The following is a 72,089-nucleotide window of genomic DNA, read 5'->3' on the forward strand; positions in this document are numbered from 1 at the left end:
GGTCACCAATAGAACCTCCTAAAGTAGGTCCCTCAGGTGCTGTAGGATCTCCCACAAGATCTCTTTGTAGAACAAAAGTGCCCACTTCACTATGAACTTTATTAACATTGGGACCAGGAGTGGAACATGGATCTGCAATGACAATCTTCTTAACAGGAGTGACACACAAAGCTAACCTTTCTTTAGATGTTACTCCTAAGAATGCACAGACACCAAGATCACTTTTAACATGAATAGGTGTAAATGATTGGTCGCCGCATGTGTAAGGAACCTCCAATTTCAACCCATACATTTGTTTATCAACTTTAAGTTCCTTGTGCAATATCTTAAGAAGTTGCAAGTATGTTACATTATCCTCCATTGGTATCACCATGCATTGAGAGTCCTTGAAAATCCACTTCCCCTTCTAATTCCCAAACACCATTGTAAGATACAAAAACGTAGACAATAGAACCTGTGTTGGAAAAAAAAACAAAGAAATTGTTAAAAAAACTGTAAACTTCTCACAAAGTCATGAAAAATAATATTATCGAGCTTTATCAAGCTCCGATCGAACTCTATCGATCTCCAATCAAACTCTCATCGAGATATTATCGAGTTCTTATCAAGCTAACAATTCTTAAACCAAACATAACCCTAACCAAAACCTTCATCGAGCACTCACCCCATCTTCCAATTATTAAGCCCCTATCGAGAAAACTACTAAACCAAATATTCTAGGGTCCAATCGAACCCCTGTCGAGTTGCCATCGAGCACAATCGAGCAACAAAGCCTAAAACTATCGAGCTATAATCGAACTATATCGAGAAGCATCAAGCTAATGAAAGAACCGTCTTCTACATACCATCGAGCCCTCATCAAGCTGTTATCGAGCTAAAAAGTTGCAGAAAACCCAGAAAAACGCAGTTCGTGAAATCTCTCTAACAAACTCAAAAAACACACTAATATAGGCTCCTATCTATTCAAAATAGCAAAAAATAAGTAAACAAACAATACCCAACACAAAAAATGAACAATCTTCTTACCCATGGGTTTTCTCCTCCAAAAACCCTCAAAATGGATGTTGCCTTTGATATTTGGGACTTCACGGAGACATTGGAGATGACTAAGAACGATTTCAGCAAGAAAATCATACAAATCCGTGGATTTTGCTGAGGATTTTGTGAGAGAGAAAGAGAGAGAGAAGAGAGAGGAAGAGAAGGTAAAAGAGATTTTTGATATAATGAGATGGGTATTTTGGGTATGAGAGGAATGTTTAACATCAAATTAAAAGGATGAATACTACTAGGGTTTTTTGATAATAATATACACTATTAAGTATAAATAGTGAAATTTCCCTATAGGGATATGATGTTACCATGCATAACATGAATTGTTACTTACTTGTATTCTTGAAATTAAAATGACAAAGGAATATGCTAGTTTAGCTAAAAAATCCATCTCATCAAAGCTTTAGAAAAAGATTAACATATTATATTCCTAGTTGACAAAGCCCAATTACTATAACATTTATTTGCAACATTGTTGCGAGTTTTGTATTTTAGGAGGCCTTTTTGTATATAAAAATAAAGGATATTTGCGGCGAAAGTACATAAATTATTGTGTTTGTAGCTACCTAAGTTATTTTTTTGGCGGCAAAAGTACCTTCCATCCATGTTTTTGTGCAGTTTCGTGCATCTGTTTGTTTCGTCGTTAAGTCTGCTACCATGGCATAAAATTTACTTATAACTTGGATATTTTCGCCGAAAATATATCTTAAATTGGGTACTTTCGCCACAAATATCTCTTTAATTGGTTATTTTCGCCGCAAATATTTATTTAATTGGGTACTTTCGGCGACGTATCACAATCGAACTTAATCGTGAGAATTGACGGTTGTACTAAACTGCACCAAAACATAGACGAAAGGTACTTTCGCCGCTAAAAAATAACTTGGATATTTAAGTACTACAAACATAATAAATTAGATACTTTCACTGCAAATATCCTTAAAAAATAATGGTATTTTAAGAAAAGTGGGACTTTTTTTTATTGGGGGCCTTGGTGGGGTTTGACAGTTGTTGGGTTCGTGGGCTGTGTTGATGATGAAGGAACACTGTAATGTTATTTTTCTTGAGGGGGAAATGAAGGTGAAGGACAGAGGTGTTATGGTCCAATTTTAAATTTGGAGCATATTTTTCATTATTAAGCATATTTTTGTAATATGGGGTCTCTTTAGGCATAATACATTAAACTTCTGTGCCTGGTCTTACCCCTACCTTATTCATGCCCTCACTCTAGCCTAAATCTAGCTTAAATCCTTATTCAATGGAAGGTAATAAAATTATCATCTCTAAGTCTATTTAGTTAGACACTAATCAAAGAGAGTTTTTTTTTAGTATATATATATAAATGAGAAGTTCAAGGAGATTATGTGGCACTCTAAAATCTCTTCAAAACACTCTTTCTATTTTCTGCTTTAATCTATTTTTTTTAATTCATTTTCTATTTTCTAAAATATCTTAACCTATATATATATAAATGAGAGCTTTAAGGAGATATTGTAGCATTCTAAAATCTCTTCAAAACACTCTTTTTATTTTATGGTTTAATCAAATTTTTGTTTATTCATTTTCTATTTTCTAAAATATCTTAACAATTAAAAATATCAATATATATATATGTACATATTAATTTGATTAAAAATTTAATTAGCTTAAATATCTTAACTACTTAATCATTGAAAAATACTAAAAAAAAATAATTAAAAATTACATAATAGTTTTCGGTTCTTTATATATCTATTTTTCTTATTATATTATAATTAAGTTTGTTATTCAAAAGTCAATAGTTTTACAAAATATTATAACTATTATCATCAATTATCCATATTTATAATTGTATTTTTCTCTTATTTGATATTTTACTAAGCTTGTGAAAATACTATATTACTAATGATATTCTTTGGATTTGTGATTTGTTTTCACTATAGTAAATAAATGTTTTCTAGATTGTAATTTTAATGGACATTCTCACAGCAACATAAGATGCGGAGGTTGATGTGAAGCACGAAAAATTCTTTTTAGAAATAAGGAATTTATTATGAATTAAAAAGAATAATACTAAAAATAAATTAATTTAAAATATTTAAAATCGAATATATCATTTTCAAGTTATATATATTCATGTGCTTAAACAAATGACACATCTAATTTATGATGGATGATGACAACAACAATAATAATAAATATAATAAAAATTTATTTAAATTATTTATGTTTTTTAAATTTAAATGTAATAGTTTTACAAAATTATATCCTAACAACATATATAATTTTAATTTGATTTATTTCAACAATATATATTCTGAATTTAAATTTGATTAGATATTTCATTACCACAACTATTTAATTAAATTATAAATATAAATAAACCATATTTATTTCTCATTTTTTATTTTACTTTTCTAATTTATGGCTATTAATTTATTAAGGAAATTTTTTCATCTATTTTCTCATTTTTATTTTAATAAAAATTATAATAGATAAAAATATCTATATAATAATAATAAAATTTATCTATTTATATTTTAACTTTTTGACAAAGCACGGGATCCAAATCACTACTACAAAATACCCTTTACGGGACACTTTTTAGGACACGCACATAAATGCAAGTCCTTAAAAATATTTATGAAATTTTTAGGACACTCATGGAGAGTCCTGAAAAAACGCAATTTAGGACTCGCCATGTGTAACGTCCTGCGTTTTCGGGTACTTTTAAATGACTCGGGTCGGGATTTTTCCCCCAGGTTAAGAATATTATTTTAAATAATATTATATTTTGTTTGGAAGTATTCCATGAGTTATTGCTAGCCAAAATATGAATTTTATGATTTTAAAAGTCAAGATAAGACTTTCGGTCCTAGACCGACACAAAAACCCTGATCGGGTAAAAATATCAGAAAATAAAATGAAAAATTATGGCAATTATATCTTGGGCATAAAATACATTCACAAAAGTTAAAGTTTGGTCAAAAATAATAAACCTAAAAGAAAATGGAAATTTTCGGGCATTTTGTGTTAAATGCCTAATTTTACCAAAATAGGGAATTTTATTCCATGAATAGACCATGGATTAAATTTTATTGTATGATTAATTAAATTAAATGTAAGAGACATTTAATTTAATTATTCAGTGTTAAGTTTTGTTTTTAAAACTTAAAAAGAGTAAAAAAGGTATAGAAAGTCAATTTGGACTTTTCTTCTTAGGAAATAATTATTAACCTTTATAAAAAAAATATTAAATTGTACTGTGATGTTGTTGATATTGAGTACATAAAATTGAGCTTTTGAAACACTAAAAAATGTTTAGAAATGAGTAAGTTATGCTATTTCAAAGTTTAGGTAAAAAACTGTTTTTTTCGTATTCTTATTTTCGGAACCAAGTTTGGACAGCCACTGTATAGGGCAAATGAACCCAGTTTTTTCTAAAATTTTGTGGACATATTGTTAGCATAACCTAGGATTCCACTGTAAAATATGGTAAGAAAATATTGAACGGTTTGAAAGTTATTAACTGTCAAAGTTTGGAAAAAATAAGGACTTGAAAATAAGGTCATTTTGACCTCATTGTTGGAAAATGATTTCACCAATCAAAAATGCTCATTTTGACCTAAGATTTTACAAAGACCTAAATGACATAACAAAAATGGAATTGGAAAATTTTGGTAACAATTGGGTAAGTAAATTTCAAGTTATGAACTAACGAAGTATGTAGTAAAAATGTGAAAAATAGGCTTTTCACACTTAGTGTAAAAATGAGATTTTGGAACATAAGGTAAAAAATGTAAAATTTTGCTTATTTCAAGATATAAATTGGTAAGTCTTGAAAATATATTTTCACTAAAATTACCCTTTTGAGTTTAAATGAATTATTTTTATTAAAGAGTTTTTATTCTTTTAAAAATAAGAGATTTAATTTATTAATAGTTAATAAATTAAAAGAGGGTTTAAAACCCTATATTTTGATAAAATAATTAAATGAATTATTTTTCTAGTAAGTAAAATTGATTAATTGATTTTGGAAAATTAATTAGTCAAGATGGGAAATTTTTAACGGTTTTCCTAATTAAGACAAATTAGGCAATTTTCTTAAAACGGTTTTTAGATATTAAAACCTTAAGAAAAATAAAAGGAAAATTTAAGAGTTTATATTCTTTAAAAATAATTAAGGAATTTATTAGTATTTTCTTGATATAATATCGGCTAAACTCTTACATATTTTAACAGACTAGTCGAAAGTGCGGGTTAATAGCGATACCTTCAAAGAATAAGATTTTTAGCGGATTGTGGGAAAATAACATTGTGATACCCGAGCCTAGGTATCGAGACCGTAGGATAGGTCTCCCCGAGACTTAGGGTTCAGTCTCGAATATTTTGTATGAATTTCCTTAATAGGTTTAAAACCAAATAAGGATTATAAATCCTTACAAATGACTTTTATTAAAATGACCAAACTGGCCAAAATAATAATAATGAATTATGAGTGCCATAATTAATCCGAGTATATTGTATGGATAACTACAGTATTGGCTAAGCGTAACTGGACTGAACGTTGGAGGGTGAAAACCTGCTGAGCGCTAAGGACTCCAAGTAAGTCAACTTATATTGTATGGCTGCAACATGAAACAATTATTGTATTGTATGTTAGTATAGGGATACATGCACATATATACCTTGTCGTAGAAAGTTGCTTAGAGACTCTAGTCTAGTGGGTGCTGAGTTAGAAAATATGAACAGTAGATGTCTGTCATATCTTAGACGGCTGGTCTCCGTCACACTGCTTGATTTTATTTATGTCCGGTTCATTACCGCGACGAGTGGCCATGAGATGAGGATAAGCTAGTTAAACCTAGGGGCACCAAAATAAATGGGACCTAGGGGCCCTCATGCTTACTTAATCATTGGACGGTTAGAATCCGAGCTAGTGCTCTGATAAGTTATTCCCGGATAGCAGCCGTGAATATTGGCCATTCAGTGAGAGTGCCTAGAGATACTAGGGGTTGACAAGATTGAGTGAGGCTGAACACCCTAGGGGTAACTACTCACTAGCACCACTGATTAACATAGAAGTCTCCGTAAAACCATATAAATTGGATTACACTCTTGGATAAGTAGCGATGCCCTAGGTAACACGATAGTTACCCTTGATGAGAATATTTATTGGCTAGTTCTTAGTGTGGAGACTCGGTTCTCTTTTACAGATTAGCAATTATGTTGAAGGGCGCGTTACGCATGAATTGTGGGAAATTGTCGAGCGTTGGTCTCGAATTATGTTGTGATATAATTTATCTGCTTGCTCTGGGATTTTCTGAGTGCAGGGATATAATTGTTGATAAGATATAGTTGTGATATAATCTATCTGCTTGCTCTGGGATTTTCTGAGTGCAGGGATATAATTGTTGATAAGATATAGTTGTGATATAATATATCTGCTTGTTCTGGGATTTTCTGAGTGCAGGATTTTATCTAGTTATGAATTAATTTATCATTGGTTATCAGGCATGACCATAAGTTTTCCAGGACGCTTTAGCGTTCTTGAAATTGATTGTGTAGGATGTTCGGAACCCTAATTCTCTACATGCTTTGTTTGAAAGTTGATCTTCTAAGCGTTTTCGCTTACCTAGTTGTTTCATGTTGTAGGTAAGAGCAAGGGCAGGGCAGAGCAGTGAGCGCTGGAGTCTTCCTTGCAAATGTACATGTGGACCGACCTTTTGGGAAGCCGTTTTATTTTTGGAAATGTTGTGTAATTTTCCTAAACTAGGCTCACTCTACTCTTTATAAAGCATGTTGTAACTAAATGTTAAGTATGACCATACGACTTTTTAAAAAGTTTTTTTTTACGGGTTTTTGAGACATTATGTTAAATGAAAACATTTATATTTCCGCATTATCGAGTCTTGAAAATCTGGGTCGTTACACAATGAGTGTCCTAAAAGAAAATGCGAGTCCTAAAAAAATCTGGGCTATAAAATAAGTGTTTCACTTAATATTTTTAAGGACTTACTTTGGGAGTCCTTAATACTCTTTTAGGACTCGCAATGAGTGTCCTAAAAGAATCTACGGGTCCTAAAAAATATGGGCTAAAAAAAAAGTGTCTTACTTAATAATTTTAAGGACTTTCTTTGGGAGTCCTTAATATTTTATGTAAAACTCTCAAAAGACAGCCATATATTTCGAAATTATAGGGTTAGATACTTAAAAAACTATACACATTTAGGTTTTATTACTCAAAACCCACAGCAACCACACGGCAGCAGGACTGAAGGAGATGAACGGATGAACGACATGACCAAGACTGAACGGCTGAAGGAGATGAACGACAGGAGGTGGTGAACGGCGCTCGACGGCAGTGACGTTCCAGCATTCTCGGCGGCGTCGACGGTGGTTCCAGCATTCCAGCACTCACGGCGGCGCACTACCACGGCTCCAGCACTCACGGCGGCGCAGGTCTCGGCTCCAGCAGGCTCTCCAGTGGTGCAAGGTCTCGGCTCCGGCGGTGCTGGTTGCTCACGGTTCCAGCCGTGGGTTCAGGTATATATATTGCTCTTTTTTATTTGTTTGCTTATATAAATATATATATTATAATTTCATATATATATATATGATATCGGATTTATTTATAGGATTGGTATTTATTTATTTATTTATATTATTGTTGACGCCGTTTTTCGTCAACAGTGAAAAAAGAGCACGTAAACAATAATCAGTAATGGCCAATAAACATATGATAATACACACACGATTTTTTACGTGGTTCAGCAGTTAAATCTGCCGAGTCCACGAGTCTTTGTTATTAAATTCAAGATGATCTCTGAAAATTCTTCAAGGATGAATTCTTCAGAGTTTTCTCTCAAGATCACCAAAATTCCCCCTTTACAATAGTGCATGACCTCTCTATTTATAGAGAAGATTTCATAATACTATCCCACATATTTCGGGTAGTTACTCTATATTTGCAAATAAATTAAATGGCATTAAATGCCTGCAATCCGATATAAAAGGAGACGTCCCCTGAAGACCAGGGGGCGTATAACTAATCAAATAATATCCCTTGATTGTAGGGGATTTACAGTAATAAATGTAGACCGCGTCTCTTATAGATGACTCATTAGGATATTCAAAGTTATTATCCTATATCACCAAGGCCATATTCTCCCAGGTTTCTTACTGACTTTCGAGCTATAACATATCCCGAGGCCACATGACTTCGAGCTCGTACGCGCGTCAGGCTCGGAGCCCCTGATCCGAGGTCATCCTCGAGAACAGATGCACCTCGGGGTCTACCTTTCGAGCTTGTGAGGATTTCGAGGCTACCATCTTCGAAGTTGTCTCTGTTTCGCAGGCTCGATGTTTAGATTCCGCACATATTCCAGACTTTACGAGTTCATTCATTATGACTCCAGCTTTCGAGGTCACAATTCTCATGGCTCGAAATCTGGGTATAACATCTTGCCCCCTCAAAAGTATTCGTTCGAATCCTATGAGAAGGAAACTTTTGAACTACTTTCTCCGAGAACCGTACCGTCACATACTTGAGAATGGACACGTGTTAGCTAGGCATTTCCCATTCAGGGTACTCAAGTACCTTGGAAATCTGCCCACGATCATTCATCTGCCACCTTTATGGTACCATCATATCAGTAATCCCTATCTGTTGGATCTTGCAAGGGTTTTATTCAATGTCCCAGATTAATCCCCTTTTTCTGTCTATATATAAGACCCTATTCATCATCTTCCTTTTATTTTTTTGCTCATCAGAAGAAGGAACAAAAACAAAATCAGAAACTCTCTCTGAAAACTCCTTGCTTGTGCATGTTCTCTCAGCCGAAGAAGCAAAGGACCACCGGTTTGTTCGAGATCGTAAGCTCATACCTGCAGCCTCTCCTTCAATCAACGATTTCTCTGCAATCGCCATTATTGTGTAAGTGTCCGATTTTTATTTTCCCTTATGCCAGTTTCTGTCCATATTGTTCTTGTTATTTCTGTGAATGTACTAATTTATTTTCTTAGTACGATACGTTAGGGAATTTTTGACCGATAGGCTTTCACGTTTAAGTATCCATACTAGGTTTAAACCACTGGTTCCATACCCAATTTTGGTGTTTGAGCAAGATCTCTTTTTTCTGGGTTTTAAAATTTTAAAAGACGTATCTTGCACACCAAGATATTTGGGTGCAAAACCTTGGTTTTGAAGAATGCATGATACCCAATGTTACCTTTTCTGAATAATCGCCACCTTTTTTCCCTGATAATTCGGGATTTTCAAAAGGTTATGCCCATTCTCCTCCTTTTTCCGTAGAATACACGTTCTGGCTCTTTAATAGGGTCTTAATATTGAGCTCGTTTTGTTCTTAAACTCCGAGCTTGTTCTGTCGAGCTCGTAATTCTTGGACTCTTGCATGCATGGCCCTCACCATTTTTTCTTTCTCTCTAGATGTCACAGAATCTGGAAAGATGGTGGGGGTCGTTGCAGGCAATCCCTTACTCGCCCAAAACCCCGAGCCCGGAGTCGCTGTTTGCTCGGAATCAACGTCGAATTCGTGAGTACAACCTCGCGCGCGAACATGAGGATATTCGAGCTCATTATCGCCGCCAAATAGACGAGGTCATAGAGAAGAAGAGGAGGATCCTTCGAGAGGCTATTTATCCAGAATCCAACTCAGGGCCCAGGCCGATCCCACTTGACCCTAAATTGACAGTGACCGTTGCGTACAGCCCAGGAGAGCTCCAATTTTCACTCATGGGGGAGCTTTCTACCTCGCAACCGAGGAGAGAAATCTTCGAGGCCAAGCATTATTGGAGCTCGGTTACCTCGATAAATCAGGTAACTGATATTCTGGCTTTCCATGGCCTTAGGTTGTCAAGCTCCTTGAGATGTCGAGCTCCGACCGCTAACGAACGTAGCTGCTATGCCCCAGGGACTGGAAACCCTGACAACAGGCTGAGGTACGCGGCATGGAGTCAGGAACACATGAAGGCAGGAGCGCTATTGCCTTTGAAGTCTTTTTTCAAGGACTTCACGGATTTTGTTGGGTTGGCTCCATTCCAACTCGACACCAATTCTTACAGGGTTCTGTCTGCCCTGAGGTCATTATACCACGAGCTGAAGTGGGAAGGACCTTCGCCGCAAGAGATTTTATATCTCTTCTCTCTGAAAAGTAATCCCTCCCGAGCTCGGGGAGGAGATGGATTTTACTACCTTTCGAGCTATCCCAAAGAGAAAAAGGTATTTGAGGATCTCCCTAATCATCCACCTGATTTCAAAAAAGCCTTCTTCTGGACAGATGGCCTGTCCCCGTCTCGATGCTACTCATTCAGGCAGATTCGTAAGTATTCCAACCTTTTTTATCTCTGTGCTCGGGTTCTTATTTGTAGGTTCGTACTTAGTTGCAATGTGCCTTATTTTCCAGCCAATTTTCTCCGCCCTATACCCAACGACGCCATGAAGGAGCATAGAGAGACACTGCTCCAACTCCCTTACGGTCGGAGGTCTCTCTCGTACCTCTTACACGAGAGCAAGCTCCGAGCTTGCGGGCTTTTGGGAGATGGCCAGTCCACCTCGGACTGGTCCAACAAGAAGTACGATCATTGGGAGCAGGTGCCTTTGCTCACAGGCATCCTCCCCCCGAGGAGAGAGGTAAGGCCTCCACCTCCAGCTCGCCGAAGGAGTCCACCATCAGGGAATGAGGCTAATGATGAAGCCTCGAGCTCAGACTCGGATGAAGAAGGTAAAGTCATCCTTACCTCGAGAATGTGGTCCCCCACCTTATTAAAACATAAACTCAATAGGTTAGTTTTATGCCCGAATGATAGATACCACTTCTACATATGGACTCGGGTAGACGACCGAGTTCATAGGTTTGATAGTTGGCTCGGGAAGTATGACACCATGTACAGCCTAAATGAGGTGTGGAACGGGATAGCCGTCCAATATGGGACCAATGATTATAGGGACCTTTCGAGGTTGACACCCACCTATAGGGAAGGTACTCCCCCCGCCTCTTCTGAAGATGGGGGAATTTCGTGGTCCCCGAGCTCTAGTTCGGGGGAGAGTTCCAGTTAGGTCTTTCTTTACTTGGTTTTTTTTTTTTTCAAGTTTATTAGCATGATGTCTAACTTCGATTGGAATTGTGCAGGTGCCATGGATCCCGACCTTGACGTAGTGCTCTTTAGTGATGAGGGAGCTGGAGCTCAGAAGAGTGAGCGCCCGAGAGCCTCGCGGAGGTCCGACCGACCATCCAAGTTCCCCAGACGCTCCGAGAAGACCCCAACGGCTCAGGCTACTGCGAGCACAACCGAGGAGCCGATCGTCTAGGTTGATGCATCTGGTTCAACCGCGCCCATCTTGCTTCCTCCAACCGATACTCAAATAATAGTCGGTCGGCCTCCGAAGAAGCCTTCCGTCTCCAAGGTCCTACTGCCGACGCCCCGACCTCATGTTGAGGAGTTCATGCTTGACGGTGCTGCTGGGACCCAAGGGGCTGTACTTAGCTCGGACGTCCTCTCTCGAGTGGGTCAGAGTTTTTCAGGCTTCGGCGCCGACCATTGGGACCTTGTGCACAAGGCCTCAGACTGTAATACTCTTTATGATAAGAGTATTGAACTTACTACCGCGGTAACCTTTGCAACTCTCCTTTAATTGTTTGTGTCCCAGCTCGTGATCTAATTCATTCTTTGTATTTCAGGCCCTTGTCGTTTCAGCACAACTTAATTATAAGCTGACCAACGAGGTGCACACAAGTATGTCTCTGGCCCAAGAGTCGAGGGATCTCCAGCTTAAGATGGTTGATGAACTCAAGGACTCGAAGACCGAACTCGAGAATGTGAAGACCCGTATCGCGGAGCTGGAGAAGACGAAAGCCGAGCTTGAACAGGCGAAGACTCGTCTTGCTGAGCTGGAGAAGGCTAATGCTAAGCTTGAAGAGGAGAAGGCTGCTACTTTCAACATCATGGAAAGCGAGAAGGCCCGCCTCCTGAATGAGTTCAAAGAGCAGAAGGAGAAGGCGGTTGACCAGGCTATGTACAAAATGTGGGTTGACAATGCCGACCTCGATACCAGCTTCCTGGGTCCTCTCGAGGCCAAGTATGTAGAGCGGTGGAGTGCCCGTCTTGAGGCGAGTGAAGCCGCCCGAGAGGCTGCTCAGAAGGATAGTCATGTTATTCGTCCTGGGGGGTCTAGTGTCGTTGACGCTGGAAAAGCCAAGGGAACTGCTCCTTCCTGATCCTCACCTCGGGGCTGCGTCCCTTTATTCTTTGTAACTATTTTAATTTATGCCCTTAGGGCTGATACATATTCTTTTTATATTAACTTATATATGCTTTACATTTCCTGGCTCGAAATATTTTGCATATTTTATATTAATGAGTTGTTTATGTTTATTTCTTCATACAAACATAGTTTGGATTTAGGCTCGAAACTCGATGCATTCACGCATAGTTTGTTCGAATTATCCGCTTCCGATCTCGTTATTCATCAAAGTCGGATATTACTTTAACCACAAACTCGAAAGTACTTGTATGGTGTGTAATATAAATGGTCTAGTTATATCCTATTGCTTAGTTACTTTTTCTCGTCCTCGATTATTTCTCCGAAGTTATGAGTTCGAAACTATTTTCCCATAAGATATTCCAGCCTCGATCTCGACTTATCTCGAAGTAGGTTTAAATTTCAACTCGTCGATTAGTTTTAGCTGGTTTGTTCCAAACCTATTAAGGTCGTGTTTGGTTTGTAATCCATACACTTGTATTTTTAATCTGGTTCGCACATTTGGTTATATCCAAACGTTTTTATCTGTTGACAATTTGGTTACGTCCAAACTATCTAAGCTTGCGCATCTGGTTATATCCAAACGCTTGTATGTTTTTGACAATTTGGTCACATCCAAACTATCTAAGCTCGCGCATCTGGTTGTATCCAGACACTTGTATGTATTTTGTGTATGTTATTTTATTTTTTAAGCTGATGGTATATGTACCAATGATGCCCCCTTAATATCCTATGAGTGTGACCATAGGTTATTAAATTAAGAGAGATTGCAAAAATAAAAAGAGATAACATATTGAACGAAATAGATCTTTATTTGACAAAATTCAAAAGCCGACAAATTAATACAGATAGAAAATCATGGTTACAGGCAACACTTTTCCTATACTATTGGTAGTAGGGTCTTAGGTGTTCGCCATTCCATGCTCACGGTACCAGGCTCCCATCCAATCTTGCTAGCTTGTAAACTCTGGGCCGGATGACTAACTCTATCTGGTATGGTCCTTCCCAATTAGGCCCGAGCACACCAGCTGCCGGATCTCGTGTTGCTAAAAATACGCGTCTCAACACCAGGTCTCCCATTCCGAACTTTCGATCTCGAACCCTCTTGTTGAAATACCTGGTAGCTCGTTGCTGGTAGGCAGCATTTCTCAGCTGAGCTTCTTCTCTCTTTTCTTCAATCAAGTCTAAGGTTTCCTCGAGCTGAGTGTGGTTTGAATTTTGGTCGTAAATCTGAGTTCGGATTGTTGGGATTTCGACCTCAATAGGCAACATTGCCTCGCAGTCGTACGCTAAAGAGAACGGGGTATGCCCCGTTGATGTTCGAGTTGTGGTTCTATATCCCCATAGGACTTGGGGCAATTCTTCGGGCCACCGTCCCTTCGCCTCCTCCAACTTTTTCTTTAGAGAACTCTTGAGAGTTTTATTCACAGCCTCGACCTGGCCATTCGCCTGAGGATGAGATACTGACGAGAAACTCTTTATTATGCCGTTCTTTTCACAAAAGTTGGTGAACAAGTCGCAATCGAACTGGGTTCCGTTATCGGACACAATCTTCCTCGGCACCCCATATCGGCATACAATGTTCTTTACCACAAAGTCAATGACTTTTTTGGAAGTTATTGTTGCCAACAGTTTAGCTTCTGTCCACTTTGTGAAGTAATCCACCGCGACTACAGCATATTTTACACCACCTTTGCCAGTTGGGAGAGAGCCAATGAGGTCGATTCCCCATACCGCGAATGGCCATGGGGATGTCAACATGGTCAGCTCAGATGGTGGAGCTCGAGGAATCGTGGCGAATCTCTGGCATTTGTCGTATTTCTTTACATATTCGAAAGAATCTAACTTAATGGTGGGCCAAAAATATCCTTGGCGTATGATTTTCTTGGACAGGCTATGCCCCCTAGTATGGTCTCCACAGAACCCTTCATGAATTTCTTCGATGATCCTCTTGGCTTCGGGTGGGGTTACGCACCGTAGTAATGGCATGGAATACCCCCTTCTATATAGCTTTCCGTCCATCATGGTGTATCGGGGAAGCTCATACATTAACTTTCGAGCCTGGTTCCGGTCTTTTGGAAGGACGTCGGTCTCGAGATATTCCACTATCGGGGTCATCCATGTTGGCTCAGACTCAATCATACATACGTCTTCCTCCTCCGGCTCGTTAATGCTAGGTGCCGAGAGGTGTTCTATGGGGACAACGTTCAGTTCATCATTCTCAGCGGAGGTAGTGAGCCAAGCTAAAGCATCTGCATTTGAGTTCTGTTCTCGGGGAACCTGTTCGATTGTATAAAATTCGAAACACTCCAATGTGGATTTTGCCTTCTCCAAATAAGCTGCCATTCTCATGCCACGAGCCTGGTATTCTCCTAGGATTTGGTTAACAATGAGCTGGGAATCGATGTGGCAATGTATTGCTTTAGCTTTGAGCTCTTTGGCTATACGAAGCCCCACCAGCAAAGCTTCGTATTCGGCTTCATTATTTGACGCCTTGAAATTGAATCTCAAGGCAGAATGAAATCTTCTTCCTGCGGGGGTAATCAAAATGATTCCTGCCCCCGATCCATTTTCATTGGATGAGCCATCGACGTATAGTTTCCACAGCTCGTGGGCCGGGGTTATGACTTCGTCGTTGGTCATACCAGTATATTCCACTATAAAGTCCGCCAACGCCTGCACCTTAATGGTCGTCCTCGGGTGGTAGGTGATCTCGAACTGTCCGAGCTCAACAGCCCATTTAAGAAGTCGACCTAAAGCTTCTGGTTTAGACAAGACTTGCCTAAGTGGTTGATCAGTCAACACGTGGATGGGATGTGCTTGGAAGTAGGGGCGGAGTTTACGAGATGAATGAATTAGACTAAGCGCAAGCTTCTCCATCAGGGGGTATCTCGACTCTGCCCCCAGTAATCTTTTACTGATGTAGTAAACGGGTCTTTGTACCTTATCTTCTTCTCGAACGAGTACTGCGCTTATTGCATGTTCGGTGGTGGAAAGGTATAGGTACAGTATTTCTCCCGTTTCAGGTTTTGATAAGATAGGGGGTTCGGCGAGGTGCTTTTTAAGTTCCTGTAATGCCAGCTCGCACTCCTCTGTCCATTCAAATTTCTTTCCACCTCTCAAAAGGTTAAAAAATGGGAGACAGCGGTTCGTAGATTTCGAAATAAACCTACTTAAGGCCGCCATCCTGCCGGTCAAACTTTGGACATCCTTGTGTCTTTGAGGTGAGGGCATGTCAATCAGGGCCTTGATCTTGTCGGGGTTAGCTTCTATTCCACGAGCATTTACGATAAAGCCCAAGAATTTTCCTGATGATACCCCGAAAGTGCACTTCTGAGGATTCAGTTTCATGTTATACTTTCGGAGCACGCCAAAGCACTCTTCAAGGTCATCAACATGGTTATCATTAAGTTGAGATTTGACAAGCATGTTGTCAACATAAACCTCCATGTTGTTGCCTATCTGATCTGAAAACATCATGTTCACGAGCCGCTGGTATGTGGCCCCAGCATTTTTGAGCCCGAATGGCATGACATTGTAACAGTATAGCCCCTTATCCGTTATGAAGCTCGTATGTTCTTGGTCGGGGGCATGCATGGGTAATCGGTTATATCCAGAATAGGCATCCATGAAGGACATCAGGCCATGCCCCGCCGTGGCATCCACGAGGTGGTCAATCCTTGGTAATGGGAAACAGTCTTTCGGGAAAGCTTTGTTGAGGTCTGAATAGTCAATACAGGTCCGCCACGTCCCATTGGGTTTTGGGACCAACACCGAATTGGCTACCCAGTCAGGGTAAAAGGCATCCCTAATGAATCGGTTTGCCTTTAACCTGTCAACCTCCTCCTTTAATGCCTTCTTTCTGTCTTCATCCAGCTGTCTTCCATTTTGTTGCTTCGGAGGGAAGCTTTTGTCTATATTCAGCGTGTGGCTAGCTATATTCGGACTTATTCCCACCATGTCCGAGTGTGACCACGCGAAGACATCCTGGTTCTTCTTCAAAAAGAAAATTAGTTGCTATTTTGTCTCATCTTGGAGGTATTTTCCAACCTTCACCTTTTTCGAGGGATCGGTTTCCTCGAGCTGAATTTCTTCGAGCTCTTCTAAGGGTTCGAGGTCAGCTTTCTCCTCAACCCTTGGATCGATCTCTTCATCAATCTCTAAGACTGTCCCGTCTTTATTTGGAATAATGACGAGTGTTTGTGCGCTCGTCTGTTTCTTTCCTCTCAAGGAAATGTTGTAGCATTCCCTCCCAGCCAATTGATCTCCCTTCAATGTTCCAACGCCGCTTGGGGTCGGGAACTTAAGGGCCAGATGCCTTACTGATGAGACTGCCCCCAGCCCAACCAAGGCGGGTCTCCCGAGCAGAACATTGTAGGCTGAAGGTAGATCCACTACCACGAATTCCATCATCTTAGTTGTCGAGACTGGATAGTCTCCTAAGGTTACGAGGAGCTTGGTGGAGCCCATCCAGGTGGTTCCTTCTCCTGAAAAGCCTTATAAAGTAGTTGCACATGCTTTCAGGTCACGAAGGGAGAGTCCCATCTTCTCGAGGGTTGCTTTATAGAGGATGTTAACTGAGCTCCCATTGTCTATAAGAACTCGGTGGACCCTCTTATTTTCCAGCTGGAGAGTGATGACCAGCGGATCATGGTCAGGAAACTGAACATGGGACGCGTCTTCCTCAGTAAAAGTAATTGGTTGGGATTCAATCCTCTGACTTTTTAGAGCTCTAGGTTCGGGTTCGTAGGGAGACCCGTCCCCGGTCTTCAGCTCGTTAACATATCTCTTTTGGGCATTTCTGCCCGTTCCTGCGGGGTGAGGCCCTCCCGAGATGGTTATCACATCCTCTCCATCAATTGGTGAGGGCCTATCCTCTTCCCGAGTTCGGGAATTATTTTTTGGTGCGGGCTGCGATGCGGCAACTCTCTGGTTCGCTGTCGCCTGATTAGTACTCTGGTTCTTGACATATTGTCTAAAGTAACCTCTCGAGATCAATCCTTCGATCTCGTCTTTCAGCTGTCGACATTCATCGGTAGTATGCCCGGTGTCTCTGTGAAATCGACAATACTTGCCTGAATCCCTCTTGGACTTTTGATTTCTCATCGGGTCCGGACGCCTAAATGGGACCTGGTTTTCATTAGCCAGGTATATGCTCTCCCGAGACTCGTTGAGCTCGGTGTACACTCTATACACGGAGAAATATCTCTCCCCCTTCTTTTTATTTCCTCCTTCGGCCTCGGGGTTACTTCCTTCGTTCTTTTTTCTCTTGGAAGGGTTTTCCAAAACAGGCTTTGAAGCTACTGGGTCCGTCGAGGTTGAGGCAGAGTTTACGTTTATCGTTGTAGTCTCGGGCTGGGAAGTCACATTAAGTGTCGACCTCGCTTCCTTTACATTGACAAACCTCTGCGCTCGTCTATTAAACTCGGTTAGGGACCTCACCGGTTTTCTTTGCATATCGTCCCAGAGGGCGCTTCCTGGCATTACTCCAGCCTGGACAACCATTAAGTGTCCACTGTCATCCACATTCCGAGATCGGGCAACTTCCAAGTTAAACCTTGTAAGGTAACTTTTTAATGTTTCGCCTGGTTGTTGCCGAACATTAGTTAGGGTTGACGCCTCAGGTCGAACCCCCATCATGGCTTTGAACTGCTTTTTGAAGTCTTTAGACAGCTGCTCCCAAGAGGTTATTGAATGTCTCTTATATTTTTCGAACCAGCTTTTAGCTGGTCCTGTCAATGATGCTGGAAATAACATGCATCTGAGCTCGTAACCCACGTTACTGGCTCTCATTATGGTGTTGAACGTACTCAGATGACTATATGGGTCGGTCTTTCCCTCGAACGTCGGAACGTGAGGGATCCGAAACCCTTGTGGAAACGGAGTGTTGGAAATATGGGGAGCAAACGGTTCAAGCTCCTCATCAGAATCTTCATATTGATCATGCTCTTGCTCATTTTTCAAAAGCCTGAATGCCTTTTCCAGCTGATCGATTCTCTCTTGGACTGGGTCCGCGAGAGGCAAAGTTTGGAATCGGTTGTCGTCGATCACAATTCCAGGCTCGCGTCTCCATAAAGGATCTTTACACCTATTCAAGCGATCCCTCAGGTCCGGATTTATCGGGTCAACATTACCCCGACTCTGATTCAGGTGTTCTCGCAGGTCGGGGCGATTTTTGCGGCTTCCAGTATTCTTACGACCTCGGTCATGCTTGCTGACCGACCTGGTGTCTTCAAAATCGTCGCTGGTAAAACTCGTCGCATAGTTATTTCGAGATGGATTTCTTCCATGCCGCCTCGTCTCCACAGTGCGAGACCGGGATGTTTGACTTCTTTCTGATGGGGCGCCTCTCCGTTCCTGGAAAGCTTTCCAGTTTCCTTGTCTCTTTCCCGCACGCCTTTCTCCCTGATCTCGAACTGGTTGAGCATTCCTGTGAGGGGGCGAAGGATATATTATTGGTGACGGAGGGAACCGTATGGGCGACGGTGGCTGCCACCCATTTCGCGGCCTAGACGGTCCGGAGTTTGCCCGAGATGGGTTGGTTGTGTATGGTGCATTCCCAGGGGCTTGAGTCCGAGCCTCTGCAGGGGCTCGTTTGTTTTCAGTTCCCCCAGGTGCTTCCACAGGTGGATTAACCGGACCCCTAGCCCGAGTACTTCTCTGGGGCCTAGGAGGAGCGGATGGCTCTGCTGGTGCCGGCAGTTGTGCCGAGGCCCTAGCCCGAGCATTTCTTGGGGCAACATTTTTTCGTGGACGCCCACGGGGCCTTAGGGGAGGAACATGCACATCCCTAGGAGGAGGAGCTTGGTTTTCACGCGGAGGCGGGGGCTGAGCCACCTGCGCCTCCGCGGCTATCCTAGCTAGCTCCTCGTTCCGCTTGTTGGCCTCTGCCAACTGCTATTTCAGTTTCCGGTTCTCGAGTTCCACAATAGGAACATATCGCTTAGGATTGTAGTACATATCCTCATCTCTTGGTGGAGGAGGTGGTCCCCTAGAATCGGAGGATCCACTCCTTTCTTCGACATCTGGGTTTTCCATCAGCTGTTTCCCAGGATGTCTTGGGTAATTCTCTTCAGGCGTATTATGATTATTAGTGGCCATGACTTTTTCAGGAATGAATGCTTAAGGCTCTCAATGAAAGCACAAAACTGTTGACGCCGTTTTTCATCAACAGTGAAAGAAGAGCACGTAAACAATAATCAGTAATGGCCAATAAACATATGATAATACACACACGATTTTTTACGTGGTTCAGCAGTTAAATCTGCCGAGTCCACGAGTCTTTGTTATTAAATTCAAGATGATCTCTGAAAATTCTTCAAGGATGAATTCTTCAGAGTTTTCTCTCAAGATCACCAAAATTCCCCCTTTACAATAGTGCATGACCTCTCTATTTATAGAGAAGATTTCATAATACTATCCCACATATTTCGGGTAGTTACTCTATATTTGCAAATAAATTAAATGGCATTAAATGCCTGCAATCCGATATAAAAGGAGACGTCCCCTGAAGACCAGGGGGCGTATAACTAATCAAATAATATCCCTTGATTGTAGGGGATTTACAGTAATAAATGTAGACCGCGTCTCTTATAGATGACTCATTAGGATATTCAAAGTTATTATCCTATATCACCAAGGCCATATTCTCCCAGGTTTCTTACTGACTTTCGAGCTATAACATATCCCGAGGCCACATGACTTCGAGCTCGTACGCACGTCAGGCTCGGAGCCCCTGATCCGAGGTCATCCTCGAGAACAGATGCACCTCGGGGTCTACCTTTCGAGCTTGTGAGGATTTCGAGGCTACCATCTTCGAAGTTGTCTCTGTTTCGCAGGCTCGATGTTTAGATTCCGCACATATTCCAGACTTTACGAGTTCATTCATTATGACTCCAGCTTTCGAGGTCACAATTCTCATGGCTCGAAATCTGGGTAAAACAATTATTAAAAATTGTTAATTGGTATTATATTATTTATTTATATATATTATAATTGGTAATATTATAATATCATATTTTAATATAGGATAATAATATAGGGTAATAATTTCATATTATAATATAGGGTAATAATATAATTTCAAGTTTTAATATACAAAAAATTAAAATAATACAGGTAACTAGAATGTTTATAACAATAAAAATAATAAACCCAATGGTTATACAAATAAATAATATAGAGAACTAGAATGTTTAAAACACTAAAAATAATATAGGCTAATAATTCTATTTATAATATAGGGTAATAATATAATTTCAAGTTTTAATATACAAATAAATAATATAGGCTAATATTGATACTATTTGTTATTTTACAATTTTAAATGATAATTGTATTACTTTAGTGGAGTTTGAATATCTTAGATATTCATCCGTAGTGAAGTAGGTTCTGGGAATTCTGTGTGCTGCGGTGATAACGGAAGATTGAGAACGTGCATGTCTTAGTGAAGTAGGTTCTGATAATTTTGTGTGCTGGGATGATATATGGATGAAAACTTGTGTGCTGTTTGATTTGTTTGACATGTTGGTGTTGATTGTGACAGATGGCTAGGCTGGTAAATTAGGGGATATGCTGCCCGATTTTCTATAGATTTTTTTGTACTTAGTTTTGTGTGGAAATATGAAAATGATAACTACCACAATGATAAATTTGTGATCCGAATATTTAACATTTGACCGTCTAATTAATAATTAAGTTGAATTTCAATTTTTCTACTAATCACAAAATTTGCTTAATCCGTGCCTCAAAAGAGTCGATTTAGAGTAACTATGTATGACATGATATTTGTGCTTTCGAGATTATAAGTGCAGGATAGGTCTTTCTAGAATTTAAATCAAAATCCTCATCTTTTCCCTCCCAAAAGAGTTAGTGATATGAGTGGTGTGAGTGCTTGGATACTATTTGGTTTATTATTTTAGATAAGCTACGGTTTGGTTTCCTATATTAATATACAGTTTAGTATATATTATTTTTTATGGATTGATTACATATGTTTGCATACTTATATATTAATTATTGTTTTAATTTGTGTACAAAATTTGATAATAAGATACTAAGTATATATGTGAGTGAAATTATATGATACCAAAAATTTATATCTTTGTCCTATTAAAAATTTAGAATTATTTTATGATTTTACTATTACATTAAATTTGGTAATCACATTCTAGTTAGTATATATGTGATTGATTGGATCTTAAAAATCCAAATCACTCATTGTAATTTGGATCCTATTTATCACAAAATTTTGATGATTTCATGCATTGCATGGTAAAAACATAATAAAAAAAAATGGATTTGGATTTGATTAGGTAATATTATGAGATCATTCATTATTAGTATATATACCAAGAGAAGAGAGATCAAGGATCTATATTTGATCACATCAAGGAAATTTCTTTAAGTGTTTGCTTTGTTTAGTTTAAGTGGAATAATGATGAAGCTAATGTAACTTGTGTCTTACATTTATTCATCTTTCTAGTATTGTTGAAATCAATGCATATAAACACAAACCATTATTATTAACAAACGAGCAACTTTTTGCATGCCTTAAATATATAATATAATTAGACACACACACACACAAAATATTTCTAAATAAAAAAGCTCTTAAAGTGTTCATTAGACAAATAATAGTTGTTGATACAAGTGTGACATGTAAAAGAATATACAAGTATGTATGCATATATTTGTTGTGTTGATTTTAACCTTTTTAAAAGAGCATGTCAACATCTGGCATTTTTCTTTTTTTATAATGTTGATTAAAATGAATAGGTTAATATTTTGATTGGTCTTAAAGCATTGGATTGGTAGCTAATTGCAAGAGGTATGTTGCCTTTGATTTAGTTTTAAAAAATTTCAATATTTTACAATTTTGAATGATAACTGTACTACTTTAGTGGAGTTTGAATATCTTAGATATTCATCCGTAGTGAAGTAGGTTCTAGGAATTCTGTGTGATGTGGTGATAATGGAAGATTGATAACTTGCATCTCTTAGTGAAGTAGGTTCTGAGAATTTTGTGTGCTGCGGTGATATATGGATGAAAATCTGTGTTGTTTGATTTGTTTGACATATTGGTGTTGATTGTGACAGATGGCTAGGCTAGTAAATTAGGGGATATGCTGTCTGATTTTCTATAGATTTTCTTGTACTTAGTTTTGTTTTGTATGTTTATTTTATTTTATTTTCTTAATTTTAATTTTTTATTAAAACAAATAGGTGCAATATGGAAAAAGAATGGATGTCAGCTGATAGGATGTCAGTAGAATATATAAAATGGGTCGATGAGTTTCTTAAATTTAGTTTGGATCATGCCAAAGATCCAAACTATATTTGTTGTCCTTGTAGTAAGTGTGAAAATATGAAAAAGATGACTGCCACAATAATAAAAGAGCACTTATATTTCCATGGGATAGACAAAAGTTATAAAATATGGTATTGGCATGGTGAAGAGCTTCATGTTACTCCGGACCCTCCTATGATGAATGAAGATCGGAATTATAGGAAATTGGATCGTGAGGATAATTTAGATGAAATGATTGACGATGCATATTATGAATCAGAAGTAGATCCCGTTAAGTTTGAAAATCTTCTTAATGACGTTGAAAAGCCGATTTACTCTGGTTGCACTAAATTTTCAAAGTTGTCAGCCCTTCTTAGATTGTACAATATAAAAGCAAAAAATGGATGGAGTGATAAGAGTTTCACGGAATTGTTAGTTTTTTTTAAAGATTTACTGCCTGAAGAAAACGAGATGCCCGTATCGTTTTACGAGGCTAAGAAAACTATGTGCTCAATAGGCTTGCAATATGAAAAAATACATGCTTGTCCTAATGATTGTGTATTATATCGGAATAGCCTTGTAGATGCGAATTCGTGTCCTACTTGTGGTGTGTCCAGATGGCAAAAGAAAAGGAATTTAGAGGAAGTTAAGGAAGGAGTACCAGTAAAAATTTTGTGGTATATTCCTCTAATTCCTCGTTTGATTCGATTTTATCGAAATGTTGATCATGCTAAGAATTTGACTTGGCATGCAAATGAGAGAATAAAGGACGGTAGACTTAGACATCCTGCTGACTCACCAGCGTAGAAGACAGTGGATTTTGAATGGCCTTCATTTGCCAATGAACCTAGAAATATTCGTTTAGCTCTTTCTACGGATGGAATTAATCCTCATACTTCTCTCAGTAGTAAGTATAGTTGTTGGCCTGTTTTGCTAGTCATATATAATTTATCGCCATGACTTTGTATGAAAAGGAAGTTTACCTTACTGACCTTGCTGATATTTGGACCTAAACAACCTGGTAACGATATTGACGTCTACTTAGCTCCCCTAATTGATGACGTGAAAACTTTATGGAATGAAGGAGTTAGGGCTTATGACGCATACTGAAAAGAAGAATTTACCTTTCGAGCGGTGTTGTTATGGACAATCAACGACTTCCCCGCTTATGGAAATTTATCTGGTTATAGTGTAAAAGGATACAAAGCTTGTCCTATTTGTGAGGAGAAGACTTTCTCTCAATATTTGAAACATTCCCACAAGGTGTGCTATATGGGACATAGAAAATTCTTGCCCCGGAGACATTATTTTAGAACTTGGAAAAATGCATTCAATGGTGAACAAGAGTTTGGTTTGGCTCCAGTTCCTTTGACTGGGAATCAAGTACTTAATAAAGTATCTGTAATTCAGTTTAAGGTAGGAAAACCTATTGTTTGTCCAATTAAGAAGAAGAAGGGTTGTGGAAAGAGTGTTGGCAAGGATAAGACTGAAGTTAGTTTGACTAGTGCGGATGAGTCTACAAGTCCTTGGAAGAAAAAATCAATTTTCTTTGAGCTTGAATATTGGGAAAAGTTACTTTTGCGACATAATTTAGATGTCATGCACATTGAGAAAAATGTGTGTGATAGTCTAATAGGAACTTTGTTAAATATTCCAAGTAAAAGTAAGGACGGTATTAAAGCTCGGAAAGACTTGGCTGCATTAGGCTTGCGAAAAAACCTACATCCAAAAGCTGGCCCTAATAGAACATTTTTACCGGGAGCTTGTTACACACTCACTAAGGATGAGAAAAAAGAACTTTGCAATTGTCTATACAATATTAAAGTTCCAGAAGGGTATTCTTCAAACATAAGAACGTTGGTGGATATGAAGAATTTGAATTTGGTCGGCATGAAATCTCATGATTGTCATGTCCTATTCCAACACATTCTACCTGTGGCTATTTGTGGTGTGCTACCTAGAAAGGTTCGAGAAATAATCACACTGATGTGTTTGTTTTTCAAGTATTTATGTTGTAAGACGATTGATGTTTCAACGTTAGACAATTTAAGTGGAGATTGCTATAATCTTGTGTTACTTAGAGCGATTCTTCCCACCTTCTTTTTTTGACATAATGGTGCATCTTACAGTCCATTTGGTTAGAGAAATTAAACTATGCTGACCTATTTATTTAAGATGGATGTATCCATTTGAGCGATACATGAAGATTCTTAAGAGTTATGTTAGAAATAGAAGTAGACCCGAAGGATGTATTGTTGAATGCTATATTGCAGAAGAAGCCATTGAATTTTGTTCAGAATACTTGCATGGTGTGACAAGCATGGGCGATCAATCTACATTAAATAAAAGTAATGGTGGTTATGGTGGAAAATGTGGTGTTATATGCTCAATAACTCAAGATGAAAGACATGAAGCACACTGTCTTGTATTGCAAAACATTGATGAGATTCAACCTTACATCGAGTAAGTTATCTTAGACAGTATGATATCATAAAACATTATTGTGATATTTGTATTGATTCATACTAATTTTGCATACATTTATGAAGGAATCATTTTGTTTGGCTTCGGAAAAAATATCCATCCAAGTCAAAGAACCAAAAATGGATCTAAGATGAACATTATCGTACGTTTAGTACTTGGTTAGAAAACAAGGTATTGATTTGAGTAAATAATTTTAAATCTTTTGTTTTGATTGCATGACATGTTATTAATTATTATTTCATTTTTTTTTAACAAAGGTTGCAATTGAAGTGACCCACACGTCGTGTCATGTGTCGGACATAGTTAAGTGGATTTCTTGTGGTCCTTCTCTGAATGTGTTTAAGTACCCATCATACATCGTCAATGGTACTCAATTCAATACTTTGGAACGAGATAATGTAAGAACCACACAGAATAGTGGAGTTTGTATTGTAGCAAAAACTGTGCAAATCTCTAGTTCAAAGGACAAAAATCCTGTAGAGTGTGATATGGCATTTTATGGAGTAATCCAAGAAATTTGGGAATTAGATTATACTACAACTAGAGTGCCTGTCTTCTTATGCGATTGGGTGAAAGGTGACAAGGGAGTAAAGGTTGATGATTTAGGTTTTACTTCAGTTGATTTATACTAGTTCCAAACTCAAAAACTAGTTCCAAAACGAGCGCCTAAGGAGTCATTGTCACAAGAGGTGCAACAACCATCTCCAATTTCGCCTAAGTTGAGACAAGTAATTGAAATTGTCAATGATTGGCCTAAACATGATTATGCCGTTGAAGTGTCCATTGACTTTGATGTGTTTGGCCATACTTGTGAATACTTTGCTCTATTTCGGGATGAAATACTTGAATTTTGTAGAAATGAGATGATTGGACAATCATGTATTGTCTTCTACATAAGGTATGCTAATAATATTTATTGTAAGGATTTTCTTTCATCAACTGTTTAGTTTTCTTTTTAATTAATTATATTTGTTGGTAGGATTTTGTACCAGACACTGTTATTAGACGAGGAAAAGAGAGGATCATTGTTGTTTATGAATTCGAATAAGGTTTATACTTCCGTGACTCGTGCAGATAGTCGTGCTCAAGCTTTATGTGATAGGATATGTTATATTGCACGTCTAAAAAGCATGATTGGATAGTTATGCCTTATAACTATGGGTAAGTTTAATTATTATGTTTTTCATTGATACAAACAAATAGAATTTAAAGTTAACAACTGTGTAATACTTGTTCTTTCAACAGGGAGCATTGGATGTTATTTTTATTATATCCCAATTGGCATTATTGTTGTTTTCTCGATCCTCTCAATGCACCATTAGATAACAGGACAGCCATCAAGGAGACCATCCATGATGCCTTTGAGATGTATTTCACAGAAAGAATGAAAGCACATCAAAAGATCAACAAACGCTCATCAGGAGTAATGTATTTCGAACCTACGGTATGTTTCTATTTTTATAGTTTATGTATACGTAAAGATGTTTAAGATATTTGATACTAAGAATTGTACATGTATTACCAATCTTTATATAACGTCGTAAACAACCAAACAATATCGACTGCGGATATTACGTTATGAGGATGATGAATAATATACTTATCAATGCCCCTCATATCAAACATTTCTTGTCGAAACAGGTAATAAACAATATACAACTACATAGTATTAATCTAGTACAATTTTTATATATGCTTTGAATTTATTACCACTAATATAATTATAATTAAATTTTTGTTTTCTTTTTTTTTTCAGTTCACCTCCGACAAACCATATACCACTCAAGAAATTGACGAAGTTAGAGAAGAATGGGCAATGTCATTTTTACAATTAGTTAGAACAAAATGAATGATGTTATAGCTAGCTAATTACAATACATGTTTAGAAATTTTAAATTTATTTCGTAAATTTTTTTTTGCTATTTTTTTAGTATTTTCTTTTCAAATTTCTTTTGATACATATTCGACACTCAAATGGATATATATTTTTAAATCAAAATTAAAATTGTAGCTGTATTTTTTTTTTAAAAAAATTACTTTTAAGGGCATGCAAAGCGAGTCCTAAAAAATTACTTAAATACACTCAACGGGATTTTTTAGGAGTAAATTACTTAAAGGCACTCAACCCGATTTTTTAGGACTAGCGTTGCGAGTCCTAAAAAGTTACTTAAAGGCACTCAACCAGATTTTTTAGGACTCGCATTGCGAGTCCTAAAAACATTCTTTTAGCGAGTCCTAAAAACTTAATTAAAGGCACTCAACCAGATTTTTTAGGACACTTAATTAAAGGCACGCGAGTCCTAAAAACAGTTTTTTAGGACTCGTTAGTTTTTAAGGCTCTAAAATTTTTTAGGACTCGCAATGCTAGTCCTAAAAAACCCTTTTTGTAGTGGTGAATAAAAGATCCGAACAGGTAATCAACCAAATTATATGTGGTTCAAATAATCTATCTTTACATTCTTATTTTTAAATTTTTGACAAAACACAAGGTCCACAAGTTAATTTAAAAAAAAATGAATGGTCTGAATGGGTAAACGACTAAAATACAAGGTTGAAAATGGTGTGAACTCTTATAGAAAACATAAATTATACATATTTAAATAATTTACTTTTATAAAAAAAATTTAACCTTTTGAATAAATATATGATCTAAAGGTTAATTTTTAAAAATAAAGAATCAAAATGAGTAATCGGCCAAAATATAGTATTCAAATAATCGATCTATCTATTCCTATTTTAACCTTTTGACAAAACTTGAGGTCTACAAGTTAATTTGTAAAAATAAAGATTTACAACGGGTAATCGACTAAGATACAAGGTTCAAAATAGTGTTAACCCTTACAGAAAACAAAAATTATATAAATATATAATTTAATTTAATTTTCATAAGAAGTTTGAACATTTTAAATAAATACATGGTCCAAAGGTTCATTTTTTAAAATAAAAAGTCAAAACATGTAATGAGCAAAAATACAGTGTTTAAATAATCAATCTATTAATTCTAATTTATTTTGAAAAAATACGATATTTAAAAGTTAATTTTAAAAATAAAAGCTTCAAACAGGTAATCGGCCAAAATAAGTCTTACACAAAATATAAATTTTTATATACATAATTTAGACTTTTTATAAAAAAAAAACTATGCAAAGTGTATAATAATAATAAATAAATAAAAGTATATTGTTTTCGATACTTTAATTTGTTAGAATTTTTCAAAAACCTACAGAAGGTTCGCTATACGATGAACAATGAACACCATCATGAAATAAAAAATTATGACAAAGATGCCTTCACGTGTCCATATAAAGAGCATGTTGTACGATTATGGTAAAAATGAATCACCACCCCACAATCTCCAAAAAAATATTTAAAAATATATATGTTTTAATAATTTTAAAAGATTGTACGGAGCGTGGTTATGTTTTCTAGTTTATACATAGTTAAATGCTAATCTAATATGAAAATTGGTCAAACGATAATTTCTCCCTCACCAAATTAATAATGCAACATCACGTATAGATTCGGACAAAAATTTATCTCATTTGAATAAATTAGTGAATGTGGTTTTATTATTATCCCTATATCTAGTTGTAATAGTATATATTTATTTCTCCGAATTCGATCAAATGAATTATAATTTATAAAAGAAAGACCCATTATTTTATGTACTTTCCACGCAAGAACCTATTCATGGGAAAGCGTTCATATAAAAGCTAGCTTATTCAATTTACAACCTTCAAAGCCCAATCGACGTCAACGCACGTGTAAGAAAACTTTATATATATATAAAAGAAATTATAATAAATGACCCAATATCATCAAATCAAGAAAACTAATAATTAAGATACATATATATAAACTTTGAATCATGTAGTCAACTTGCCATATGCCACCTTATTTTGAAAATGGATCCAAAACATATTATTATTATCATTAATGCCTGAAAACTTGAGCTATATATCATCCAAGTTTTCAAGCATTATTAACTTAAAGCATATATATACAGTAATTAAGATCATGTCATCAGGAGCTTCATCTTCACCAGCTTTTACTTTCATTATTGTTGCCTGTTTTACCTTTGGTGTTGCTCCTTTTACAAGTGCCCAGAATGGAACTCAACCCATTACTGATCCCTCTGAAGGTATGTATATATATACATATGCTCTCTCTCTTTAAACAAGTGTAATTTAAGCAAAGAACTGAAAACCTTCATTGTAGAGTACACCATATAATTATTATATATGTTTTGATTATTTTGGTGGATGGTTTGTGAATTTGGAATAGAGAAAATAGTGATGATTTGTTGTTGTAGTTTAGAATATTTGATGAGCAGTAGTAGTGGCTAAAGTAATGATGGGTTATGATGTTATAGTTGATGTTGTTGAGTGGACAAGTGAAGAAATTTGAGTTTGGAGGAGTAATGTTTATGTTTTAGAGAGTAATGGGTAGTAGTAAGATTTTATTGATGGTTTGTGTTGTTTGTAGTTACACCATTTGCTATCTATGATGATACATTTATAATGGCTAAAATTATTTGTTCTAGATTACAAATACATCTTTTAGATTAATCTACACAAATTTATTTGTTTCTGAAGTATAACTAGAAAAATCTAGACTTAAGTTTTCTAGAAATGTTTATAAGAAATTCTAGAATAATTTTATTCTACAAATATTTAGAAAATTTTAGAGTAAAGTATTCTACAAATGTGTAGCATATTCTAAAGTATTCAAAAAATGTGTAACAACTTCTAATATTGGTTAATTACATGCATGCATGAATGCAGTGAGAGTTTTGAATTCAATCTTTAATCAATGGAAAATAAAGGCTAAATGGAATACAAGTGAGGATCCATGCAGTGGGGCAGCCATAGATTCTACTGATTTCAATGTTGTCACTTTCAACCCCTTTATCAAATGTGATTGCTCTTTCAACAATGCTTCTCTCTGCCATATTACTCAACTGTATGTATCTCCATAAATATATATAATTATAAATGAAAGTATATATATATATATGCATGTACGTATATATATTTACATATATACGCTTCAAGTTTCACGTTGGAGTAGTTGGTTGGTTCGGAATACGTGTGTTAAATCACACTTATCATCATCACACTTATATATGAATGATATAAATATATATATATATATATTTATAGGACCATAACCCTAAAAGATAAGGGAACTGTATATTTATATATATTTTCTTTTTTGTCCGAAAGGGAAGAAATATTTTACACTAAATACATTTTATTTTATAAATTAAAAAAATAAGTTTATTTATAATTACACCTCATATATTTTTAATAGTAGGCCTTGATTTGTACACCCTTTTATAAAAAAAAAAAAAATGTTTCTTATTCATTAAAAAAATTTATACCATAAATTTGAATTTTTCTCAATATAATAAAAAATTAAATAAAAATAATAAATTTTTATAATCTCAAATATAAATTATGAAAAATATTTAAAAAAAAAAAAAAAGCAATATATACTTACCAAGTTTTCGTTACCTTTTCGTTGAAACAAAAGTTTACCATGTCTTCACAAGAAATAGGCTTCATAGGTATTTTATTCATGTAAACTCATCCTTTACAATTTCATTAAAATAAATAATATAAGGAGTAAATCTGTAATTTACAGTTTGTTGAAATAAAAAAATTTGCTCTCTCCGAGAGACATAAGCTCCATTATAATGTAAACTACTTATTTTTGCAATTTTAAATTTTAATACGATTATGATTGGAGAAATTTTACTTTTTATGCATATTGGACCCTCTTGAATCAAAACTATACTATCATATATGTCTACATTACATATTGATGCTAATATTTTATTTGTTTCCAAAAATACCCCTGTTATTTTTTCCCACCGTTTCTCTAACAATGCAAGGTCTTCCACTTCTCTTTCTCCCTCCCGCACTTTCATGATTTCTCTATCTCAATCTTACTCCCAAAATCATATCCTCCACAACACCAACCATACCCTACCTCCATAGCACTCTACCCATACCCTGAATCACCATTGAAGCATATGTCAGCTCAATGAGGTCTTCAAAATCAAGATTTTTATGAAAATTTTGATTTTTCTCGTTGGTTGCTCGATAGTGGTTCGATAGTGCTCGATACGATTCTTGCAAGAGACGTAATTTTTCACTCAGTGTTCGTTTGGGATGATTTTTTTTAATTTGAATATTTTTTTTTTTCGAGATCTATACGTTTGAAGTATTTATATACACATTTGAGAAGTGTAAAGCTTGAAAAAAAAATACAATAATACAAGCATACCTCATGTTTAAGACATGTTTTGGTATGTTTTCAAGTTTTAAACTTCACAAATGTATATATGCACATCTTAAACATGTATATCTCGAAAAAAAATACCCAAAATTAAAAATAAAAAAAAATAAAAACCACCCCAAACGGACATATGAGTGAAAAATTACGTTTCTTGCAAAAATTGCATCAAGCTCTATCGAGCAACCATCGAAGAACTATCAAGAAACCATCGAACAATGTCTATATTTTCATGAAAATCTTGATTTTGAAGACCCCATCAAGCTAGCATAGAACCACTATCGAGAAAAATTGATTTTTTCATAAAATCTACAGAAAATTGACATTGCTCGATGGTGGCTTGATGACTCTCGATGTCAGCTCGATGAGGTCTTCAAAATCAAGATTTTCATGAAAAAATCGACTTTTCTCGATGGCTGCTCGATGGTGGTTCGATGGTTGCTCGATACTGCTCGATAGTGCTCGATGAGATTTTTGTAAGAGACATAATTTTTCACTCGAGTGTCTGTTTGTGGTATTTTTTCAAGAACTACATGTTTTATATGTTCATATACACATTTGTATAGTTTAAAACTTAAAAAACATACCAAAACATGTCTTAAACAGGAGGTATATCTGCATTTTTGTATTTTTTTTCAAGTTTTACACTTATCAAATGTGTATATAAATACTTTAAATGTATAGATCTCGAAAAAAATACCCAAATTCCAAAACAAAAAAAATTACCCCAAACAAGCACCCGAGAGAAAGATTACGTCTCTTACAAGAATTGCTTCGAGCAACCATCGAGCGGTATCGAACAACCATCGAGAAAAGTCGATTTTTTCAGGAAAATCTTAATTTTGAAGGCCTCATCAAGCTGGCATCGAGTAAGGTCGATTTTTTACAAATTTCAAAGTTTCAATTCTGAAAATTGCCAAAAAAAACCAAAAAATCTTGTCCAAATCTATTCGAAATGCAATATTTAGTGTCTTTAGTGAAAGAAACATCACTATATTTAAGAAAAAAAATTACTTACCCATGTATTTATACTCTGAGAATTCTCAGATGTATATTATTTTGGGTATTTTGTTGATTTCTACAAGATGGCCGAAGTTATATAGAGGCATGAGGATGGCGTGGTGGTGGTTGCCATGGGAGAAGAGAGGTGTGATGATGGCTGCCGTGAGAGTGAACCGAGAGAGAAGAGAAAAGAGGAAATGAGAGGGTTATTTTGGGGAAGTTGGGAAAGTTTAGCATCATTTTTTAATTTACATAATGCCTAGCATCATTTTTAATTAGCAAGAGCCATTAGGCATAAAAAGTGAAATTTCCCTATGATTTTTGTATGCCTATTTTATTGAGTGCTGGGAATTTTTAGCAATTTTTTTAATATAAACATAAATTTGATGTTTACAATTTCTATAATGCTCCGACTAATTCTAAGACCTCGAACCATTAAAACTACTAAGTATAACTACTATTTTGGAATACATACATAGGATAATAGAAATTTATTATAAAAATTCAAAATACAGGATCTCATTGTTATTTCATAAAATCACAAAGAAAACAAAAATAAACCTTTAAATAATTGTTCAAATACTAAATGCGGAAAAACATAAATGCATAATTGAAAAGACTTGAAACAAAACGTCATCCTCGATCTTTTCCATCAGTCCATTCATTCAGTTCTTGCCCAATACACATGTCAAAGCTCCCATGAATCTGTCTCGCCTTCCATGCTCATTTTCCTGCACCATCTAAAATAAAAGGAATGAGTCTAATTCCCAACAAGGAAAAATCTACTAAAACATACTATAAATCATAAGACTAAAAACATATGACGTAAAAACGTATATTATATAAACATAGGACTACAATATTAATGGCTATTAACTCATTACCGCAGTATGTGATAAAACTAGCTAGATCCTCTGTTTACTAATCGAGGTAGGTTAGATCACAAAAAAGTATATGATAAATCATGTAGGTCCTCTGTCTACTAATCGATAGGTAGGTTTAATCATAACTCTAATCTACGATAATGATAAAAAAAATTGGGATTTATTTGCTATCTAAGCAACTATATTTCCTAAGTGACTACAACATAAAACATATACATACATATACATAAACATAACATAGCATAGCATATAAACATATCATAACACATACAATCTAACATATTTTCCTTACCAAAACCGGGATATTGGAGACAAGAACGGGATGGAAAATTCCTAAAACCAAACAGTAAAAATCATAAGTTTCTAAAGAAATTGAGATGAAAAGGTGATCTAAACCATCAAGATCGTAACTTACCGAAAACCTTAAGTTTCAAGAAACTTAAACACCTTGGATAGACTAAAACTTCGATCTACACCTCAATACCGAAATGTCACTCTATCTTACTTCCCAAGTGTTTAGAAAAGCTTAGATTGGAAATCTTTTAATCCCAAAACCCTAGTATTTTCTCTCTAGACTAAACTTAGCAGCTTGGAGGCTCTGAAGAATGCTTGATTGATGAATGAAATGGCTGAGTGAAATGTCTTATTTATAGAGTTCAATGAGTGAAACTAACTCCTTTTAAAAAGAATAAATAAATGAATATTAATTGAATAAATTTAAATTTTAGTTTAATAGATGCCCAGAACTCGGTCAAAAATTGTTCAAGAGCAAATCTAAGTTGTTGAGGGCTGTTTCTAATTTGATTTCACGAAATTTCTAAAATATAAAGGGCAGCCAATATAGCGCCCCCTATAGGCAATATATCGCTTGTCCTTTATCCCGAGCCTTCGTGGTTTCGTTCATGCAAAGTTGACGTGTTTTCCGTATCAACCTTAGGCGACATATCAGCCCCTATAGCTGCGATATATTGGCATACGCTGATATTTTAAACACGTTTTTGCAAATTTCATCACACTTGAAGATTGTTAAAACAACTTTGACTGAGTAAAACGTGATCCTAACAGCTGCTGGAAGGTTTAGACATTCTAGATCTATCATTTATTAATTTATTCATCTAAAATCCTTAATAAACATGCATGTGACAAGTGTCACGTTATTAATTATTCTATCTAAACCTTAGGTTATAATAAATAAAATTTCTAGGACCAGCTATATTAATCAAACCTTATGTTAAAATTAATATTTCTAAACTATATGTTAAACTTATAAAATCCATAACTATTTCTATGAGTTTCCAACTAAATCCCGATTTGGACCAATAATCACGAAAACTAAAATACTACAAGCTACTACTACTACTATTTAGCTAAGTAAAATTCTGATATGCTACAATTTCAAACTAATTGACATATAAGTATAAACTACTTGTTTACAATTTCAAGCTTAAATATAAATGCAGAAATAATTTTTTAACAAAAACGTAAACAATTGTACTTGAATTTCTTTTTACATTTTAATTCTTTTAACGTAAAAGTTAAAAATATTATATTTTGAATAATTAAGTTTTTTTGTGTATTTTTTTTTTAACTTAATTCAATAAGTTTTTTTTTTTTTGAGAAAATTACATTTTATATGAGATTATTAATAGAGTGTGTAAAAATAAGGCTTTTTTTCAAAAAAATAAATAAATTAATCTATGGCTTTTTTTAAGAATTTTTACTTTTATGAGTTTATTTTCCCATATTTTTGTATAAAAGTTGGTTTATGCCATAGTTTTACTCTTAATCAAGTTTTATATTTTGGAAGGATATGTTTGTAATTTGATTATTTTTTTAGCTTATTTGTTTTTTTTTTTATGTTACTAATTTTATATTAAATTTTTCTTTGGTTGTTTTGCAATTTTTTTTGTATTATGAATTGTGTTTAAAATTATTTTTTATTTATTATAAACATTTTTTTCCATTTTTTTAGATTTTACGTTTCTTTTTTCAAATACTAGGTAAGGTAACCAGTTACTTGATTGATCTTTGACAGTTATGTAAAAAATAATCCTAGAGGTATGTTAAATAACATGTACCGGGAAGGGTAACCAGTTATCCTGAGAGGAGTAACTTTCTGCCATAAGAGGGGTAACCAGTTACCATAAGAGGGGTGACAGGTTACTCATATTAAATATGAAAAGAAACATCAAATTTAGAGGAAAAAGAGAAAGAACACTTCAATAAAAAAGGAAGAAGAAGAAACTATGATTTTAGTAACATAGGTAACCAGTTACCATAAATAACCAAAAAATATACACACACATCAGAACGTGAAGGTAACCGATTATCTCCAGAAATATACACACAAAGAACGGAAAGGTAACTAGTTACCACAAATCTGAAGATAAACAAAAAAATCAAATCCACCCCCTTTTCCTTTTCTCTCATCTTCTTCATATAATTTTTTTTTCTAGATTTGAATGTTCCCCATCAGGGTAACTGGTTACTCATTCACATTTTCATATTTTTATTAGTTTTATTTCCATATTTTGGTGTTCCTATAAGGGTTACAGTAAAAAGAAAATGCTGAAAAAATTGATTCAATTTTTTTTACATATAGTGGAAAAAACTATATAAAAAAAATTACAATAATAAATAAAAAAATAGTAAAATAATTACGTAATGTTAAAATATGTGTGAAACAAAATGAAAGAAAAATAAAATAGAATGAGAAAAGAATAAGTACAAAAAAATGATGGAAAAAAACTTAGGAAAGAAAACTAAAAAATATGAAGAAAAAAAAAAGCAAAATAAAAGAAATGATGAAGGAAAAAAATAGGTGAATGAATAAAAATGAAAAGAAGAAGAAAAAAATAATGGAAAGATGGAAAGAAAAAAATATGAATGAAAAATTGGTAGAAAAAAAAAAGAAAAAAAGCTCATATTTGTGAAAAAAGAAAAAAAAAATGGAATGAGAAAATAATAAATACAAAAATGAAGGAAAAAATGAAAAAAAAACTGAAAAAATATGAACAAAAGAAACAATACAAATTAAAGAAAAAATAGATAAATGAATAAAAATGAGAAGAAGAAGAGAATGTAAAAAAAGAATGAAAAAAAAAAGATGAAGGAAAAAATTGGTAGAAAAAAAAAAGAAAACAGGAAAAATGAAAGAAAAAATAAGTAAGGAAAAAATAACTGAAAAAATAAAAAATTGAAAAAAATAAAATAAAATTACCTTCAAAATAAAAAAAAAACATAACTATGATAAAAAATGTAGCATTTCTATATTTTAATTAGCTACTAATTATGTTTCTTATACTTTAATTTTTTCTTTAATAAATTTTTTCATACAAATTAAGAAAAGTATAATTCTCATATTTTTGCACGATGGAACAAAAGCCATATTTTTTTAAAAATCTATTTTTTTCATCTTAGTCAAATCTTTTAAGAGAAAAGGTATGTATCTCACTTTGTCAAAAAAGATGGTAGTTGTCAAAAAAAGGTATTCATGTTATTACTTATCCTTTTAGTCACAAATGTAGGCCCATATAGGCCCATAGATTATTAAGTTGAAGGGAAAGAGTTTATAAACTTCAAGAGCAGACCTATAGAACTGAAACATATATTCTTAGCAACTAAGCTTGCAATGGCACATCTATAATCTCAAATTAAGTCTGAATGCATGCCTTTTTTTTATTATTTATTTTTCAATTTTGGTCATCAAAACTTGTGAACAGGAAGGTTTCAAATGTTGCTGGTGCTACAATTCCAGAAGAGCTATGGAGTCTAACCTTCCTCTTCAATCTGTATGAGTTTATTGGACCTTTTATAGTTCTCATCAATTCTTTACTACAACATTTTTGCATGCAATGTTGTCATGAAAACTTAGAGCATATTAACTTGGTTTACTCCATGATCTGTTGTAGGAATTTGGGCCAGAATTTCTTCACAGGCTCTCTATCTCCATCAATTGGAAACCTCACTAAGATGCAATACCTGTAAGCCTACCTAAATTTGAGCTTAAGACTAACAAGATTTAGTATGATATGTTAAAAAATGTTTACTACTTATTCATTGTTGATTTATTTTTTGGCTATATAATACTAGGAGCTTAGGCATAAATGCACTGTCAGGGGAGGTACCAAAGGAATTGGGACTACTTACTGAGCTATTAATTTTGTAAGTTAATAGCATTCTTAAATTTTAAAGGCAATCTTATCAATGTATTATGAAGTTTTCAATGTCCAAAATCTAATTCAGTCATATTCTAGTGAATCTTGTCATTCTGTTTCTTAAATTATGTTGTCATCGACACTAATCTTTTGAAATAACTTTTTATATAGGTCCTTTTCATCAAACAACTTCTCTGGTCCTTTGCCGCCAGAGTTAGGGAATTTAAATAAATTACAACACCTGTAAGTTTGTAACAATATTGTATCTCTTCTCATTCCCTTTCTTTTTTTGTTAAAGATTTTAAGTTCTTCTTGGCTGCATTTAGCTAGAGTCCACAAAGTCAGCATGAGATTTTCTGATTCCTTTGTTTTTCTTCTTTCATTTGACAGTTTCATTGATAGTGCTGGAGTTAGTGGCAAGATACCTTCAACATTTGCAAATCTTCAAAGCTTGCAAACATTGTAAACTGTTTCTTCTACCTTGTGATTCAATAGACACACTAACATATAAGAAGAAAAAACAAATTATAAGTTTCTTTTTTAATGACATCTTTAACATTCTGCAGGTGGGCATCAGACAATGAATTCACCGGAAAGATACCTGACTTCATAGGAAATTGGACAAATCTTAATAGCTTGTAAGTCGATTATTCGAGCAGTTGTTTTTGGTTTTCTTTTGTGTAAAATACTGGCGTGGCACCATCTAATGCATTGCAATATTAACAATATCCCTGTTTATGTTCCTGTAGGAGATTTCAAGGAAATTCTTTTCAAGGACCTATACCATCAACATTTGCGAATCTGACTTCTCTAACAGAATTGTGAGTACCATACTCAAATAGTATTTTCACTTCCATATTTATATGAAGGTTCTTAAAGCTAACAATCTTGAGTGTGAATTTTATGTAGGCAATTAAGTGAAATATCTAATGCAAGTACTTCTCTTGCATTTATCAAGAATATGAAGTCTCTAAGTACATTGTAAGTAACATGGTTACGACGACACGTTATCACACCCTTTCTAATGAATGATTCAAACATACCTTTTTTCTTTTGTGCTACAATCTGTAGAGTGCTTAGGAATAACAACATCACTGGTTCAATTCCATCATACATAGGAGAACTTCGACAGTTAAAACACCTGTAAGTTCATTAAGGAACTCAAAACTATCCTATTTGCACTATTAACTTTTCCTATTCACTCACTAACTAGTTGCACTTTCTATTTACAGAGATTTGAGCTTCAACAAGTTAAATGGACAGATTCCAGACTCTCTTTTCAACATTAATTCACTCTCTTATCTGTAATACATCTTCAATTTTTATGTCTTCTTTTGTAACATATATCATTCCTCAAGAAATACTTTTTCTCTGTGATATATCAGTGGCTCTCTTTGATTGTATCATATCATATGCTTCCTGATACCAACTAATGCTGCTTCCTTGATCAGGTTTCTTGGAAATAACAGCCTAAACGGAACCTTACCTCGGAAAAGAAGTACAACTATTCTCAATATGTAAGTTAATATGTCTGGTATTTTAGCAACATTTATAGCAATGACTCTGAAATTGACTTTCATGTACTATGCTTTTCTTGCAGTGATTTGTCATACAATAATCTAATGGGGAGCATTCCTTCCTGGGTCAACAATCAACAGAATCTACACATGTATGTATTAACATTAAAAGAGTGATTGATTTTCTTTCTAGTTCACTCCCTTTAGTTTTCTCATCAATAATCTCCACTAATAGCACATTAGTACATTTAGTTAACTCTGTGAGTTAAAAAAAGTGGCCTTAATTTTTTTTTTGACAGTAACTTGGTTGGCAACAACTTTACAATAGATAACTTAAATAACAGGTAATTATTATTTTTTTTCTCTTAGTTGCATTTGTTGTTCAATATATAACTTCCTTCTTTTGTCTAAATTTATTCTCTGTTGGCTTTCAGTCCTCTTCTTTCAGGGTTGAACTGTCTCCAAAAGAATTTCTCCTGCGGTTCAGGAAATCCCACGTGTGAATACATTAGAATAATTTTTTTCTATTTACCTTTTATTTATTTTGCATGTGTATATCATGACAAATATGTTATGAACTGTTTACTGTCTTTAATTGATTACTACACCTTTTATGCAATTGATTCAAATAGTTTGATAACTTGTCCTTTTTGGAATGTACTAATACTAATAATGCCTTTGTTTTTAAATATAACATTTCATTGGTGTGTAGATTCTAGCTTCGGGATTAACTCTGGTGGTATTCGAATTAAGTCTTTAGATGGAATTGAGTATGAAAAGGATGATGAGGTTTTGGGTGCAGCTACACATTTTGTCACCAGCAGCAAAAGATGGGCAGCGAGCAATGTTGGAATTTTTGCAAATAACATTAATTCTAGCTATACAAGTAATATAGTATCTCAATTCACAAATACTTTAGACTCAGAACTATTCCATACAGTAAGGCTTTCTTCTTCATCATTGAGATACTATGGTCTGGGGCTTGAGAATGGTAACTACACTGTCAAACTCCAGTTTGCAGAAATTGCTTTCGAAAATTCTCGCACCTGGAAAAGTGTTGGCAGGCGTGTATTTGATATTTATATCCAGGTATTGTTCACCTCCATGTAGTTCTATTCTATGTATATGTTCTTATAAGCATTTTCATTTGCTAAGTGAAATTTCAGTGTTTTATGCAAACACAGATGTACCCTTTTCCTAACTATTTGTGTATATTTCAGGGAAATAGAGTTTTAAAAAATTTTGACATAAGAAAGGAGGCTGGTGGTCTCTCTTTTAGAGCAGTAGAGAAAGAATTTACTGTTCATGTTTCACAGAACTTCATTGAAGTCCACCTCTTTTGGGCTGGAAAAGGAACTTGTTGTATACCTGATCAAAGTACTTTTGGGCCTTCCATTTCAGCAATCAGTGCCACTCCAGGTAAGAATAATAAGGTGTAGATACTCTTAAGTTATATTTCTAAAGGAAATATAAGTCTCATTTAGTTGACCATTATTGTTTTGATACAGATTTTATACCCACTGTCAGTAACAAATCTCCAAGCACTAAAAAGAACCATACCGGTCTGATTGTTGTGGGAGTTGTCGTTGGATTTGCTGTTTTAAGCGTTTTCTGTGTGTTAGTGGCTTTATACATTGCTCAACAAAGAAAGAGAGCTCAAATGAACGAAGGCAATATTTCTTGATCTATTGCATACTGGTTTTTCTTTTACTATATTCCAACTTTGAACTTGAAGCTCTGACTCTGATCTGTTTCTTAAGAAAACTAATTCATTATTGGCATTTCAGCACACACCAATTTATTGACTGTTAACTGCTTTGCAGAGTTCTTGGGAATGGATGTTAAACCATTCACTTTCAGCTATAGCGAACTGAAGACGGCTACCAATGATTTCAATTCAGCTAATAAGTTGGGAGAGGGGGGATTCGGGCCTGTCTACAAGGTATGTAGTTTCATAACAATTATCATGGGTTGATGACACAATAGCTCATTGGTCAGGAATTTTTCTCTCATGATTAGGGAACACTTGAAGATGAAAGAGTTGTCGCTGTGAAGCAACTGTCAGTGACTTCTCGTCAAGGAAAGAGCCAGTTTGTTGCCGAAATTGCCACAATATCTGCTGTGCAACATCGCAACCTGGTCAAATTGTATGGATGCTGTATTGACGGAGATAGAAGACTTCTTGTTTATGAGTACCTAGAAAACAAGAGTCTTGATCAAGCATTATTTGGTATGTAAATAACGATAAATAACGATATTTCTGTTTGTATAAATACAAGCATTTGGTACATATTACAAGAACCTTCAATTATACCAACTAAACTTAAAAAATTTGTGGCTGTCATGTATCAGGGAAGTGTAGCTTGAAGCTGGATTGGCCAACACGTTTCGACATTTGCATGGGGGTAGCAAGAGGTCTATCTTATCTTCATGAGGAGTCACGGCTTAGAATTGTACACCGAGATGTCAAGTCCAGCAACATTCTGCTTGACTATAATCTCATCCCCAAAATATCAGATTTTGGTTTGGCTAAACTTTATGATGAAAAACAAACTCATATAAGTACTCGCGTTGCTGGAACAATGTAAGTTAAATCTTTATGAGAACTTAGCCTTTGGCATGTTTTGTTACGAATGGCCATTAACTTAATCTTTTTGATGAAATTGCAGTGGTTATCTTGCACCAGAATATGCCATGCGTGGTCACCTTACAGAGAAAGCCGATATCTTTGCCTTTGGCGTTGTGGCTCTAGAGCTTGTTAGTGGCAGGCCAAATTCTGACTCTACATTAGATGAAGAAAGAATGTACCTTCTTGAATGGGTACAAAAAAAATAATAATTCTAAGCTATGTTTTTTTATGTTTAACTTTTTAATAAATTTTGATCTTGAGACATGTTTATCATTGTTTCTTGCTTGCTAGGCTTGGAATTTGCGTGAACAAGGCTGCGAAATTGAGCTGGCAGATTCAGAACTATCAGAATTCGATGAGGAAGAAGTGAAAAGAATCATTGGAGTGGCTCTATTATGCACTCAAACCTCACCAACATTGCGTCCATCTATGTCAAGAGTGGTGGCAAGGATCTCAGGAGACAGTGATGTGAGCACTGCAATTTCAAGGCCTGGTTACTTGGCTGACTGGAAATTCAGTGATGTCAGCAGCCTAATGAGAAAGATTACAAAAGGGACTGATTCTAGTTTTTATGACTCGTCTACAACATAAACTGCCAAATGGCCTTTAAGAACATCTACTGTCATTAAAGCCACTTTGTTTGAACTCTACAAAAACCGTCAAAGAAATTTCTTACCTGGAACTCTTGAAACACAGAAACCATGGTTAACGATGTATGCAGAGAAGTAATGAGAAAATTTGAGAATGTAAGGAAACTTTGCTTGTGTGATTAGTTGCCTTGATGTTAACCTCTAACTCTATATGCTTATTTATATTGCCATCTGTGATATGAATGAATGGTTGAGCTAAACCAAATGTTCACAAAACTACTAGAATGGGAAGGTGATAAAACAATTGGTTTGAGTTTGGTTTGTGGGATGTTCTATACTTCTTAGCTGTGAATTATAAGATCCCGTTGAGAATATTCTGTTTTTTTTTTTCAATCCCAATTTGTACATCTTTAATTCCCTTTCTTGATACTACTTATGCTTATAGAAAAGATTGTGGTAAAAGCAACTGTCTGTGACTTCTCATCAAGGAAAGAGCCAGTTTGTTGCTATAATTGCGACAATATCTGCTGTGCAACCTTGTCAAATGGTATGGATGCTGTATTGAGGGATGAAAAATCTAAGTTTTAGCCTATCTTTTCAGATTTACTATCTTTATCTTGATTTAAGCTTGTATATTAACTGAACAATTATAAGAGTTGACACACAAGAATTACAAGCTTCATCTGCACTGAAAACACATTTCAGCCGACTAGTGCTTGGGTTCCCTGAACCAGGGTAAGAACTTTCACTATATTCAGAAGTAATTTTACATAAACCAGTTCAAGACTCAATATGTAAAATCAATACAAACTATCTCAATATACAATGAAGCTATTACCCTAATCAACCAAATCCCTTGGTTATTAATGCAAGATCCCCTTGCTTCAATGTTGAACTCCCTTCAACAATTTCTCAAACCCGAAAACCTTCGGATCTACACCTTCAAGACCCAGCTGAACTCCTTCAGCAACTACGGCTTGAACCAGGAGCTTCCACAGAAACCTCCAGCTATCTTCAATGGAGTTTCTTGAAAACACCTGCAAAAATCAATGAAAGAAGAAGAAAGAAAACAGAGCAAAAACCTCAATCAAAGCTTTCGAACAAAGAGAGTTAGTTATAACTAATTGCCCAGCCCATTATATAACCTTGGCTGCAATTAGGTATAATCCCGAACTAACTAACAGCTGTAACTCACTAACAGACTTGCTTTACACACATGCTGACGTGGACACTAACTAAAAACAAATATACTCCAGACATAACAAAAGTCCATTCCAGACACAACTGAACCTAATTTGTCATACACAAAATATTGGTCCTTACAAGGGAGGTAAAAGACTTCTAGTTTACGAGTACCTTGAAAACAAGAGTCTTGATAAGGCATTATTTTGTATATGTTAATAACAATATTGTTGTTTGTATAAATACAAGCATTTGGTACATATTATAAGAAACCATAAATAATACCAAATAATTTTAAAAATTCTGTGGCTATCATGTATCAGGGAAGCATAGCTTGAAGTTGGATTGGTCAACACGTTTTGCCATTTGCATGGGGTAGCAGGAGGTCTAGCTTATCTTCAGGAGGCTGCTTAGAATTGTAGACAAAGATTTCAAGTCTAGCAATGTTGTGCTAGTATAATCTAATTCCAAAATATAAGATTTATGTTTAGCTAAACTTTTTGATGATAAACAGGCTGGTATAAGTACACGCGTTGCTGGAACAATGTGAGTTAAATCTTGATGAGGACTTAGTCTTTGGCTTCTCTTGTTGCTATTAGTTTTTGACTTATTCTTTTGAAAGAAATTGCAGTGGTTATCTTGCACCAGAATACACTATGCGCGGCCACCTCACAGAGAAAACTGACGTTTGGAATTGTGGCTTTAGATTGAAGAGAGGATGTATACCTTCTTGAATGGGCACTGAAATTCAAATTGTTATGAGCTATGCTTTTTGTGATTTAGTTTTTTCTTATCATATTTTAAGCTTGACACACATTCATGATTGTTTCATGCTCACTAGGCTTGGAATTTGCATGAACATGTGTTCAAATCTGTTAGAAATAGCCAACAAAAAAGTAAACAAACAATACCAACACAAAAAAAATGAGAAATCTTCTTATAGATGGGTTTTCTCCTCCAAAATCCTCTAAATGGATGTTGCATTTAATATTGTGATCTTTACAAAGACAAATAGAGATGACTATCAAGCAATTTTAACAAGAAATTAGGCACAAACCGTGGGTTTTGGTGATGGTTTTGTGAGATAGAAAGAAAGGGAAGAGAAAGGAATAGAGAATTTTGGTGTTCTTGATACAAGGGTATTTTGGATAGATGGAGAATATTTAACATCAAAAAGAAAAAGTGAAAAATGGAGGTATATTTTGGTTATAGCAGAGACTATCAACTATAAATAGTGAAATTTCTCACTCATATTCCGTATAGACTACCCTTTTTTAGGGAGTCGTAAGGAGCAACATAGAAGTAATGTTTCATCGATCTTCTTCAACCTAAACCCTCCTCAGATCCTAATCCTCTATTTCCACTCCTTTCCTTTGTGTAAGTGAACAAATTCTACTGGATCTACAAGTAAATATGAACGATTATAGCTTATTCTTCATCAATATATATATATATATAAATATATATATTCTTCATCAGTAGCCAACAAAAAAGTAAACAACCAATACCCAACACAAAAAAATGAGAAATCTTCTAATCGATCTCCTCCAAAATCTCTCAAATTGATGTTGCATTTGATATTGTGATATTTACAGAGACAATAGAGATGGCTAACAAGCAATTTTAACAAAAAATTAAGCACAAACTGTAACGCCCCACGTCACTATGGCTGTTTCTTGGAATGACGACTGACCCTACAAATCAACACAAATCTTTCTAGCATCCTTTGTCCTCACTCGCATGCTTCTTGGGAAAACTTCCCAGGAGGTCACCTAAACACGCTTAACTTTGGAGTTCTCAAGTGATGGGCTACCGAAAAGAATATGCATCTTGTTGTTATAAGTAGTACTCATCAATCCATTTAAGCCATCTTCAACTACTGTGTAGTCTCATACCTACACAGTCACAGAATCACCACACTTGACCTTCCCCAAGAGATGTGGGATTGCACAGCTTTTTACCCAGCCTTTCCTTCTACGGATCACAGGATTCTGACTGTCACAATCACCCAACCTTAGGGGTCCGACGTCCCCGTCGGCCACACTTTCAGTTGGGTCAAGGGTCTGATACCATTTGTAATGCCCCACGTGACTATGGCTACTTCCTGGAATGACGACTGGCCCTACAAACCAACATAAGTCTTTCCAGCGTGCTTTGTCCTCACTCGCACACTTCCTGGGAAAACTTCCCAGGAGGTCACCCATCTTGAGATTACTCTAGGTCAAGCACGCTTAACTTTGGAGTTCTCAAGTGATGGGCTACCGAAAAGAAGATGCATCTTGTTGTTATAGGTAGTACCCATCAATTAATTTAAGTTATCTTCAACTGTGTAGTCTCATACTGACCTTCCCCAGGCGATGTGGGATTGCACAACTTTTTACCCGGTCTTTCCCTCTATGGATCACGGGATTCTGACTGTCACATAAACCATGGGTTTTGGTGATGGTTTTGAGAGAGAGGAAGAGAGGGTTTTGGTGATGTTGATCCCAAAAGAGGGTGTTTTAATATTTAAGCTCGCAAGTGCACGAATCGTTTCGGAATATAATGTTCATGTAAGTACGGGGTCGAACCCATGGGAGTTGACTAACATCAAAAGAAACTATTTCAAACAAAGCAAGAATATTCTAACCTAGTTCCAAATATTTGATGAGATTTTGTTTTAGAAAAATAAAACACAAGTAATAAAAAGATTTAAGATTAAATAGAAAAATTGTTTTCAAATGAGATATATAAAATAAGATTATTAAGATTTTAGAATCCACAAAATGCAAGTTCAATAGTATTTATAAGTATATTGATTCCCAAGTTTTAATATAGTTGAAATAAATCACACTATATATTTTTTTCAAAATATATTTTCTATTCAAGCACAAGTTACTCTTTCAAAAATGTAGGACTTTTCTTCACTTTTATAAGATATAATTTCTAAGCATTAGTTGTGTTACAACCTAATGAAACTACAAAAAATCAAAGAGATTATGTTTAGGCAAAATATGATACTTATGCTCTAAGAATTAGATGTAAACAATTTAATGAAAAACATTTAATCAAAGAATATCATATATTTTTGCATAATGAAGAACTAAGTGTAATATGCTTTAACACTCAATAATAGATGAAAAATGCATATCATTGATAGAAAAATCCATAAACAATGTTACACAAATGGGAAATCAACATACAATAAAAAATACTATCTAGTTACATTTTGCTTCATCATCATCTTAATAACCTTTGAAAAAGATTAGAAGCTCATAACTAGATAAAAATTACAAAATAACATACTTGACATGCTCCTCAAAAGATGAAAATGGTAGAGAGAAACTAGTGAAAAGAAGAGAGAAAAATGTGTAGAAGAGGTTGAAAAATATGAAGAAGAAGAGCTCCCCCAATGGTCTTACAAGGCTCTATTTATAGGCAAAATATGGAGATTAAATTAATCAAATTAAAATAAATAAATTGATTAATTTAATTGTGTTGGGAAGTGGTAGGATAAATAGAGTAAGTGTAAGAGTATTGGAAAGATGAAATGTTTGGTTGGGTAAAATATTAGTGAAAAGCTAGGGTAAAAAAATGAATTAGGAATGTTTATTTAGGTAAGAAAAATAGGGAAGAGTGAATTGATATTTGAGTAAAAAAATATTGGGAATGAAAAAAACATGATTTTTGGCATTTTTGTGGCTATTTGGCAGCTGGTTTAGGCATGGGATGGTGCAGTTTGGGCCAAATGGGCTGAAGGCATGGACTGATGCTGAGCCAGGCGTGGCTGGTGGAGGAATGCAGCACTTGGGCCTAGGCTGGCCCACGTTGGGGCTGGATGGCTGAAATTGGCAGCCTTGGGCGGTTTGGGCTTTGAGTGAATCAACATATATGTGTCCTTGCATATGTATTATGTGATTCAGCATATGTGATTCAGCATATGTATAATTTTGAGTGAATCAGCATATACTTTTGTATAATTCAGCATATGCATATGTATAAGGCAGCTGGGGAAGCATCTGGCGTGATGTTGCTGAAGGAAGCTGATTGACTAAAGATGAGAAAGTGGCATTGGGCCTGAGGTGGAGGAAGGTAGCACTTGGGCCTTTGAAAAATGCCATAATCTCCTTGTCTTTCTCCTAAAATTATCATTTTTCTCTTCTTTATTTTCAAGCATAAAAATTTCCCTACAAAATAAATATAAAATATAATAAAATATTTTCAATTATAAAATAAATCAAATTAATTCTTTGAAAATATTAATTATAGCTTAATTTATATTTAACATTTAAGCTCAACATTACATCTTTTTACTCCTAACTTAACAATATTAATTTTAAATAATTTAAACTATAACATTTTACAATAATATAACTATAAAAATACACAAAAATCTATAAAATTAAAATAAACCTAATAAATTCAAAATTACTTAAAAAAACTTAATAAATCAATTAAGAACTCAAGAACTAAGCAACAATTAACACATAAAAAGTGGTAAAATAACTCTATTTTGTAGAGTTATCAGGTGATATTGATATAATGAGAAGAGTATTTTTGGTAGATGGGGAATGTTTAGCATCATAACAGAATAATGAATAATGGTGATATTTTTTTATAATAGTAGGGATTATTAACCATAAATAGGGAAATTTCCCACTCATATTCCGTATAGACTACCCTTTTCTAGGGAGTCGTAAGGAGCAACATAGAAGTAATGTTTCATCGATGTTCTTCAACCTAAACCCTCCTCAGATCCTAATCCTCTATTTCCACTCCTCCTTAGTGTTAGTGAACAAATTCTATTGCATCTACAAGTAAGTATAAACGATTATAGCTTCTTCTTCTTCATCAACATATATATTTAAAAAATAGAATCATATATTATATGAATCAAAGGAAACTAATTTATGGTTTCTCTAGGTTTTCCTTTACTGTTACAGTCCACAATCCATCACTTTCAACTATAAAGGCAGAGAAGGGCATGGTGGAAAACGGTCTTCCTCCGGCAGGCAAAAGAGTTAAAATGAGATTATCATTGATGACGATGGCGGAAGAGGAGAGAATTTCGAAGCTACTCGATGCAACCGTACTACACATCCTGTCGTTTTTTCCGACTAAAATCATCGATGAAACATTATATTCAATTATTTATTTTAATCAAAATAAAACTATTAATTTTTTTTCAGGTTTTAAAAAGAAATCTATCGAGCTATAATCGAACCTACATCGAGTTCTATCAATCCTACATCGAACAACAAGTTTTTAAACCGAACATAATCCTAACCAAACATTTCATCGAGCTCATATCGAGCACTAATTGAGCACCATCAAGCACCATATATCGAGCAACAATCGAGTAGCATTGATAACTTAACAGAACCTTCACCATCTGCATATTATCGAGCCCCTATCGGGCACATATCGAGAAACTACTAAACCAAATAGTCTAGGGTCCAATTGAACCCATATCAAGTTCTTATCGAGCACCATCGAGAAATAAATTCAACACCTATCGAGCTATCATCAAGCCACTATCAAGCATCATTGAGATCACAACTTATTCGTCTTCTACATAGACCTATCGAGCTACTATCGAGCAAAAATATTGTAGAAAACCTAGAAAAACGCATATTGCAAAATCTCTTTAACAAACCCTAAAAATACAGCAACAACATGTGCTCAGATCTGTTAGAAATAACCAACAAAAAAGTAAACAAATAATACTAAAACAAAAAAATGAGAAATTTTCTTACCAATAGTTTTTTTCCTTCGAAATCCCTTAAAATGGATATTGCATTTAATATTGTGATATTTACATAGACAATATAAATGACTATCAAGCAATTTAAGTAAGAAATTAGGCATAACCCGTGGGTTTTGGTGATGGTTTTGTGAGAGAGAAGAAAGAGAATTTTGGTGTTCTTGATACAATGAATATGATACTTTAAGTAGACAGAGAATGTTTAGCATCAAATAAAATAATAATAAATACTTTATTTTTTTTATTTTTTATTTTTTTTATAATAGAGACTATTAACATAAATAGGCGTGTGGGCTACCCCTTTCTAGGGAGTCGCAAGTAGCAGCATAGAAGATGTTTCATCGATCTTCTTCAACCTAATCCCTCCTCAGATCCTAATCCTCTATTTCCACTCCTTTCCTGAGTGTAAGTGAACAAATTCTACTGCATCTACAACTAAGTATGAACGATTATAGCTTCTTCTTCTTCATCAATTTATATATATATATATATAAATTTTAAAAATAGAATCTTGTATTATATGAATCAAAGGAAACTAATTTACGGTTTCTCTAGGTTTTCCTTGGCCGTTGCAGTCCACAATCCATCGCTTTCAACTATAATGGCGGAGAAGGGCGTGGTGGAAAACGGTCTTCCTCCGGCGGGCAAAAGAATTAAAACGAGATTATCATCGATGATGATGGCCGAAGAGGACAGAATTTCGAAGCTACCCGATGCAACCATACTACACATCCTGTCGTTTCTTCCGACTAAAGATGTGGTGCCGACAAGCCTTCTTTCAAAGCGTTGGAAACTCATGTGGTATTCAGTCCCACCCTCTCTTTCTCTCACACTGACTATGATTCTGCGACAGAGGACGTGGAAAGGTTCTGCAAGTACGTGGACAATTGTTTGGAACACCGCAAGAAAGGCATGTTTTTTATCCCTGATTCAGCCATAACTAGTTTTAAGATTCACGTGTTTTACTCTGGAAGAATCGAGGCTGGACGCCTAGATAAATGGTTAGCTTTTGCGGTTGAGAATAAAGTAAAGGAGATAAGTATAACCTTTGGTGGTAAACGCTACTATTGCTTACCTAAAACAGTACTAGTCAACGCAATATACTTGACTATATTGGAGTTGAGTAAAGTGAAGTTGGATTCTCGGTGCTCATTTAATTTTCCATTGTTGAAATCATTGATAATATTGATGTGGTGGATAAGCTTTTGTTGGGTTCACCTTCGCTTGAGAAATTGCGATTATGTTACTGTAGATTAAGCACTGCTCTCCACCTACGTAGTTTAAGACTCAAGTTCTTGGAGATTAAAATAGATGATGGTATGCTGGAGCAAATTGAAGCGGTAAACCTTGAATCTTTGACACTAAAAGGTATTTACTTTAACAAAATAAATCTCTCAGTGTGCAAGGTCATTAGAAATCTCACATTAAATTATGATTGGGGTATGAAAGAGTCGTCATCATTAGAATATCTTATTTCAAACCTTCCTCGACTTGAGAATTTGACTTTGAACAATTGGGGATTGAGGCACATTAAAATCTCAAGTCATCACCTGAAAAGTTTCAAGTTGAATAATAATAATTCTGAAGGACTGAACCTTATAATTGAATCAGCTCCAAAATTAAAATCATTTTGTTATAGAGGTAGTATCAAATTTAGTATATCAATGCTGGAGTCATCCAGTTTGTTGAATGGAACGTTCATAATTCATGACGAGCAAAAGAACTATGACGGAAATTGGTTTATCAATATGATAAATTTGTTTTTGAATCTCAATTGTTCTTGGAATACGATAAGCATGCACGTTGACTCAGTTGAGGTATGTTTACTACTTGTCTTAATTGATTTTGTGTTTTTTAAGTTTATTTTATTAGTATATTTACCATATACTTGATATCTTAATACATTTTCTTAATTTTATACATGAAGGCTCTCATTTTGCCAGAAAACTTGAAGAGATTTTGTCGTTCTCCTTTGGTTGATTGGGAGCATCTTAGGGTTACTACTGAATGTAAACCAGAAAGAGAATCAGAGTTGAGAGATACTCTGCTGTGGATTTCTCCTTCTTTAAAGACATTGTCTATAGCGAAAAGGGGCATCTTTTAAAAACTTTTTATTAACATCTTAAACTTTGATTATGGGTATAGATGATTGTCTTCTTAGTTTTCTTTGCTACATTATTCCTCTTGAGATTGTATTTGCTTTATAGGTAGTTTAAGACTAATGAATTTGAATGCCTACTTTGCTTAAGAATGGGATTTGTTTTTCTTATATATGCTTGTGAATGAGTAGCTAGGAAACTTTTAACTTGAAATGTGTAGTTTTATTTTTCTATTTCAATCACTTTTTTTTGACCTCACACTAGCTAGTAGAACTGTACAGAAGTTAGTTTGCTGAAATGTGCAGGGCGAAAATTCAAACTTCAATGAGAATTGCTTTTCGAATATTCTAATTAAGGCTGAATATACTTTACTCAGATAATAAGCAATGCCAATTACTTGGCTTATTAATTTTTCACTTTTTCTTTTTATTATTTTAAATTCTATGATGGGTTACTTCAATTTATTATCATTACTCTGTGTACTACAATGGTTACATTAATTTTTTAGTCATTTTCTTTGATCTATACGTGGATCTCTCATCTTGCCTAAAACTTTTAGAAGGATATAATATATGTATCTATAAATACATATTTGTAATCAATTGACGACCTTATGGCTGGAGCAAATTGCTCAATCAGCTCTATCAAGAGGCAACAAAGCTTTTCTGGAAAATCAGTGTGAAGTGTGTTTTCTTTTCATTGCACATTCAATTGCTCAACGTAAGAGAGAGCTCGTAACTAAAATTAGTGAGCCAGAGAAGAAAAACCATTGTCTTGATACAGATTTTATACACACTGTCAGTAACAAATCTCCAAGCACTGAGAAGAACCATATCGGTCTGATTGCGAAAATTGTTGTTGGTGTTGCGGTCACAGCGATAGTCTGTGACTTCTCAAAAAGGACAGAGTCAATTTGTTGCTGGATCAGCCACAATATCTGCTATGAAACATACCAAGTACCTTGAAAACAAGAGTCTTGTCTTGATAAAGCATTATTTGGTATGTTAATAACAATGTTTTTGTTTTTGTTTGTATAAATACACGCATATGGTACATATTATAAGAGTGTCTTAAATAATACCTAATAAATTTAAAGTGTCTGCTATGGCTGTCATGTATCATGGAAGTATATAGCTTGATACCAAATTGGTCAACATGACATTTTCATAGGCGTTGCAAGAGGAGTCAAGTCTCGCAACATTCTACTTGCTATAATTTCTCATCCCAAAATATCAAATTTCGGTTTGGCTAAAGTTTATGATGATAAAAATACTCCAATAAGTACACGGGTCGCTGGAACAATGCAAGTTAAATCTTGATGAGAACTTTTCTTTGGCTTCTTTTATCACTAATGGTTTTTATAATTTTTTTTGATGAAATTGAAATGGTTATCTTGCACCATAAACCCTTAGTGAGAAAACCCATATCTTTGCGTTTGGAGTTGTGGCTGGCCAAATTCTGACTTTACTTTAGATAAAGAAAGGATGTACCTTCATGAATGGGTACGAAAAACAAATTCTTATGAGCTATGCCTTTTATGATTAGTTTTCTAAATAGATTTTGTACTTGTCACACGTTTATGATTGTTTCTTGATCACTAGGCTTGGAAGTTGCATTAGAAAGGGATTCAGAACTATCTGAATTCAACGAGGGAGAAGTGAAAAGAATCATTGGAGTAGCTCTATTATGCACTCACCTCACCAGCAGTGTCCGTATATGTCAAGAGTGGTGGCAATGGTCTTAGTAGATAGTGATGTGAGTACTGAAATTTCAAGGCCTAATTGCTTGGCCAACTAGAAATTCAATGATGTGAACAACCTAATGAGCCAGATTACAAAAGGGACTGATTCTAGCTTTTATGACTTGTCTGCATGCAAGCACAAGCATGGTGGCAGACGAATGCCACCAGTTCCTGCAAGTGGCACAGCTCAGCCAAATGTTCACAGCACTATTGGAGACGAAAGGTGATGAAAAATTGGTTTATTTGAGTTTGGTTTGTGAGATGTTTTGTACTTCTTTAGCTGTGTTGTATAAGAACCCAATGAGAGTTTCTGTTTACAAAATTGAGTTATTTTAATATTTTTTTATATGCTAATTGTTGTTTAATTTTTGAGTTTTTAATTGATTTATTAAGTTTTAAAGTAATTTTAAATTTATTAGATTTATTTTAATTTTATAAATTTTTGTGTATTTTTATAATTATATTATTGTAAAATATTGTAGTATATTTATTTGAATTAGTGTTGTTTAGTTAATGTCAAAAAAAATCTAGTTTTATTGAATTTAAATGCTAAATTAAATTAATTTATAATTAATATTTTTAAAGAATTAATATAATTTATTTTATACTTAAAAATATTTAATTATAACTTAATTTATGTTTATTTTGTAGAAAATTGTTGTATTGTTGGTATAAAGAAAATAATATGGCAAAAATACCATATTTTCAGTTTTGCCCAGCAGCCCCATGCCCAGCAGCCCGCCTGGCCCCTTGCCCCAGCCCGCCTGGGCCTGTTTGCCTCAGCCAGGCCCACCACGCCTAGCAGCCATCCAGCCCCCACGGGCCTGTGCACTCCTTCGGCCCACTCGCCTGCCTCAGCCCCTGGGTCTCCCACCAAGCCTCCATGCCATTTTTTTTTGAGCCCAACATCCCCTTGTCCCCTTATGTCCAAAAATACCATATTTTTACCTAAATTTTTTTATAAATTTTACCCCAAAGTCATCATTACAGCCTAAAATTTACCCTTATATGCCATATTATTCTTCATTTAAAATTTAATTTAATCAATTTAAATTGATTATTTTAAACACTTTTTTTTTGCTATAAATAAGGGAGTTGAGTGCTTAATTTAGGAGGGGGGTGACACTACAAAATTTCTACACTTTGAAGACCACTCCATTCTCTTCATCTTTTTCTCCATTAAATATCTTGTATTTTTTATTATTATAACATATTTACACTTTGTTCTTCATTTGTGCAAAATCATAATATTCTTTAATTAACGTGTGCCATTAAATTGTGCACATCAAATATTTAGAACAAAAATATTATGTTTTGCCCTATAAATAATATTCATTGATTTATTTGTTATTTCATTAGATTGATTTACATTAAATAATTTAAAATTATAATTTTAAAAGTGAAGATAAATCCTACAATTCTATGATAATTTATGCTTAAATAGAATATCTAATGTGAATAAGTGATAGTGATTAATTTCTAATATTAATGAAACTTGGGAATCAATATACTTATAAATATTATTAAATTTATATTTTGTGAATTCTAATACCTTAATAATCTTATTTTACCATCTTGAATTCTACTATTAATTTATTTTTATATATTGTCTTTAATTTATTTATTATTATTTTCGTTATAAAAAAATTTCATCAATCTTTGGAACTAGGTTAAAGTTTATTAAATTTGATTTAAGATAGTTTTCTTTTTTATTTTAGACAACTCTTTTGGGTTCAATCTCGTGCTTACACGAACACTATACTTCATATACGATTTGTGCACTTGCGAGTTTAAATATTTAAAACATACCCGTTTTTGGTAAATCAGTCATTCTTTAATATATATAATATTGTTTATTTATTTAAAATTTATATGACAATCATGAAAATTTAATAAATATATTTAATTATTTACAAACTAAACAAATGTGTATTGCATATTACTTGCACCAAGTATATAACTCTTCTATATAATAAATGTGTAGATAACGAAATTTTTTTGTTTTAACGATTTTTTATTTTATTTTTCCATTAACTTTAACAGAATATTCTTATATTTAACATAATATTTTTATATTTAACGGTAGATTGTAAATATGACTTAAACTTAAATAAATGAATAATTAAAAAAATTAAAATATGATATTTTTGAGATATTTTACCATGATAATTATTTAAAAATAATAAAAACATATATTTAATAACTTAAATAAAATTTAATTAAACTAAAACTTAATATTATATTAAACATATAATATTTTGCTGTCACTATATCAAATTAAAAAACTAGAACAAACATAAACTTAAATAACAAAAATATTAATTAAAATATAATATTTTAAAGATATTTTATGCTAATTTAAATAATTAAATCATATTTATTTAAAAATAATAAAGACATACATATTATTATTTTTTTCTTATAAATTTGTGTGATAGTTTATTTTTTATAAAGTGATTGGAGCTCTTTTTATTCATCAAATGACATTGTGAGATACATTAGAAACTAAAAATAGTTGATGCATGTATACTACTGTCTACACTATGACTTTTTCTATTATTATTTTATTTCTATTATTAATTTCTTATTAAATATTATTGTATTTATATATGTATCATGTAGTCATGTAAATATATATATATTTAAGTCAACATTGTATTTATATATCTTATGTGTAGATATTAATGATATAAATATTTTTTCTTAAAACAGTAAACCAGTTTTTATTAAAATTATAAGCAATCACTACAAGAAATATAGTTTTTAGAGGCGGAATTATTACCGGCGGACTAAATCCGCCGGTAATGTGCAGTATATTAGCGGCGGAGTACTGGGTCCGCCGCTAATACAAAATACCCATAACTGACTTTTCAAATTTAATACCGGCGACCATTTTACCGGCGGGCTAAGGGATATAGCGGCGGGCCGGGGGCAGCGGGTATGGTGATACCGGCGGAACCCGCCGGTAATAGTTTAAGACCGGCGGGGTAATACCGGCGGACCCCCGCCGATGCTGTATTACCGGCGGGGAAATACCGGCGGACCCCCGCCGATGCTGTATTACCGGCGGGGAAATACCGGCGGACATCCGCCGATACTGTATTACCGGCGGGGAAATACCGGCGGACCTCCGCCGATGATGTATTACCGGCGGAGTAATACCGGCGGACCCCGCCGGTGATGTATGTATTACCGGCGGGGTAATACCGGCGGACCCCGCCGGTGATGTATAAATGAGCTGTGGGAATTGGATGAACATATTGAAAGATTGATAAACGGGTTCAAAGAACCGACCTGTTTGTTTATGACACGAGAGAGTTACACACAAAAGAATAGGTTTTTAGAATAAAAACCCTAACCCCATTAGCCATTTCAGCTGCTACCCTCACTCGACTCTTACCCTTCTCTTCCCAAACACCTCACACCTCTGACCACACTCGCAGCCTTCTTCTTCATCTGTATGTTTCTGAACTTTAGATTCTTCTGTCTTCTTTTTCTTTGTCTACTTTTAGGTTTTGAAATTTTTTATTTTTCTTCTTTTGCCTTTGATTTATGCAGGTTTGAGATTTGGGTTTCTTGCTCAAACATTTCTTACTTCACAATCTGTGTTTCATAGAGTCAGAGACAGATAAGATTTGGTAAGAATCATATGTCACTCACTTTTTTTCACTTGGATTTTAAAAAAATAAATTATTTAGCTCGATTGGAGCATGGACAGTGTGTGTATATATTTATATCCCTATATCTATACTGATTCTTTCTGTTATGTATTAATCTGGATTTTACATTGAATAGACATTGTTTTAATTACTAAGAAAGCAAAGAAGATGGCTAATGAATTTTATAGACTTCAGTCTAATGTGTTTGTGGTTATGTCTTTTAGTGGAATGTGTAAGTGTTTTTATGTGCTTTCAGTTATTGACTATTTCTTATGATTCTGTTTTTTCATCTATTGACTTTTGGAGTTTGGGCTTTGTATAGATTGAATTTATCTGTTCATTTATGTTTAATTTAGTGCTGTTACTCCTAAATTCGTATTGGTCTATGGCTTAAAATTTATAAATGAGCTGCTTAAGGGCCCTTTTTTTCTCTGATTTAGAAATACCGATTAATTTGATTTCTTCTTATCTTCTGTTACGTGGGTATATGTTCTTATTTTTCCACATATTTTTCAATGTTATTTTTCATTATTACTTGATTTTTGTAAGGTTTATAGATTTGATAATATAAACTAAGAGTAGATACATAACTAAGAGTTTTTTAATACATACTAAGAGTTTGTGAAAATGCCTCTCTTAGTTTTTTAATTTTAATCAAATTTATTAAATTCTTAAAGAGTTTTTTCGTCACTTCTATAATTTTTTTTAACACCTTATTTGAAATTTTTTTTTGATTGTGCTAGGGATTTAAGTCTGCTTTTAGGGCTATATTGCGCCCTTTTTAATTTTGGAAGAACTATCTTTGTTGCTTTATACAACCAGGTGACTCTTTCATTTTTCTTTTTCAAACCTTGGTTGATTTATCAATTTTATTTATGGATTTATCAAAATTGATTGTGTGTATGTATTTTTATTTCAGACTTGGATCGTTTACAATATTGAAGTTTGAAGTTTGAAGGTTCTTTGGGGTTTTTCTCAAGTATGTATCGTTGTTTACTCTGTTTGTCTATTTACTCTTTTTGTTTATTCTGTTTGTTTGTTTACTCTGTTTTTTATAAAATAAATTATTTTATAGTATTTGACTGGGATTTTTATAAAAAAAAAAACATTGATAATATGTTTTTTATACAATTTACAGTTCCTGCTTTGCCGCTGTTTATTCTGCTAAGCTTGATTATGACATGAATATATTAATGGTTAATTATTATGAATGAAAGAGAAACTTGATAATGATGTTTTAGTCTTTTAGATCTACATATATAAGCTTGATAACATTCTAAGACACTCAACCATTTGAGATAGCCTAACTTGTATAATAAAACTCTTTTTTAATAATGTACAAATAATTTAAAATTTTGTAGGAAATAACTCAAAATTGATATGAACAAAAAATAAAACTAAAATTCTCGAAGTTAACAACACACAATTTTGAAAAAGGTGGTATATAAAATTTTCTTTAAATAATAAATTATTGATGTTAATTAAATAGTTAATATTATTAATTATTTAATTTAATTTTTAATGTTATCTAATTAATAATATTAAATATTATTAAATTATTTTAATATAGAAATTGAAAATTTTATTTAATAAATTTTTTTACAATTAATAATGATTAATTAAAAATTACTACATATCTTATAATAATTTATTTTTTATTAAATAACATTATCTAATTGAATAATTTAATTTAATTTAATACAAATCTTAAAAATTAATAATGATTAATTAAATAGTTAGTATTATTAATTATTTAATTTAATAATTAATGTTAAATAATTAATAATATTAACTATTATTAAATTAGTTGAATATAGAAATTGAATATTTTATTTAATACAAGTTTTTACAATTAATAATGATTAATTAAAATTACTACATATCTTATAAAAATTTATTTTTTAATTAATTAAATAATAAAATTTTGATTCAATATTATTTAATTAAATAAGTCTTTAAAATTAATAATGATTAATTAAATAAATAATAAATTATTATAAGAAATTATTTTAATTTATTAATTAAATATTATTATCTAATATTAACTATTATTAAATTATTTGAATATTTTATTTAATACAAGTTTTTACAATTAATAATGATTAATTAAAAGTTACTACATATCTTATAATAATTTATTTTTTATTAAATAACATTATCTAATTGAATAATTTAATTTAATTTAATACAAATCTTAAAAATTAATAATGATTAATTAAATAGTTAGTATTATTAATTATTTAATTTAATAATTAATGTTAAATAATTAATAATATTAACTATTATTAAATTAGTTGAATATAGAAATTGAATATTTTATTTAATACAAGTTTTTACAATTAATAATGATTAATTAAAAATTACTACATATCTTATAAAAATTTATTTTTTAATTAATTAAATAATAAAATTTTGATTCAATATTATTTAATTAAATAAGTCTTTAAAATTAATAATGATTAATTAAATAAATAATAAATTATTATAAGAAATTATTTTAATTTATTAATTAAATATTATTATCTAATATTAACTATTATTAAATTATTTGAATATAGAAATTGAATATTTTATTTAATACAAGTTTTTACAATTAATAATGATTAATTAAAAATTACTACATATCTTATAAAAATTTATTTTTTAATTAATTAAATAATAAAATTTTGATTCAATATTATTTAATTAAATAAGTCTTTAAAATTAATAATGATTAATTAAATAAATAATAAATTATTATAAGAAATTATTTTAATTTATTAATTAAATATTATTATCTAATATTAACTATTATTAAATTATTTGAATATAGAAATTGAATATTTTATTTAATACAAGTTTTTACAATTAATAATGATTAATTAAAAATTACTACATATCTTATAATAATTTATTTTTTATTAAATAACATTATCTAATTGAATAATTTAATTTAATTTAATACAAATCTTAAAAATTAATAATGATTAATTAAATAGTTAGTATTATTAATTATTTAATTTAATAATTAATGTTAAATAATTAATAATATTAACTATTATTAAATTATTTGAATATAGAAATTGAATATTTTATTTAACATTATCTAACAAATTATTAACTATTATTAAAAAAAAATTATCTTATAATAACATTATCTAATAAATTTTTTTACAATTAATAATGATTAATTGAAAATTACTATCTTATAATAATTTATTTTTTCTGTCTCGGTATTCTTGTGATTGATGGTTGTTGACCACAACCATCGATTACAGGGATATCGACACAGAAATGATAAGTTTAAAGTATTAACAATAAAATAATGAATGAATTGTTTTTCTAATTTGAATAACATTTTCTAATAAAACATCATAAAATAACATAAAATATTATAATATTGCATAAGATTTAAAAAATGATAACAAATTTTTTTGTTATCCATTCCTTTTCACATTACTAAAACTCACAAACTCTTGTAACACTCTAGATGGCGATTGACAAGACTTGGACAACATTGAGAAATCGTGCTTGCCAAGAATATTGGAATGGTCTACAATCTTTTTTGAGGATGGCCTCGGAATATAAGGATTCTGATGGAAGAATTAGGTGTCCGTGTGTCAGATGCATAAATAATAGGCTTGAAATTTTACCTGTTGTCGAAGCACATGTATTCGATAGGGGGTTTTATCAAGGTTATGAGAGGTGGATTTATCATGGGGAAGCGGAACTAGATGTTGTTGATGAAGTAGTTGATGATGATGAAGTTGACGAGATGATTCCCATAGTGGAGGACTTCCTCTTACCGACATTTATTATTGAGATTATTTTTAAACATTTATTATTGTAATGATATTTTTATCATTCTAATATAAGTTTATTAATTTATTTAGATATATGACTTGCACAAACAAGGATCTTTAGAGAATGGTGATGAGTTGCTAGCTTTAGCATCTGGGTCAGATCACTTGGCAACATACTACGAAGGTTGTATAGTTAACGGTGTTCGATTTATCGCTTATGACCGAGATCAAAAGCGCACCACACAAAATAGTGGAGTGTCTGTTGCGGGAACTGAAGGTTTTAACTATTATGGCACACTTCAAGATGTACTGGTATTATCTTTCACTGGTGCATATTCAGTTGCATTGTTTAGGTGTAAATGGTTTAACACTGATCCAAGCAAGAAGAAAACAATCACTGAAAATAATATCACCAGTATAAACGTCAGTAGCGAATGGTACAAAGATGAGCCTTATATACTTGCTAGCCAAGCTAAGCAAGTATTCTATCTCGATGATCTACTTAGAGGCCGACACTGGAAAATTGTTGAGGATGTCAATCACCGTCAAATTTGGGACATCAAGGACGATGAAGCTGATGCAGATGTTGATGTTGTACATGACATAAACTCATCAAATTTTGTGTTGACCGTGGATCTCGGTCAGTTGGTTATGGAATCTCATGAACCTGCAACATATATTGGCACTATACAAAATTCACCTGCTGATCAATTAGATGAAAATTTCATAAATGACGACTTAGGCGAAGAAGAAGTCGATGAAGAAGATGAATTGCTAGTTGATATTTGTGAAGATGATGTTAATTTAATTAATGATGAAAGTGATAGTGATTATTCTACTTAGTTTTTATATTTTTGTAATAAAGACAATTGTTTAAAATATAATATATGAGACTTGTAATCATGATGTTCATTTCCATTGGTGATATTTGATACTAACTAACAATTTAATACTAACTAATCATTTTTGTTCCTAAGTACAATGTCAGCAGATATAGCCACCTCTCATGGCGGAGATGGTGGAGGTCTAGACCCGCCAGATCCTAGTAGAGTACCCTCTTCCTGCGAGTCAGGTTAATAATAATTTTCAAATTTTGCTCATAGCTTGAAAGTCAAGCTCTACGAATGTTTAAATATAATATTAATATTTCAAATTTTGGTTATTCTTGAAAATGTGGATAGCTGAAGTGCCGAGAAAAAAAGGTCGTGGCCTGGCTAATTCGAAGCCACTTGAAATTCGAAGGCGAAATGCTGGGAAACCACTAGATCTTCAGCTTGATCCTAGGACGGACAAAGTGGTTGGCTTGGAGGACCAAGCTTTTGTCCGCGAGATAGGCCTCCAAGTCACTTTGTTGTTGCCAGGACATTACTTGGATTTCGCTGATATACCTCAACAATTTAAGGAACAAGTCGTACATAGGATGAAGGTACAAATTTAGAACAACTCTTGTGGTATAATTTTTAATGTAGAAATCATTTACAAATTAAACTAACATGTTATTTTTAATGTAGTATTTTTATAATGTTGATGGTCATCCAGAACCCGGGAGAGTTATGAAAACTATCTACACAGAGATGCGCAAAAGATATTCTGAGAGAAAGAACATCAGACATACTCACTTCAAAAAATATTACTCTAATCCGGAAGATTTGCAGAGTGTTTTAGTTGCCCCACCTGACCATTGCTCCAAGGAGAGTTGGAAAGATATTGTTCAGTTGTTTTTGAGCCCAAAATTTATCGCGCGATCCAACCAAAACAAGAAAAACAGAAAAGAAATGAAGTATACATCGACGCAAGGCACAAAATCGATGGCAGCTAAGCGTCACCAATTTGTAAGTAAAAATATTAATTTAATTTAACAAAATTTTACATTCTAACTTCCTATCTCTAAATTTGTATAGGCGAACCCTGATGAACATGTTATTGATACTTGGAAAGATAGCCATTTGAGAAAATCGACAAAAGTTTTTGTCAACGACACAGCTCGAGAAACTTTTGTAAGTTTAAACTTTTGTGTTATTATTTTCATTAAACTATGTTATTGATGTGTTTCAAACACTTTTTATGAACAGAAAAAATGACGGAAGAGCTTGAGAGGGCACGACTTCAAAGTCAGTCTCAAGGACCGACGGAGGGATCTGAAACTGGATCTGCTGCTGAATCCTCGTCGATCGATCAGTACGAGATTATGAGTAAAGTACTTGGGGAGAGGTCTGACTTTCAAAGAGGAGTAGGTTACAGCAAAGGCAAAGGGAAAAAATCAGCTTCCAGCTCCACAAGTCAGTCACAGGCCCAACCTGCTCATACACCTCAGGAAGACATGGCTACTATGGCGGAAATGATGAAGTCAATGCGTGAAGAGATCCGGATGTTGAAATCTCAACAAGGTCCATCTGGTAATCCTCAGCATACCAGTACAGAAACTGAGTCGCGGTTTGAAAGCCTTCTCCAACGATATTTACCATCACAACCTGAAGGTGGTATATCTTCTCAAAGTCCACCTCCTTGGTCGATGCCACAACAACAACAACAACATGTGTATCCACCTCAACAGAATTATCCAAACACGTACGGACGTTCCTCCCAGTCCCCTCCTTTATATTACCCCGACGTCGCTACCGGATCTCAGACGTCACATCCTAGGCGTCGTGACTTCGGGGATTCATCGCAGCAGCAGCATCCACAGCAGATGTATGGTCAATTTGTGAGTCCGTCGCAGCAGCAGAGGTATGGTCAGTTTGAGAGTTTTTTGCATCAGTCTCCCTCGCCGCGACCACATGCTCGACAATTTAGACCATCTTCGCAGCATCACTCTACACAAGCACCACAGTTTGCTTCACCACCATTGCTGCGCCCTAATACTAGTGATCAAGATATTGATCTTAATGAGTATTTTACACCAAGTTGGCCAGATCAAAACAATAATAATTAGATTACGTTTTTTAATTATATTAAGACAATTGAAATTTTATTATGTTTATGTTATAATTACTTTATATGTAATTAAAATGAGACAATTTGTATTTTTTTATGTTAATTTTATGATTAATTACAATGTTAGTTTTGTTAGATGAATATTAATTGTGTTAATAATTATAATATATGTTAAATATTATTATTTTTAAATAAGTATTATATGTATATTTATTAAGAAATAAAATAAAATTAATTGTTTTATTTTAATATTAGTATTGAGATACCGGCGGATTAATACCGGCGGAACCCGCCGGTAATAATCCGGTCAAAACGGTGTCAGCGTTGCACAACACCGGCGGACGCCCGCCTCTATTAATCCGCCGGTAATAGTGCAATACCGGCGGGTGGTGTCAAACGGTCGGTAATGGTGATAATACCGACCGTTTATTAATGGCGGGACTTTACCGGTGGATTCCCGCCGGTAATAACAAATACCGGCGGATAGACCATGTATTACCGGCGAGATCCTCCGCCGGTAATGGTGATTTTTGTTGTTGTGAATGTTTACGACTTTAAAATTATGTAAACGTGCATTGCACGTTGCTTCTACCTAATATATATAAATATATATATATATATCACAACAAAATATTGATGATTAAAAATGTTATTTTTTCCATGAAATAAATCTATAAAGAGAACTGTAAGCAAGGCTAATGTGTAATGTTAATTGCTTAAATTAAGATGAAGACAATTTCAGTTATACTACTAAGAAAAATGCTACCAGCTATGTTCACTTAGAATTAAAATTAAGAGTAGCGTTAATTAAACAAGCAATAAGTCTTACCTTTTCATAGGAAAAGGAATATGTCATACTTTATTTTTGTTATTATTATTTCAGAAAGGGAATTAAGGCTTAATTATATAATTCATTTTTATTGCGTATAAATAAAGTTCAACCCAGTAAACTAATTATATTCTAAAAAAAAATGCAATTCTATCTATTGACTTCCTTTCAAAAAAATAATATATTCTTTCTATAGACAGAGACAGCTCAAATCTTCCACGTGCAAGGCACGTGCCAATGTTAAATACATACAAACGTAACGTAAGATACGTAACCAAGAAAAATAACGTAATTGCTCGGCCTTTTCTCTTCGATAAAAAATTGCTCAGAAGCATTCTTCTTCTTCTTCTTCAACCTAATTCACATACCCTCAAAACCTAATCTTCTCTTTCGAAAGTAACCTAATCCGCTTACCAGAGTTCTCACTTCTTCAGTTGTTTCACCTACATATTTCTGCAAATCATAAGTATGAATGAACGATTCTAGGGTTTTTTTTCGTTAAAATCTAGTATTATATGAATCAAAGGAAATGAATTGATGACTTTCTTTGAATTTATACTTGTTTGCTGTTACTTTTTACAGATCATTTATGGCTAACAAAAGAGCTCGAACCACATTGACGATGGGCGAGGAGGAGGACAGAATTTCGAAACTACCTGATGTACTCATCATACGCATCCTCTCGTTTCTTGGCACCGAGGATGTGGTTCGGACATGCCTCCTGTCGAAGCGTTGGAAACTAATGTGGTATTTGGTCCCCAAACTCTCTTTTTCTCATTTTCGATTGCCAGAGGGCGACCAAAAGTTCTACACTTATGTTGACAATTGTTTAGAACATCGCAAGAGAGGTACGCATTTGATCCAAGATTCACTCACAACTAGTTTTAGGCTTGAGATGGATTGCTATAAAAGAAGCGAGGCTGATCGTCTAGATAATTGGTTAGATTTTGTAGTTGAGAATAAAGTCAAGAAAATAAACCTTCGGTTGAATGGGAGGAAGAGGAGGAATAATGGCTCTATTTACTTCTACTGCTTACCTAGAACACTAATATTCAACGCAAGACATTTGGGTATTTTGAAGTTGTTTGCGGTTGAATTGGATTCTCGTCACTCATTTAGTTTTCCATCCTTGAGATCATTGTCATTGTCTCATGTTCGGCTTGCAGATGATGATGTAGTAGATAAGCTGTTGTTGGGTTCCCCTTCCCTTGAGAAATTGAGGTTGTATTATTGTTGTTTGAGTAGTGATCATCAGCTCCACATCCACATACAGAGTTTAAGCCTCAAGTTCTTGAAAATTAAACTCACTAAGGATATGGTGGAGCAAATTAAAGTAATAAATCTTGAATCTTTGAAACTAAAAGGTGTCTCCTTTAAAAAAATAAATATATCTGTATGCAAGGCAATTAGAATTCTCTCATTAAATTGTGATGGGTGGGGAGGCATGGAAGAGTCGTCTTCGTTAGAATATCTCATTTCAAACCTTCCTCTCCTTGAGAATTTGACTTTGAGCGACTGTCACAAGTGTAGGTTGAAGCATATCAAGATCTCGAGTCAGCACTTGAAAAGTTTGAGTTTGAGTAACCCTTGTGATGATGAAATGACCATCGTAATTGAATCAGCTCCAAAATTAGCTACATTTCTTTATATTGGCAATATCAAATTTAGTATATCAATGGAGTCATCCAATTTGTTGGATGGAACATTCATAATTCTCGGCCAGCAAGAAAACTATGACGCCAATTGGTTTATCAATATGATGAATTTTCTTTTCAATCTCAATTGTTCCTGGAATAGGGTAAGCATGCACCTTGACTCACTTAAGGTATGCTTTTACTGGTATTATTTGATTCTATGGTGTTATTTCAAATTTATACCATTAGTCTATTTGCTCTATATTTGATATTTTTATACATGTTCTTAATTCTATACATGAAGGCTCTCACCTTGCCAGAAAACTTAAAGAGGATATGCCGTTCTCCTTTGGTTAATTGGGAGCATCTTAGAATTTTTACTAAATGTAAACCAGAGAGGGAATCAGACTTGAGACATGCTCTGCAGTGGATTTCTCCTTCTTTAAAGACATTATCTATAGCAAAAGAGGCATCTTTTAAACATTTTGCAACATCTAAAACATGAATATTGGTAGAGATGACTGCCATCTACTTATTTTCTTTGCCAATAATGTCTAGATTAGTCCTTTTGAGATTGTATTTACTTTATAGGTCGTAGTTTAGGATTTGCATGCCTACTTTGCTTTAAGAATGGGATTTGTTTAATGTTTCTTATTTCTTGTGAATGAGCAAATAGGATACTTTAATATTGTAGATTTATTTCCATTTTGCTGCAATGTTTTTTACAAATCTACAAAACATAACCTCCTCAGAGTGGCATAACTGTCAAGAAGGTATGTAGTTCAATTAGGTATATGTAACCTAATTGTGCTGAAGGAAAAGCTTTTAAGAATTTCTCTTGGAATATTCTGAGGCTGCTTATTTGCTCAGGTAAGGAATGCCAATTAGTTGTCTTATTAATTATTTTCACCTTTTCTTTTTATTATTTAAAATTCTATGATGGGATACTTCAATTTATTACCAGTCATTTAAGTACTAGAATGGTACCTAATCTATACATGGATCTCTCATCTTGCCCAAAATCTTCAAAGGATGTGTTGTTTTTCACTGCTTGGTTTGAAACTTTTCAAATCTCAAGATTTTGACATAACTTGATAGATAATTTGGATTTCACTGTTTCTTTGTTATTATGGTATTTAGTTAGTTTAATATTTTAGGTGCTTTCTAAGTTTACCAAACAAATTTAATTGGAATTTAAAAAGTTTTAGTATATTAAAATAATAATCCCACAAAAATAATGAAAATTAATAAAAATAAATGTATGGTGTCTATGTACAAGAGTAGGAAAGGGCAGTTTACACATCTATACTTGTAAAAATAAATAATAACAATTTTATTAGGGATAAAATAATATAACCAAAATATATTAATTTTTGCCATATATAGCTGATTTCATTTGATTTAACAAAATATTACACTTTCTTAATTTACTCACAAACTTAACAACTTACCTAAAATAACTTATTTAATCAATTTGTTGATTAATTACTAATTTCTTTTATATAAGATTTGATTACTAAAAAAACACTATTATTATTTCAACATCTAACATGAAGCTGCAACCAACTTAAGATAAAACCAATATTAATGTGGTGTGAATTATTGAAAAAATCAAGTATTTTGGTACCATTTGGTAGTTATTTATTGTTTATCCTACTTTTCTTTTTATGTTTCATCCAAATCTAATACAAAATTTAGACTTTTACCCAACTTTCATGTTGCATGGATCTGATTTTAATAAAAACCTTCATTCTATGAATATTATAAAACACTCATATTATGATTTGTATATTTTATGTGCATTCCATAGATGTTCTCCTTCACTACTTTGAGGTTTATTATTATTATTTCTTTTAGGACATTTATATTTGTTATAATAGATATGATATACAATGTATTTGGTCTTATTTTTTATTAGAAAGATGTTTATACTGCTTACATACTCATTTATATATAAGAAAATTAAAGATAGTTTTTATTTTATTTAATATTACCCTAAAATATATAATTATATAAAAAGATACCATTAAGTATATAATCAAATAAATGATAATTTTCTATGTATAAAATAATAATTAGTGGTAATTTTTTTTCTTTTTTTAAACTTTGATGTTGATAATGTTATTTTCATTGGATACTAAAAAGTATTTTTTTTAATTATTTATATAATCAAGCTTATGCTTTTATTGTGTGTGGAATACCAAAGGAAATGTTTTTTTTATGTAATTAAAAATAAGAAAAGAAAAAATAAGTTTTTTTTAAAAAAAATATTGATGGATACGAGATAGTATTTTTCTAGTTGTTAAATCGATCATATGTTTGCAAGTATGTTACCAATGGATATATAATGTTTGGAAAGGGTATTCAAACTAATAAACACATACATTTAGCTACCCATAAGTATTTAAAATGGGATCTTTCAAAAGCAAAGTTCCTACTATTATTAAGCATAAAAAAAAGATAGATTTAGATACTTTTAAGTATTTAGCTATTACTAACTTGAGACATACCATTATAATCCAAAATAAGCTATATTAAAATACTAATAATTTTTGGAAAGTTCACAGTTTATTGATCTCCAAAAAATATAATAAAAAATTAAGAAATACCATAATTACATTTGGGATAGGATGTGTTTCAAATAATTGGGATTGACAAATGAGAGTATCAATTAACTACCCATAACTAACTATTGCCAAGTATTAATAAGGAGAACTTTAAGGAGCAACATGCCACATTTAGTTACCATCATACATATAAAAGTATCCAAATCAAGGCAAATATTTAACTACCCATGGTTATGACAAAGTGGATCTTTCAAAAGCAAAAATATATGTAACATTTACCTATTAATTTGATACAAATAAGCATCCAAAAACACTCAAAGATTTAGATACTATTGAGTATATTCATGTATCCAAAGTAATATGATGCAGGTATGTATAATATAGAAGTATAAACTAAAGAGAGTAAAATTTTAAACTAATACATAAATTATATTGAATTCATAAGCCATTATTATGTAGACCACAAAATATATACCCATAGACACATAAAGAGAAAAGTAAAATATGTTTTTTTTAAAAAAACAATAAAGTGATTCAGTCATAAAAAGACCAAGAAAATAAAGAAATAAAAGGTTGTATCAAAATGGCAAATAATGAACACCTTATTGAATTAAGAAAATAAGGGGTACAATAAAATGGTAAATAAATTTGAAATATTTGCTATTTAGGTTAATTAATATTATAGTGTAGGAATATTAAAATATGCATAAAAAATTGGTAATTAATTACAATATAATATGAGTGAGTGTAAATCTTCTATAAATATATCTCCTTAAAAAAAAGCATAAATAATATAATATATATAACAATAAAAAGATAAACAGTAACAAAAATATTAATTTGTTATATATATATACTAGATACAAGCAACGTGCAATATACACGTTTGCTTAGTTTTATTTATAGAATTTATTAATTATTTTTATTAAATTTATATTGATGTCATATAAATTTTGAAATAAATATAATATTTTAATTAAATAATTTATTTATTTTTATTTAAATTTATGTTTGTTCTAGTTTTTGAATTTGGGAGTGCCAACAAAAGATTATATATTATATGTATAATGTAATATTAAATATTATACGTGGATTTTATATTTAAGTTTCTTGCTAGTTTTTTTAACAAAATAATTTGTTGCTAATTCACAATATATTATATTATATGTTTAATATGATATTATTCTAATAAGTGAGTTTAAGTTTAATTAAATTTTATTTAAGTTATAAAATGTATGATTTTATTATTTTTAAATAATTATCATTGTAAAATATTTCAAAAATATCATATTTTAATTTGTTTAATTATTTATTATTTTAAAGTAATTATCATTGTAAAATATCTCAAAAATATCTCATTTTAATTTGTTTAATTATTTATTATTTTTAAATAATTATCATTGTAAAATATCTCAAAAATATTCTATTTTAATTTTTTTAATATTTATTTTATTTTATTTAAGTTTAAGTGTTTATAAACTACCGTTAAATATAAGAATATGCTGTTAAATATAAGAATATTCCGTTAAAGTTAACATTAAAAAATAAAAAACCGTTAAAACCAAGAATTTTTGTTATCTACACAGTTATTATATAAAAGATATTTATATATATATATATAAAGTAAGGCAATCAGAACTACCTCATCGGTAGCTTTTGCTTCCAAATCCATTTCTTGTATTGAGTAAACGTCCTAGCTATTGACAAACAATAAGTAAATAGACAAGTAATATTCTCTAGGCCTTGACATCTCAAAATGACTTGTACCATTGATATTCTTTTCTTAGTTTATCTGTTTTCTAGTTTAGTTATGCTATTTATGTAATTATTCTTATTGTACAAGATTGACAGAATTAGTTCTATATATATATATATATATATGAGGCTATTCGGCCATATTCAATAACAGAAAATACATACTCTATATGGTATCAGACCAACTCCAGAATAGGAGATCTTGTACCATTGACGACCAATTTTTTTTAACAATTAAAACCTTCGACTTTTCACAACAAAATCCGATTATCGACATCTCGCCATGGGTGACGACAAGACCACCAAACCTCTCGATTTCACATCACCATGCTACCTTCATCCCTCCAATGGACCATAACTCACAGTATGTCCTATTGTGTTACTTGGTGATAACTATAATGAATGGGTTCATTCGATGCGCAATAATTTTCGTGCAAAGAATAAGCTCGGTGTAACGATCCAAATTTCCTAATCAAGTTTAGGACCTTGATTAGGAGGCCAGGAATGCCATAATTGATTTATTGTGTCATTATATGATTATATGCATGTTTATGTGGATCATATTATTATATGATGATAAATGCATGCATATGGATATATATTTTGTTATGAGGGTATTTTGGTAATTTGGCCTGTTGAGGGCGTAATTGTATATTTGTATGCATTTTAGTAAGCTATTGTTGAGGCCACATCAAAATGTGGATTTGTTCGAGCTGTTCGGCATGAGACGATCTTTGAGTATAAGTTAGCGATTTGGTCATAACGGGATTAAGTTCAGGGCTCGAGGTGAGTCCTGGGGTAATTTTGTGATTAGAGCATTGCCGAGAGTTAAGGGGTAACAGGATATGAATTATTGGTATTCGAGAATATTGAGAATAACGGGAATCGGAGGGTGCTAATTATGGTTAACGAGATAGGTGCGAAAGGACGATTTTGCCCTTGGTGGCTATTAAGGATTTTAATTAGACTTGAGGGCATTTAGGTCTTTTTACCCTAAAGGATATATATCCATACTTAAACTAGAAAACTGTAGAAGGCTGTAGAAAAACAGAGCACCTCTTCCTTCATTAACCGTTCATCATTTCTTCTCCTTTTCTTCTTCAATTTTGAAGCTTCTTTTGAGGAATTAAGCTGGGGAATCAAGTGTTGAGGATCTAGGGTATTTTTCCATCATTGAATAGAAGTTCATACCAAGCTTGAGGTAAGATTCTAACCATTAGAACTCTGGTTTTCTGCTCTATTTTATTATTGGGTTCAGTTGAGATTTTGGGTTTGAAAGTTGAGCATTCAATGGGGTTTTTGGCAAAGCTTGGTTAGGTTATGATGCCTAGGACTAGTATATATGGTATTTGGGTTCAATTGGGGGTTTAAATGGTGTTTGGTAGCTTTTGAATCAGGTTGTAAATGGAGGATTCGAAGGAGGAAGAACCAGGGCCATGTCTTCCTGGTCCTAGTGCTATAGCGCCCAAAGGGTAGCACTACAGCGCTAGCCAGGGCAAAATGCCCCTAGTTGTAGCGCTGGGGCGCTAGGGGGGTAGCGTTGTAGTGCTACCCTGTTTTCTCAGATGCATATTTTTGGTGTTTTTAAGGGTTTTTGGCTCGGGGTTTCAATCGTTAAGGCTTGGGATCGAATCTACTCACCATTTAGGTACAATTCGGGGTCCCAGGAGTGAGCTTTAGATTAAGACCCTTTTATTGATGTTTTCATTAATTGGATTCCTTATTTGGTTATGACTAGGTGACCGCTAAGGGATCAAAGGATCGATCATTCTGAGGGGTCGGTTATCTGCTATTTCTCGCTCGAACTTGAGGTAAGAAAACTGCACCTGATTATGTGGCCAGGTTGGGACTAAGTGTTCCCTGTATTTGTATGCATCGTCATGTGATTGTGATGAACCATGTGAATATGATGGGACTAAGAGCTCCCTATATTTGTACACGATGTCATGAGATGGTATTATGCCATGGAGACATATGATAAACAGCCTAAGAGTGCCGGAATC

At 33.5% G+C, this 72,089-nt stretch overlaps 5 protein-coding genes across 5 annotated transcripts; all 5 read left to right on the forward strand.

The window, feature by feature from the left end:
• The first annotated feature begins 22,541 nt into the window (after nucleotides 1-22,541).
• Nucleotides 22,542-23,405, forward strand: LOC133831880 (uncharacterized). Its single transcript, XM_062262285.1, has one exon. The coding sequence runs from the start codon at nucleotides 22,542-22,544 to the stop codon at nucleotides 23,403-23,405; it is 864 nt and encodes a 287-aa protein (XP_062118269.1).
• Nucleotides 23,406-29,099: 5,694 nt separating this feature from the next.
• Nucleotides 29,100-42,483, forward strand: LOC133831881 (probable LRR receptor-like serine/threonine-protein kinase At1g56140). The gene is made up of 23 exons (XM_062262286.1): nucleotides 29,100-29,223; nucleotides 29,867-30,044; nucleotides 36,991-37,059; nucleotides 37,180-37,251; nucleotides 37,361-37,432; nucleotides 37,597-37,668; nucleotides 37,816-37,887; nucleotides 37,992-38,063; nucleotides 38,175-38,246; nucleotides 38,335-38,406; nucleotides 38,497-38,568; nucleotides 38,658-38,729; nucleotides 38,877-38,942; nucleotides 39,026-39,094; nucleotides 39,242-39,286; nucleotides 39,377-40,031; nucleotides 40,163-40,361; nucleotides 40,451-40,612; nucleotides 40,766-40,884; nucleotides 40,962-41,172; nucleotides 41,295-41,526; nucleotides 41,612-41,762; nucleotides 41,863-42,483. Exons 1-23 carry the CDS (start codon nucleotides 29,100-29,102, stop codon nucleotides 42,160-42,162), a joined length of 3,228 nt encoding a protein of 1,075 aa, XP_062118270.1. The 3' UTR covers nucleotides 42,163-42,483.
• Nucleotides 42,484-49,687: 7,204 nt separating this feature from the next.
• LOC133831882 (F-box/FBD/LRR-repeat protein At5g56420-like) lies at nucleotides 49,688-50,343 on the forward strand. The gene is made up of 2 exons (XM_062262288.1): nucleotides 49,688-49,871; nucleotides 49,940-50,343. Exons 1-2 carry the CDS (start codon nucleotides 49,688-49,690, stop codon nucleotides 50,341-50,343), a joined length of 588 nt encoding a protein of 195 aa, XP_062118272.1.
• LOC133829928 (uncharacterized) lies at nucleotides 50,110-51,355 on the forward strand. The gene is made up of 2 exons (XM_062259769.1): nucleotides 50,110-50,903; nucleotides 51,014-51,355. The coding sequence occupies exons 1-2, from the start codon at nucleotides 50,406-50,408 to the stop codon at nucleotides 51,188-51,190; spliced, it is 675 nt and encodes a 224-aa protein (XP_062115753.1). The 5' UTR covers nucleotides 50,110-50,405; the 3' UTR covers nucleotides 51,191-51,355.
• A 13,361-nt stretch (nucleotides 51,356-64,716) lies between these two features.
• LOC133831883 (F-box/LRR-repeat protein At3g26922-like) lies at nucleotides 64,717-66,269 on the forward strand. Its single transcript, XM_062262289.1, has 2 exons — nucleotides 64,717-65,955; nucleotides 66,069-66,269. Exons 1-2 carry the CDS (start codon nucleotides 64,720-64,722, stop codon nucleotides 66,267-66,269), a joined length of 1,437 nt encoding a protein of 478 aa, XP_062118273.1. The 5' UTR covers nucleotides 64,717-64,719.
• Nucleotides 66,270-72,089: the final 5,820 nt, after the last annotated feature.

The sequence above is a fragment of the Humulus lupulus genome, chromosome 4, assembly GCF_963169125.1.
Source record: "Humulus lupulus chromosome 4, drHumLupu1.1, whole genome shotgun sequence".
Classification (NCBI taxonomy): Eukaryota; Viridiplantae; Streptophyta; class Magnoliopsida; order Rosales; family Cannabaceae; genus Humulus; species Humulus lupulus.

Coding starts and splice junctions, on each gene's coding strand:
- LOC133831883 (XM_062262289.1), top strand. CDS start 64,720: ATGGCTAACAAAAGAGCTCGAACCACATTGACGATGGGCGAGGAGGAG. Junction 65,956..66,068: donor TGCACCTTGACTCACTTAAG/GTATGCTTTTAC, acceptor CTATACATGAAG/GCTCTCACCTTGCCAGAAAA.
- LOC133831881 (XM_062262286.1), top strand. CDS start 29,100: ATGTCATCAGGAGCTTCATCTTCACCAGCTTTTACTTTCATTATTGTT. Junction 37,252..37,360: donor CTCACTAAGATGCAATACCT/GTAAGCCTACCT, acceptor ATATAATACTAG/GAGCTTAGGCATAAATGCAC. Junction 37,669..37,815: donor TTAAATAAATTACAACACCT/GTAAGTTTGTAA, acceptor TTCATTTGACAG/TTTCATTGATAGTGCTGGAG.
- LOC133829928 (XM_062259769.1), top strand. CDS start 50,406: ATGCTGGAGCAAATTGAAGCGGTAAACCTTGAATCTTTGACACTAAAA. Junction 50,904..51,013: donor TGCACGTTGACTCAGTTGAG/GTATGTTTACTA, acceptor TTATACATGAAG/GCTCTCATTTTGCCAGAAAA.
- LOC133831882 (XM_062262288.1), top strand. CDS start 49,688: ATGGCGGAGAAGGGCGTGGTGGAAAACGGTCTTCCTCCGGCGGGCAAA. Junction 49,872..49,939: donor GACAAGCCTTCTTTCAAAGC/GTTGGAAACTCA, acceptor ATTCTGCGACAG/AGGACGTGGAAAGGTTCTGC.
- LOC133831880 (XM_062262285.1), top strand. CDS start 22,542: ATGGAAAAAGAATGGATGTCAGCTGATAGGATGTCAGTAGAATATATA.